Source organism: Panicum hallii, chromosome 8, assembly GCF_002211085.1.
Source record: "Panicum hallii strain FIL2 chromosome 8, PHallii_v3.1, whole genome shotgun sequence".
NCBI classification, from domain to species: domain Eukaryota; kingdom Viridiplantae; phylum Streptophyta; class Magnoliopsida; order Poales; family Poaceae; genus Panicum; species Panicum hallii.
The window spans coordinates 15326990-15399078 of NC_038049.1; the positions used below are offsets into that span (position 1 = coordinate 15326990).

The window sequence follows — 72089 nt, forward strand, 5'->3', positions numbered from 1 at the left end:
AGAAGTCAAAGATATACTCCAAGCCGTTAGCAAGTTTGCCCAGGTAAGAGTCACATGCCCTTCTGATGCTGAGTGTGGTTGGATCGTTCATCTCGAGCCACCAGGAATGTGCAGGATACGAGCAAGAAGACCCAAGAGCAGGCCACCAGGCTGGAAGAATTCGCAAGGCGCATTGACGAACTGACGCGGGAGCGGACCAGCCTGGAGTGTGCTAATGCTGAGCTTCGAAGCCAACTCAAAGAGCAGCAAAAAGCACACCAAGGTATGACGGATCTTATGCGCGAGCTTGCATCATTGGCGATGGTTGTGTATTCTAAAACCTGTTCATCACCGCAGAAATTAAGAAACTCGTAAATTATAAAGAAGAGCTGCTTACTGACTTGAAGAACATGCTCAATCGCCGCACAGATGAGGTCGAGGGTCTGCAGAAGGTGATGGCCGACACGGAGAAGCAGTTCGTCGACTGCCTCCAGCAGATCAAGACTCTGGGCGAAGAGAAGGAGAAACGCCAGAAAGAGCTGGAGGAGCTGAAGGCGGCAGCTCAAGAGCTTGTTGAGATGGTGGACCCACGGGAGGACAACTCCGAAGGCGAGCCCCCACTGGTAGATCGTCTTCGTGGAGCGCCACAAAGGATCTTGGACTTCGTCACCAAGGCCGCCGCCACCTACGTGGGTCACGCCTTAGGGCTAGTAAGATCATACTGGCTGAAGGCTCGACTTGAAGTACTCTCAGGGGGCGTAGCTGCCGACTGCACTGATGAGAGGTTCCGTGAGTACTTGGAGGAAGCCAGGCCAGTAGCTGAGAAAATTGTAGTAAACATGGTCCAAAACTGAACCCTTAGTAGTTAAGCCTTTTGTAATATAAGAGACCACAGTTATCTTTTATGTAGCCTTATGAGAATTCTGAGAGTATTGTCTCGTCTGAGGCAAAGACCTGCTACTTCTGAGGGCAACGGCTCAGAAGGTAGCCGATATAGCTCTGCACGTGAGCTTGTCGCGTAAGCCAGATGAAGTCCGACCGAGCGGAACCAACTTGCCCGGAGCGCGCGATATGTGGCGCAGCGACTAGGATGCCTCGTAGCAAACAGCCAAAAACTACCCTGAGTATAACGACGTCAGGGGTAGTCGGTACAGTCCAGCGAAGGGACAAGCCAAACAAGTTAGATAAAACCCGAACAAGTCGAGCCCAATGAGTCTGGAAAAGACATGATTGTCATCATGACGACACAAATGCGTGTAGCAAGAAGTCGATTTGAATAATATGGACGTGGCCGTAGCCTCCGCAGTGTATTCGAGAAACTACCTTTCAGGTCATGTGGCACAAAAAGCCGCCATATGGACCCAGAAAAGGAAAATAATCGTGGCGCGTACAGGAACTGGGGACAAGTCCCCTTAAGGGTAGAAATGTCGCAGGTGTTGTATATTCCATGAATTAGGCACATCCTGACCATCGGGGTGTTGTAGTCGATAAGATCTTGGTCTTGTAACCCTCTTGACGATGAACGGTCCCTTCCATCTCGAGTTAAGCTTGTGCAAACCCGACTCATCCTGAACGCGATGAAGGACGAGGTTGCCTATGCTAAATGACCATTCCTTAATGTTGCGATCATGATGTCGCCGGATCCCCTGTAGGTAACGGGCTGACTGAACGAGAGCAGAGCAGCAAGCCTCTTCGACAGAATCTAGCTCCAGCTGTCGTGCTTCATCCGCCTCGCCTTCTTTATACATCTCGACCCTTGGGGATTTCCACATGATGTCCGCTGGGAGAATCGCCTCGGAGCCGTAAACCAGAAAGAACAGAGTCTGCCCTGTGGCTTTGGACGGCTGAGTCCTGAGCCGCCAGATAATGTGTGGCAACTCGTGTACCCACTTCCCGCCCTTTTTGGTATTGGCATCATAAAGTCTTTTCTTGAGACCGTCAATGATCAAGCCGTTTGCCCGCTCGACTTGCCCATTTGCCCTTGGGTGTGCCACCGAAACGTACTTGACCTTGATGGATGAATTTTCACAGAATTCCCAGAATTGGTTGGCCGTGAAATTTGAACCCAAATCAGTGATAATTGTGTTGGGGAAGCCGAAATGGTGCAAGATATCAGAGATGAAGTCGACCACCCTGTCTGGAGTAAGCTTGGTGATTGGTTTGAACTCGATCCACTTGGTAAACTTGTCGATAGCCACAAGGACATGAGTAAACCCCCCTGGCGCTGTTGCAAAGGGCCCAATCATGTCAAGGCTCCAGCATGCAAACGGCCAGGAAGGTGGTATGGTAATAAGGTTGTGGGCCAAGACATGTGATTGCTTGCCGAAGAACTGACAATTCTGACATCGTCGCACCAGGTCCTCATCGTCAGACACGGCGGTGGGCCACCAAAAGCCAGCTCGATACGCTTTGCCAACTAGCGTGCGTGACGCTGCATGGTTACCGCATACACCCTCGTGTATCTCTCGCAAAATGTCCTGGCCCTCCTCTGTTGTGACGCACTTCATAAGCCCGCCAGACCATGCACCACGTCGATATAGCCTGTCTGCGACTAAGACGAACCCCTTGCTCCATCGTATGACACGGGTGGCATCAGCGCTCTTGGGGTCCATCCCTGCTGGTAATATGAGATCTCGGATGAAGTCGATAAAGGGTCCTCTCCAGTCCTCGCCAACCAGCATAACCTCCCGTTCTGGCTGTACAGAGCCAGTGCCGGTGGAGACCTGTGGTGAAGGGCTGATAGATGGTTGCTTCAACTCTTGTATGAATACCCCTGCTGGGACTTGTGTTCGGGTTGAACCCAGCTTAGACAAGGCATCAGCGGCGACATTGTGCTCCCGTAGCACATGATGAACTTCTAAGCTAGAGAATTTGTTCTCTAGTTTGCGAACCTCTTGTACATAGGCCTCCATGGTCTCTTTGTTGCAGTCCCACTCTTTGTTGACCTGCTGGACGACCAAAAGAGAATCACCGTAGACCAGTAGCCGCTTGATCCCTAGTGATATCGCCAAACGGAGCCCGTGAAGCAAGGCTTCATACTCGGCTTCATTGTTGGATACCTCCTAGAGGATTTGGAGTATGTACTTGAGTTGTTCGCCTCTTGGGGATATGAACAACACGCCAGCGCCACCGCCATCGAGCTTGAGAGAACCATCGAAATACATGGTCCAATGCTCTGGCTTGTCGACTGGAATTGGAACTTGATTTTCCCTCCACTCTGCCATGAAGTCGACTAGAGCTTGGGACTTGATCGCAATGCGTGGCTTGAAATTGATCGACAAAGCCCCTAGTTCCACTGCCCACTTTGAAATACGGCCTGTGGTGTCCTGATTGTGTAGGATATCCACCAACGGGAAATCTGTGATCACGGTGACCTAGTATTCTTCAAAGTAGTGGCGTAATTTCCGTGAAGTAATCAGTATGCCATAAAGAAGCTTCTGGACTGCCGGGTACCGCACCTTAGACTCTGAGAGTACTTCACTTACGAAGTAAACAGGCCTCTGCACACCGAACGCATGGCCTTCCTCGGAGCGCTCGACAACAATGGCACTGCTGATAACATGGGTAGTTGCCGCAATGTAAAGTAAGAGGGTCTCACCCGGCAATGGTGCTGTGAGGATCGGGGGCGACTGTAGGTGCTGTTTGAGGTCCTGCATGGCCCGCTCAGCTTCCTCTGTCCAGTGAAATTTATCTTGGCGCTTCAAGAGCTTGAAAAAAGGAAGTCCTCTCTTCCCGAGTCGGGAGATGAACCTGTTAAGGGCTGCCATGCACCCTGTAAGTTTTTGCACATCTTTGATTGTGGCAGGTGCCCCCATATCAGTGATGGCTGTGATCTTTTCTGGGTTGGCCTCGATGCCCCGGTTACTCACGATGAACCCGAGCAATTTACCCGAAGGAACGTCGAAAACGCACTTGGTCGGATTGAGCTTCCATCGGTATTTCCGTAGGCTGGCGAAAGTTTCCTTCAGATCCGCGATCAGGCCCTCGGGACTTTTGGTCTTCACGACCACGTCGTCCACGTAGGATTCCACATTTCGGTGTAACTGATCAGCGAAGCACATCTGGATTGCACGCTGATAGATAGCGCCTGCATTTTTCAACCCGAAGGACATCGTCTTGTAGACATAAGTCCCAAACGGGGTGATGAATGCGGTCTTGATTTGGTCTTCCTCCTTGAGAGCAATCTGATGGTACCCTGAATAACAATCAAGGAAACATAGCAGTACGCAACCTGCAGTTGAGTCGACTACCTGATTGATGCGAGGGAGCCCAAAGTGATCCTTCGGGCAATGCTTATTGAGATCGGTATAATCGACACACATTCTCCATTCTTTATTCTTTTTCAATACAAGAACAGGGTTAGCTACCCACTCTGGGTGGATTACTTCTTTAATGAATCCAGCCGCGAGGAGTTTAGCTATTTCCCGTTTGATAGCCTCCCATTTATCAGGAGCAAAACGACGAAGTCGTTGCTTCTTTGGTACAGCTTGTGGGTACACATTAAGACTATGCTCGATCAGCTCCTTGGGCACCCCAGACATATCCGATGGTTTCCATGCGAATATGTCTCAGTTAGCCCGCAGGAAACTGACGAGCGCGAATTCCTATTTGTCACCCAAGCCCGCGCCAATGATGGCTGTCTTGGATGAGTCGCCTTCTTGGAGCTGGATCGACTTGAGAGCCACCTCACCTGTCGACTTAACGCCTGATTGGCTTGCCTTCTTTGTCGGGATGTCCAGCTCGGCTTGAGAAAGTTGCTGTGCGGCCGCGAGTACTTCTCCGGAAGCATCTGGCACCCGGGAAGTCGATGCATACTGGATGGCCTCTTGGTTGCAATCATAGGACTTCTTCAAGTCGCCTCGAAGTCTGAGCATGCCACTGCGTCCTGGCATCTTGAGAAGTAAGTAGACGTAATGCGGCACTGCCATGAACTTAGCGAGCGCCGGCCTCCCCAGTATAGCGTGGTAGGAAGATTCGAAGTTGGCCACCTCGAACTTGATGAATTCGGTTCGGTAATTCTCCCTCGTCCTGAAAGTGACTGGGAGAACAACCGTTCCAAGCGAGTGAGCGGCATTGCCAGGAACAATACCGTAAAAAGGAGCCTTGCTCGGAACAAGCTTGTTGGTCAGGTCCAGACCCATCTTCTTCAGCGTACTGGCGAAGATAAGATTAAGTCCGCTCCCGCCATCGATGAGAACCCGAGTGAGCTTGACTTCTGCGACCACGGGATCCAGCACCAGTGGAAACTTCCCAGGCTCGGAAAAGCTGGTCCACTGGTCAGTACGGGAAAATGATATGGGGACCTCCGACCATCGGAGTGGTTGTGGTACCGCCGGCTCGATGGATAGAATTTCCCGTAGCAGCAGCTTCTGTTCGCGCTTGGAACAAAAATCTTTATCACCACCAAAGATAACATTGACGGTTTTGGAGGCATCCTAGAACTTGGCTGTTTCAGATTTATCTTCTTGGTCCTCGTCTTCGGGATCTTTGCCCGTTGACTTGTTCTTCTTGCCGTTTCCAGGGGAGCCAAAGGTGCGCTTGAGCTGAAAGCAGTCGATCGCTGCGTGTTTGTAGTTGATGCACCATGGGCATTTCTTCTGCAGGAGCTTTTCAAACTGCTCCTGCGTGGTTGACTTCTTACCCCGCGGAGGACGTTCCACAGCCACGACGAGATCGTCTGGCTTGCGTTTTTAGGAAGAACCTGAAAAGTCCCGCTGGCCTTTGTCAGCCCGGTTGTCATTGTTGCGCTTCTGGTTGAGGTCGGTGCGTCTTGGAAACCTCTCGCGCATCTTTTCTTCTTGTTCGGACCAGTCGTGCATCATGTCACGTAGTCCTGCAACCATCTTCGGCCTGTTACGCCCAAAATCACGACATATACCTGGGTCTGTTAGGCCGTTGTAGAAGCAGTCAATGATGTCCTCCTCTGTGATGTTGGCGATGGTGGCCCGCACATCGAAGAAACGGCGGGTGTAGGACCGGAGGAGTTCGTTACGCTCCTGCTTGCACTGGGCGAGGTCGTGCCGGGTTCTTGCATAGGTTATCGCCCCCTGGAAGTTGTCGATGAAAACCTTCTTGAGGCCCTCCCAGGAGTCGATGGAGTCGTTGGGGAGGCTTTCCAGCCAGGTCAGCGGTGCAGGCTCCAAAGCCAACGGAAAGTAGACGACTTTGGTAGTGTTGGAGCCACCGGCCACCTCAATGGCAGTGGAGTAACAGCGGAGCCATTGTTGGGGGGCCTGCTTACCGTCATACTTGGTGATGCCGATCGGCTTGAAACCCTCCAGGTACTTGTAGCTGTTGAATCTCGTAGTGAACGCAGGAAAACGATCGCTGCAGTCAGCATCGTCCCGCTCAGCTACCTCGCGTTCCCGTCGCCTCGAGTCGAGGACTGACCGGACGTCGCGCCCCTCATTGATCTTCTGGTGAAGGTCCGGTTGTTGACGTGGGCGGTTGGGCTGCCTCGGTTATTCGCCAGAGGTGGCTGCCGCCTTCCTCCGGTGACCTGACTCCCACCTGCACCATCATTGTTATTGCTGTGTTGGGGGCGCGGGCGATTGCCTGTTAGTCGACTTGGGGCCTAGCTCCGGCTATCTCCGACGCGCTCATCCTCGACGAGTGATGCCGGGGCCTGCTGGTCCAGCTGGATCCATGCCCGTTGGGTGTAGCGGAGCGCTTGTTGAACATTGGGATCGTTGCTTCGCTCGAGAAGCGCTGTTACCCGAGCGATGTTGGCCACAGGAGTCCTGAAGCCTCGTTCATCTGCGGCGGTGAATTCAGCATCGAGTTCGCGCTGTGCAGAATGTACGCGCTTGTTGGCTCGCCTTCTACGAACCGCACGAGCTCTTTTCCTGGCTCGCCGCGTGTCACACTCGGCGTCATTCTCGTCGATAGCATCGGCAGTATCTTCGTCTTCTGATATCCCGTCAAGTGCGCCGATGGGGATGAGGGCATCGTCGTCCCCCTCCTCCGCCATCAGCACTTGGCGGATTGCGAGTTCTTCAGAGGAGGCTTCGACTAGTTGAGTCGAGCCCTTGGTGATGGTAGCCAACGCCCTGCCCTCCTGAAAAGGCAAGGGTTCAAGGTGGGCTACCAAGCAGTCTTCATGTCCGAGTAGATCGGACAGATCCATCCCCTTCCAATGAACGATTCGTCCTTCGGAGGTGGTGGTGATCAGCAGCCCACAAGTGGCTAGGTGATCCTCAGCCCCCCGACATGCGGTGGCATCGGAACCCCCAGCCTGGAGCAGAGAGTCCAAGTCCTCCTCCAACGCGGAGAAAGGAACAGTAGTGACAGACTCTGCCTCGGTTTCCCTGGCAGAATCAAAAAATGGTAACTCGTCGAGATTATCGACAAAGTCATCGAGCCTTGCGGTGAGTGTTTTTAGCTTGATGGTGTCGTCGATGATGTGCCAACGGAATCCGCCTGCGCCGTTGGCGACGCAGACCCATGAGCCAAAAACAAAAGTTGTGCCCTCAGGGAGCACGGGACTGGGGAACTTGAAAAGAGCCATCGAGTTCTCCAGCGGATCTCTGATGCGCCCCCCTACCTGGCGCGCCAGCTGTCAGGTTTTATCCGGCTGCCCACCGAGGGGTATACCCAAGGTGGTAGGTTTTGGGTTGGGGTGCGCCGAGATCAGGAACTCGAAGGTGCAGACAACACAAGATTTAGACAGGTTCAGGCCGCAATATGCGTAATGCCCTACGTCCTGTATGATGGTTTGTATTGCCTTGATGTTGATCTGGTGATCTTGGTTTTGAGGGGGTCCCTGCCCGCCCTTATATATCCGGGGGGACAGGGTTACATGAATCCCAGCCTGATACTAGCTTAGGAATCGTACTCAAGTACAACTCGAGTAGTTTCCTTCTGTATCGACTAGTTTTACTCCGCATGCGGGTGGAATCCAACATAAATAAGGTACAGGACACATCCTATCCCCTAGCCCAATACGGACTCCTTGATGTACACAGCCTCGTGGCCCCGGGTCTGACAGCCCGCGGCCGAGCTTTCCGCCATCCAATCAAGGAAACAACAACTATCGTTATTTCAATTGCGGTAGCCCATCCCATTTCATTAAGGGTTGCCCCCAACCCAGAAGATCTTTCCAAGGGCAAACATCCAACCCGAACAACAAGGGCAAGGGCAAGAAGCAGATGGTACAAGTCCGCCAGGGAAGGGTGAACTTCACAACTCTCTCCGAACTCCCCGAGGGTGCGCCAATAAGGACGGGTACTTTCTGTATAAAACATCAACCCGTGATTATACTTTTCAATTCTGGTGCAACCCATAGTTTTATTAGTTCAAAGTGTGGGATAAAAGTAGGCCTGGATATTTATCCTACTAAAGGAGCCTATATGATAGCGACTCCTGGCGGTAAAATTGCATCAAATCAAATCTTTAGAAAGGTGCCAATTCGGTTGGGTAGCAATCTGATGAAAACAGATTTACTGTTATTGGACCTAGATGGAATGGATGTCCTCCTAGGCATGGATTGGATGACTAGGCACCAAGTGACATTAGATATCTTTCCGAGCTGTGGAGATAGATTCACCTGAACATGACACTACTATTCTATATCTTCCACAATGGGAGTGCAATAACTCTTGTGCTTATGCTGTAAAAGGGATTAAGTTAAAGGACATCCCTATGGTTTGCGAATACCCAGATGTTTTTCCAGATGATTTGCTTGGGATGCCCCCAGACAGGGATATTGAGTTTATCATAGAATTGCAACCCGGCACAGCCCCCATCTCTAAGAGGCCCTATCGTATGCCACCCAATGAGTTAGCAGAGTTAAAAATCCAACTCCAGGACCTCCTTGATAAGGGTTTCATTCGTCCGAGTGCTTCACCATGGGGTTGTGCAGCCCTATTCATGAAAAAGAAAGATAATAGCTTAAGGCTATGTGTAGATTATCGTCCCCTCAATGCGGTAACCATCAAAAACAAGTATCCTCTGCCCCGCATTGACATTTTGTTCGATCAGCTAGCCGGAGCCAAGGTATTCTCTAATATTGACCTCCGCTTTGGATATCATCAAATCAAGATCAGGCCGAGTGACATTCCAAAAATAGCCTTTTCTACTAGATATGGACTCTACGAATATCTGGTCATGTCGTTTGGTGTTACCAATGCCCCAGCATACTTCATGTATCTCATGAACTCTGTCTTCATGCAAGAACTCGATAAATTCGTAGTGGTCTTCATTGATGACATTCTGATCTACTCTAAAAATCCGGAATACCATGCGAAACATCTTCATGTTGTTCTTCAAAGATTGAGACACCACCACTTGTACGCCAAATTCTCCAAATGTGAGTTTTGGCTGGATATCGTTAAATTTCTGGGACATACCATCTCCAGTGACGGTATATCCATTGATCCTAGTAAAGTTCAAGAAGTATTGGACTGGAAACCACCTACGTCCGTTCATCAGATTCGCAGTTTTCTTGGTCTAGCTGGCTATTATCGTCGTTTCATTCCTGACTTTTCTAGAATAGCCAAACCTATGACCGAACTGCTAAAGAAAGGAGTTAAATTCTCTTGAGATTAGAAATATGAAGATGCATTCCACATCCTCAGAGCACATCTCACTACTGCCCCAGTTCTGGCTCAACCAGATGTTTCCAAACCTTTTGACATCTATTGTGATGCTTCGGGAATCGGACTTGGTTGTGTGCTTATGCAAGACAACCGAGTGATTGCATATGCATCGCGAGCACTCAGGACTCATGAACAGAACTATCCTACTCATGATCTTGAACTCGCAACTGTCATCCATGCACTTAAGATTTGGAGACATCATCTTATGGGTACAAAGTGTCATATCTATACTGACCATAAAAGCCTCAAGTACATTTTCACGCAAGCAGATCTAAATATAAGGCAAAGACGTTGGCTAGAGCTTATCAAGGATTATAATCTAGAAGTACATTATCATCCAGGCAAGGCCAACGTTGTTGCGGATGCACTTAGCCGCAAAGCGCATTGCTCTTGCTTATTTGTTGAGGCTTTCAATGAGACTCTTTGTTGGGAGATGAGGAAGCTCAATCTAGAGATCATTCCCCAAGGTAGCTTGAATCATCTCTCAGTTGGAGCTACGCTTAGGGATAACATCATCCTGGCACAATAGCATAACAAAGGAATCAGAATCATCAAGCAGAAGTTAGCACAAGGAGAAGGAAAGTACAAGTGCTTTCGAGTAGATCACGAAGGGGTTCTATGGTTCAACGAACGTACCGTTGTACCCAAGGATCATAAGCTTCGTAAGCAGATATTGGACGAAGCCCATCTGTCCAAATTCTCTATGCACCCTGGCAGTACCAAGATGTACCAAGATTTGAAAGAGAACTTTTGGTGGACCCGTATGAAGTGAGAAATTGCAAAATATATCTCGGAGTGTGATATTTGCCAAAGAGTTAAGGCCAGTCATCTAAGAACTGCTGGTATTCTTCAACCTCTACCCATTCCCTCCTGGAAGTGGGAGGGTATCAGCATGGATTTTATCATTGGCTTAACCAACACTTCTCTGAGGCATGACTCTATTTGGGTAATCGTTGATCGATTAACCAAAATTGCCCATTTTCTTCCAGTGCATACTACTTACAACGCTAAAAAGTATGCTGAGTTCTATCTAGATCAAATCGTTCATCTTCGTGGAGTACCTAGAACGATCATTTCCAATCGTGGGGCACAATTCATTGCTCGGTTCTGGAAGCAACTTCAACATGCTCTTGGAACTAAGCTAATCCAAAGCTCCGCATATCATCCTCAGATAGATGGGCAAACGGAAAGGATAAATCAGATTCTAGAAGATATGCTTAGAGCCTACGTACTTCGGTATGATAAGAACTGGGACAAATGCTTATCCCTAGCAGAATTTTCCTACAACAACAGTTATCAGACAAGTCTCAAGATGGCTCCGTTCAAAGCATTATACGGTCGCCAATGCCGAACTCCTTTGAGTTGGTCACAAACCGGCGAGTGTAAAATCTTTGGACCCGACCTTGTCACTGAAACAGAGGAAAAGGTGAAGACTATTCAGAATAATCTCAAAGCCGCCCAATCTCGACAGAAAAGCTACGCTGATATACGAAGAAGACCATTACAGTTCCAGATCGGAGACTTCGTATATCTTCGAGTATCTCCTACTCGGGGTATTTAACGGTTCGGCGTAAAAGGAAAACTTGCCCCTAGATATGTCGGACCCTTTGAGATTGTAGAAATCTGTGGACCCATAGCATATCGTCTTCAACTTCCTCCTCAACTAGCGGCTATTCATGATATCTTCCATGTGTCTCAACTTAGGAAATGTGTCAAAGTTTCTACCAAGATCATAGCTCCCCAAGCCATCAAAATCGAATCTGATCTAACCTATATCGAACATCCGATCAAAGTGCTAGACACCAAAGAGAGAAGTACTAGAAGAAAGACCATCAAGATGTTTAAAATTCAGTGGGATCATCATACTGAAGAAGAAGCGACTTGGGAAACCGAATACTATCTTCAGTGAAACTTTCCAGACTTCCTTCAAGCCAACTCCCAAATCTGATCGTCCAATTCCATCCTGTTCCGGAATCTCGGGACGAGATTATTTTTAGGGGGGAAGGCTGTGACATTTAGGTACTTAGGATTAAAACACACTAGATTCTAGTAGGAAGTATGTATGTTTGATTTTTTTGTATGTGTGTTAAAATTTGAATGCAAAGGGAAAAGTATATTTATGTAATTCTAGAAAATTTAGGTCCTTTGGTACAAAATGGGTGAGAATGGGAGGAAAAAATCAAAATATATGAAGGTTGTTTTGCAAAAAGTCAAGAACTTACTTTTAAACCACAAATAGAGGTGAAACTACCTAAAGGATGCAAGTGTAATGTAGATTTTAAATAGGATTTCTTTAAATTTTAAACTTTTACCAAGTTTAATATTAAATTCAAATCCTTAACTATTTTGAAACTGAACCTTAAAGCAAAGTTGTAGATCTTGTTGAACTCTACACTTTTGCTTTGGGGCACATTTCCATTTGAGCTATGGTTTGAAAGTTAACTAGGTTTTACAGTGGAGTCCCTGCACTTTTGGGAAATTGCAACTAAGTCCCCTTCATCTACCTCCAGTTCCCTTGCCCTGTTTTCCTCTCTGCCCGACCCCCGTCGCCCTCGCCGGCCATGTGCCGAGCACCAGCTGCCACCGCGCCGCCTTTCCCTGCGCCACGTGCCGTCCCAGCACTCGCGTCGCCGCTCCCCACCCAGCGCTGGCCCTCTCCTCGCTCCTCCACGTTACACCACCGCCGCCCGAGCCGTCACGCCTCCCGTCGGTTGCCAGTAGCTGCTCCCTCATGGCCGTGCCTTCTTCTGGACCTTAAGCATGTCCTGGAGCTCCCCACAAACCCACTCTTGCTTTCACACGCCTGCATTTCCACTGCTTTTCCTTTTCCCGAGCACCCCACCTCGCCGGAGCCCCGCCGCAGCCTCGGCTTCCCGTCGACAGCCGCCTCTGCCGCCTTCCACCCCCGATCTAGTGCTCTAGCAGCTCCGCCGTGACCCACTGAAGCTCACAAGCCCGCCCAATTTCATTCTCCTGTGCTAGTTCGCCCGGACCACTACGCCGGTGAGCTCGAGCTTCCGCCGCCGCTCGGCCTCGCCGTCGTCCTGACAATCTACTGCCTCTTAGCCCCGGCCAAGAACACCATCAGCACCACATCATCATGTAGAAGCTTCCCAGCTACTTCCCCTCCGCTCTCGTGCCCTCCGGCGACCGGAACAACATCGCCGTCCCTCGGACCTCCGCCGCCCGTCTCTGTTCACCGTCGACCCACCGCCTCGGCCCTTCTCTTCCTCAACACCGGCCACCCCGTGACCGCCATGAGCTCCAGAACCTTTCCCCTCACTTTCCCCTTGCCGCCGGTGAGCCCCCTCATCGGAATTTGATCAGCACCGATCGGCATCCCTGTGTAACCCGGCCAAGGATCCAATTGCAAAGATTTGAATCTTTCTAGGGGCCTTTCTGTAGGAAATCAGTACCATAGCAATTTGTAGAAAAATCCAAAATTACCAAACCAGTTTTGTTGTGTTCCACATGTATAGCTCTACAACTTTTGTTAGTAAACTGCAGTATGAAACAAAATATTTTTAGAGTTATTTTAAAACTTAACAAAAGGGTATCTTGAGCATAACTTTTGTATGCTAGCTCTAGTGTTTGTGATTTTTGGTATGTAGCCTATTTAGGGTATGAGTAAGTTTGTGTGCAAATTTCAAGTACAGTGCTGAACTCTAGTTTGAATTAAATTAAACTTATGCAAATCAATCTTGAAATGGTTTAAATTCATTCAAGCATGCTACTAAGGTTTTTATGCTTAGATCCTTTTACCATATGATGTTCTTTAGTTGAGTAGTTCATAGTAAAATTTTAAAGATTTATAGCACTGATTTGCCTAAGGTTTAGATTTAAACTTGAAGTTTGAACTTAATTCAAATACATTAGTTTCTATTTTTACGAAAATTATGAAAAATTCATAGTAAGCTCATCCACTAGAAGTGAGCTAACCCACAAAAATACAAGGACATAGCCTTTATGGATTTTAAAATAAAAAACAAACTTGTTAACTTAATTCAATTAAATCAATTAATTTGATAATTGAATCAAAGTACACATAGTGGGTTTGAATTCAAACTTCCTGCTTTATGAAACCATGTTTATCAATTGGTTGGATTGCAACTTTATCGTGAAGTAGAACTCTTAACTCAAGAACCATCTAATTCAAATCATTGCATATCATGTAGAGTCAACAACGCTCGACGACGGAGACTACGAACTAGTCCCGAAACCCGAGCAAGGATTTTCTGAAGATCCTGCGAATGTTGCCGAGGTCATAACTGAAGCCCCGAACCAAAGTTCGGAAGTCTTTGACATCACTGACCCCTGCCCCGCTCAAGAAGGTAAGCCCCGATGCATAACCTAGTATTTGAAATTAGTACACTCATACTGTTTTGTCCTTATATATATATCTATATTATGCATTAAGTCTAGGAGTTGAAATGGAACCCTAGATGCATAAATACTAAGAACCTATGTATTGTGCCTGAGTCCATATCGAATAGATGCTCTGCTAATAGGAACGGTAGAAGTCGGATGATTTCCTGTCACTCGCGCGATATAGGAATTGAATGTTACTATTCTGCAATCACTATAAGGATGATGGACGGGGTCATGTGCAGTATCATGATATGATTGGTTACCCCGTCTGTGTTGATAAAAGTTGATAAGGTCGTAGTGTGTGGTAGCTGTGGCTAAGCATTTGAAAGTACTAGCCACATGCCGTGAAATATGGAAAGCGGTAAGCCTAGTAACCAATCGGCCCGAGGAGTGGACATACCTCCCACCACTCGTAATTTGGTTTTTCACATGCACCGACATGCGGGAGTACGTTCCGCACAGCGGACAGGAGTACGGTCATGTAGTCACGCTACAGACGTACGTCCTGCACATTGGATTTGCGTATGGTCCTACAGTCGCTTGTGGTGGCCCTGATCCATGAGTCGGAATGAAAGGTAAACGGTTGCTTTGGAACGATCGTTGGATGTTCCAAGCGTGTGAGTTAGGTTTACCCTTGCAAGGTTTGGAAATTCGATTCAGAATCGTCCGTTTCTCACGGAGATTGAGACTGCTTATTCTTTCTGCCACATAGAGTAAGAACAGTAACTCTTATTGAAATAATCTTGATGGATGCTAATCTCTACATTGCTTGTCTAGTATAGGTGCTTACCTAGAATGGTTAATGCAATTAGAATCTGAAAGCTAAAACATAAAAATTAGATCATACTCTTTGTTGCTTTTCAGCTGAAATTAAACCCAGAACCATTACGAGCCATCATAAGTCTAGGTACATGACTAAGTATACCATGACACGGGTAAGTTTTGCTGAGTATTAGCATACTCAGTCTTGCTAGTCAATTTTTCAGGTATGACCGGTGTAAACCAAACGGATAGTCCAGCCTTGCCATTTTCTGTTCCGTTTGGCTGGTCCGTGGAGTGGGATCTGTCCCCGACTGGCAGTGATCCTCCGGAATGACACCAGGTTTCAGGCTGAACGTGGTGTCAACTCTCGCAATGTGTGTAGTCGCGTGTTAATTTTCTTCCACTGTTACTCTGGCACAAGCTTGTATAGCTTGTGGTTTTAAACAATATTTGTATAAGTTAACTTTAAAGCTTGAAACAGTCTGTAATAATGTTATTATTCCTGTAAATTAAAAGTTAGTGAGTTGTAGTGTAATTGCAAACTCGCCTTCGTGCGAGGTAAACCTGCTTCGATCCCGTTGAACCATGGTTGTATCGGACGGTGACCCGACAGACCAATGGGTTGTTCCGTTTGAGGTGCGTTGAGTCAGGATCGCCTGTATTGCGATGACTAGCGCGGTTGAGCCGGAATAATTCAGTCGGTTCTGCCACAACTTAGGCCGTATAATGCTGTGGTTTATGTTGTTTAGTATGTCGGATAATGTTGCATGCTATTTTCTGCTTTTGTAAAAGATTGATCTACGAAAATTAATACTGTAATTGTCTAATTGTTCTTGCCTCCGGAAGCTAGATTTTTTTTACAGTACCAGGCACTTGCCCTGCTAGATAAGGCTAGGGTAGCTTTTTCTGCAGAACTATTTTCCTGGACCACACTTTCTCCCCCTCATCTTCGTACCATGACTCGCCCGCTCAACCACGCATGCAACAGTGACCTGCGGGAGCGGGAAAACCAGGAGTAGCTGGTCCCCCTCACGTACCCTCACGTTTTAAACATTGCATTTTGGCTGTCAAGTACCCGCACGTGTCCACAAAGTACTGGTGAGATGTCTTTCTTTTCTATGGCTGAAACATACTCTCCGAGGGGGACGGTATCTATGGTGGACCACGGTGGCGGTGGTAACGGCGGAGGACGACCCAGGAGACGGTGGAGGAGGAATGAGGGATGTCGTACAGGTGGCGCTTTCGAAGGATGAGAAGGGCCGGAGAGGAGGGGAACTCGCAGGTCTGCAGGTTACGCGATTGCGGCGGCGGCGACGTGGTGCTCAGTATCACTGCTCTAGATAGAAAGGAACCATCAGCTTCGTGGCTTCGTCGTCTGCTCCATCTGGAGTTGATGTATCGGGCCGAGCTGCATCGTTTGGAGAGAGCTGCTGCCGTAAAGAAGTTATTGCCGTCCGATCTCTTCTGCATACACGCGGCAGAATTTAGGGGCAGGTCCTCACGGGATGCAGTTTGGGGTCCGTCTCCATCCAATTTTTTTTCCTACAAAACTGTGCATCTTGTAAGTGTTGAATATTCAAACCTCATGGTCGAAAAAGAGGGAATCGCAATTATGGGTTGCATGGGTCGGGAACTAATTGTCTTAAGAGGCCTGTGATAGTATATATAAGCACGCGTACCATACCCAGCTAGAGATAACCAGGAACCAACCAGCGAGGCAGCAAGCAGCCGTAGCCTCCTCAAGCTATCCCACCGATCGCCATGGCGGTTTCCCTCCCCTCCGTCTTCGTCGCCGCCACCTCCCTCCTCGCCGCCATCGTCTACATCCGCAGCAACGACACGGCTGGCAGCACCACCACCACGCACCTCCACTTCTTCATGCACGACGACTACACCGGCCCGCGCCCCACCGCCGCGCGGGTCGTATCCGGCCGGTCCCTCCTGGCCACGGCGTCGTCCAGCGACGGCGGCGACATCGACAGCAACGCCACCGCCGCTGGGAGCGCGCTGCTGTCGCGGCTGCTGTCGTCGCCGCGGCAGTTCGGGGACGTGGTGGTGCTGAACAACGCGCTGACGGAGGGGCCGGACGGGGGCAGCGGGCGCGTCGGCACCGCGCAGGGGTTCGCCGTGCGCGTGTCGGAGGGCGGCATCGTGTCGCACCTGACCATGCACATGGTCCTGGAAGCCGGCGAGCACGGGGGCAGCTCGGTGACAGCGAACGGCCGGATCGACATGGACGCCAAGGTGCGCGAGTCGGTGGTCATCGGCGGCACGGGCAAGTTCCGGTTCGCGAGGGGGTACATGCTCACCAGGAACTACGACTACGACCTCGCCCGCGGCGGCGTCGTCGAGATCGATGTCTACGTGCGGCACTAGTGTAGCAGTTAACACCGGCGAACTTTTTCTTGCACATGGTTAGCTCTGGTTGATGCTATGTGTGTGTTGCATTGGCACGTGTACTGTATGCGTACGTACAATGGTCTGGGTACATGGCCAGCGATTTTCCAACTTCACGATAATTCTGCTTTGATTTTGTACGTACACGCTTGCATATGAACTGGCAGGAGATCTGAGCCTTATCTCGTGCGATACGGTAGGTATGGGCGCATGGCACAATAGTCAATAATATGTACTTATATCCTTATCTTGCCGCCTAGCTGTATGCACCGTGTAATCATTTCCAAATTATTATTTTTTTATTTTTAAGTGATTGACCTTTCTTCCTATTGAAATGGAAGGAAACCGTCATTTGAAAATGACTTATGTGATTTCCGTAACACCCCATCTATATCTATCTATACAACAAATCTATACTATAAAGAGAACAAAAACATTTTTGAAAATTCTTTTCACCAGAATCGGGTCCGCCCACTACCGGGAAAAGGTCCACGAGCACCGGATCAATTTGGCTTTTGGAACCGGTATTACGAGACCGAGATTGAAAGTGTCGGTCTTCGTCACCGGATAGATGATCATGTGTTGAAACCCCTCTTTGACCAACCGGTACCAAGGCGGCAGCCACGTTGACGCAAGCAGACGGCCTCTTTAGCAGCAACCAACTGGTACTAAATTGCTTAACTTTTTTTTAAATTCAATTTATTTCATTTTTTATTGCTGTTTATTGTTGTAGAACTGCTACGCGTACACAAGGTATACAACACTATACGTCCTTTATTCGCGATAGAGTTAAAATAATATATAAAAAAGTAAATATCATTGACAATCATGTTATTAAGTTATTTAGACATGATAATATTTATAAATATAAAAATATCATGATTACAAGCACTAGAAATTAATGTAACGATCAATTATTTTTGTCTCGATTACAAGTTTTAAGCCCTTGCGACATCGGTACGGATTCTCTATGGATCGGATGGCTGTCGTGGTAGAACTCGCCTCTAGGATCCAGGATCTCGTTCATAATGAATCTTATGAGCTGCTCCGACATGGCCCTGATCCTATCCACATGGAGAACTTCCTCCTTGATTCGCATCATCTATCAATTTGAAAAATAAAAGCTCGATATATTAATTCATCATTTTAGCATAATTAGAAACGTATTTATGAACGGTTTGTACGTACTTTTAGGTCCTCCATCGTAACCCTCCCGAAATGGAGTAGGGTGTGCATGTAATCACATGCGTAGTACCCACACTAATTATTTTCTTCTTCTTATCGCGAACACTATATGAGAAACAAATTAGTTATACAGTATTTGTGTATGCGTATATATAACACCAAATGAGATATGCCGAACAGTAGTGACCCCACATACCGGAAAGTCCATTTAACATCTAATTCATCCTTCCATTGACCGCTGTCTTGGTTTTTTGTCATAATTTTTTCCACACCCCGCGCTTAAAACTTTGTTTGATGCTTAATTGATCTAAAAATGGAAAGGATTTTATTGTGCAATTTAAACTTACCTGTTCAATTGGGTCTAAGAAGTGTTGGATTTCCGACTTTGGTTTCCATGTCGAGTCGAACACGATAACTTTGCTAGACTCCATGCAAATTACAAACAAAATCCAATGAAACCTGCACATATAAATATACAAGCATATATATATATACATACATTAGACTTAACATTTATTTGGGAACAGAAAAGAGTTACGAGTCGATAAAGACTTACTTAAAGTTGTAGGGTATGAAAATGTAGGTTTTGTGATATTGCTGCATTAGGGCTTTGTACATTTTTTGACATGTTTCCTAATATTTCGTCTGTCAAGTATGCTCGTTGATAAGCATGGGATTCATGAAGCCCACCTGGTGCTGCCATCCTTCTTTTCGGCATCTTTGAAGCTCCATACTACATGATACAATATAAATTAGTTAGTACACAAAGAATATCATGTTGGTTAATAAAATGTATTAATCTAGAGATTAGTCGATACTTATAGAACCTAGCAGGCGACGAGAGAGACGTCGAGGGCATAACTACGGTATATTGCATGCACATATTCAAAGTCCACCCATATTTTATTATCCCCATGGAAGAAATCATGGTCATGATGCTGAAGTCCAAACATGACCTGGCCTTTCTTCGATTGCAGCGGGTACCATTGATGGAATTTGAACATATGCGTGTCTATTTTGATCTCCTCCTCATAAGTAAAAAATATTTTCCATGCTCGTATGGAAGACCAACAACGATGGCGATTAGGATGTCATCCGTTTGCCCGGCTACCTACGCATAGGTAAGTTTTGTTTCTTGCATAAATTTCATCACCCTCTACTCTAGCGTCCAACGGCTGGGCCAAGGCAAGGACGACAACCGGTAGTGGCGCGCGGATGGTGGTGATGCGGCGGGGTTGACGAGGCGGCGGTCGAGGTTGGGAGGCGGCACGACACGGGGGTCGGGCTGGGGCAAGGACGACGATCGGTGGTGGCGCGGGGATGGTGGCTTCACGGTGAGGTTGAGAGGCGGCGGTTGATGATGGGGTGAGGCGCGGCGGCGTGGCCCGGCCGCAAGGAGGCGTAGTGGATCGGAGATGCAGCGGTGGAGCGCATTGGGAGGGCGCCCGTGCAGGGGCCTGGTGGTGTGACGGGCGGGTGGCACGCGGAGAGGACAAGGCACGAGGAGGTCATTGACGACGAGGCGGTGTGACGATCGCATAGGATGTTGGGATCGAGCTAGGAGGGGCGGTGGCGCGCAGCAGCAGCCGGGGAACGCGCGCGGCTCCTTGCGACGGCTCGAAGATGGCCAGGCGGCGTGGCGCTCGCGGATGGTCGAATGGGGTGCATGCGTGGCGGCGTCGCTCGTCGTGGTGGTGTGGTTGGCGCGGCGGCGATGTAGGTGTTTTACCACCTGCCCACCGAGGGGTATACCCGAGGTGGTAAGTTTTAGGTAGGGTGACGCCGAGATCATGAACTCGAAGGTGCAAGCAACACACGGTTTAGACAGGTTCGGGCCGCGATGTGCGTAATACCCTACATCCTGTTTGGTGGTTTGTATTGGCTTGGGTGTTGATTGATGTTTTGTGGGGGTCCCTGCCCGCCCTTATATATTCAGGAGGACAGGGTTACATGAATCCTAGTCCGACACTAGCCTAGGAATCGTATTCGAGTACAACTCGAGTAGTTTTCTTTTGTACCGGCTAGTCCTACTTCGCATGCGAGTAGAGTACAACATAGATAAGTATAGGACATGTCCAATCCCCTAATCCTGTATGAACTACATTATGTACTGTCACACCCGATTTATAAGAACATAAACCGAGCAATCATATATGCGCCAGGATCAAGTCACGCATATATACAACAAAATCATCAGGATATCACAACACGTATCTCGAAACAAAAGCGTATAAATTATAAATGAATATCTTTATTACAACTGAATCAAGAATCAGTTCAAGGAATGCGGAAGCGTAAAATAGATACATGAAGAATGGGGCGCCACAGGGACGTCAACTGGGAGACAACGCCTAGAAATCATCGAGTCCGCTGATGTAGTTCTCCACGTCGCCTGGTGCTAAGCAGCAGTCGAAGATATCCCAGAGAGAACAGAAGAGTAGAGAAGGCAAGTGTGAGTACACAACTTGTACTCAACAAGTATAACACGAATTATGAGGCTCTAAGGTTAGCTGACTCAACTGCATTAGCTTATAATCTTGGCTAATTTTATTTAAACTATTTACTACAAGTGGATGCATTACCACAACCCAAGTTGCATAATAATTAATCAAAATTAATCATGAGACTATTGAAAACCAAGCCAAACCACCAAAGGTAAACCCCACTAATCAGACGGAGGATCTGGGACGCTCATGACCATGAGCACGGCTAGTATACTAGTTATACACTCTCGAGAGGTTGCACAACTTTATCCATAAGTCGTGAGCCACGCTAGTTGTTCATCACACTTCCTTAGGTGGGATGACTAGCAAGCACACTACGAGACCGTTACAAAGGATCACGTTAGTAAGGTGTAACCGCTAAGGTTTCTGGATCAGCGACGATGGGGCCCACCTCTGGGGGTACAAGACACACAGCATAGACCAAGCCGGAGGAGCAGGGACTATTGAAGCTTACCACCCCTCTTGCCCACGCAGGTAAGTTACTCCCGAACCAAAATGACCTAGTTAGTAAGTCAAGACCGTCCCATTCCAGTCTTGTGGTTGCGCGGTTGTCCCAGGTTGTCGCTCTATGAACCGGTCCTTATGGAGAGTGGCCAACCAAGCACTAAGCACCATGCTGGCCCCCTAAACCATGTTTCTAACAAAAACATATTTTAAGGAGACGTGAGCCGCTCAAGCACACAGCACAGAAGGCCACTCTCAGGATCAAGTTGCATATAACCATTAATCAATTTAATTAAAAAGGATCGAGGTGGGTGAGACCGCAGCACCTAGCACAACTAAACAAAATGCAACCCCAAGGTATTATATAAAGGATAACAGTGGCTAGGAAATCCTCATAGGCTTACAGTATTAAAATGCAGTATGAAATTGTATTTAAAAGTGATAGGATGTTCATGTTATACTTGCCTTCCTCAAAGTTCTCCTACTGCTGCTCAAAGATGTCTGAAGAAGGTGGCTCTTGGTACTCCTCCGATGGCTCGACGTTGTTGTCGATCGAAACCCACCGGCGAGCAGCGACAGGCAACACGAGGAGCCGGGAGGCTTCCGGGACGGCTGGCGGGCCCCGGTCCCTCGGTCAACGGCCCAGCGATCTGGCGCACACCCTGGCTTGGGGTTGCTAGGCGTGCCACCTGATCCTGTACCTGATCAGGAAGGTGTGATTCGTGAAATTCCTGTGAGCACAGACACTTGTAAAGGTTAGTCCGAGCCGTGATCGGCTCATCACTCCTCCCCGGTATCGGCTATAAAGAGCCGATTGCATCATTACCGGATCGGATCTTTGGGTCAAACGACATTTATATATAATAATAAGATAAAACTTGCTTTAAAGATATTAATCTAATCCAATCCACGACAGCTAAGCCCTCACTACACAACCGGAACATCCTACACGTGATTGAGCCTAACGAATACGCAAAGCATCATAACAAACAACCCGAACAGAGACCCTAAGAACAACTAAAGAGCCGATTCTTAAAGAAATCTCTATGCAGACTAAGATCCGATACTAACGTACTGCCGGAGCTTTCAACTCGTTTGCAAGGCCTAATCATGCACATATTGAGCTAAATCCCTAACGAGCAGGAACCGACCATAACAGATTAGATCTATTAACATAAACAAAGCAAGATGCGATCATTGCACCTATGATCAGGTACGAAGATCGCGGAGCACGCAAGAACAATGAAACAGAGCAAGATCATGATACAAAAATAACATTACTCTATACGCACTACGATAACTAATGCTACCCGCCATCTACAAGGCTTCAGAACGAGCAACATATAAAGCAACAAATAAGAGCAATGCGCCCCCGATCACGCGAAGCGTGATCAGGGGGCAACATGGCACTTACCCGATGAAGAACCCTGGAACAGGGGAGGCGATGCGCCGTGAGTTGTTGATGAATGAATCTCTCTTTCTTGTTTATTCATGGTACATATTTATAGTCCGTAGACTTGCTCTCCTTAACTAACCCTAATTAAACACGACACAAATCCTAACTGCCTAAACCTGAGTTTACACGGCCTTGTGGGCCCCAAACGCCCGTACGGAACCCGATCTGCAAGCTTATCATAACCGTTTCTCAAGCCCATCTTGCTCCACGGCCCACTTTTAGCCTGTCCAGAATATGGCGATAACACATGCCCCCCTGGTTTCGGCGATGGTAATTCCGAAATCATTTAAAATTACCTTGACCCTTCGTCTTCCGGTCCGTGCCTTTCCGACTTCCAACTGACACGACCGCTCTGTACCACGCTCCTCGGGAACCGTCACAATGCCGATTCACTCCACCTCTCGATTTATCTTTATAAACTCTCCTACGGCAACTTCCCCAACCATCTTCCTCTCGCAGCCATCACCAGTTACTCCCTTCCTCTTCTTTTACCATGGCTTCTTCCTCTTCTGCCTCCTCCATTATTTCTTATGAATCCGAGTCCTCCCGAGAACCAACTCCGGAGTATGATCCGATCACTGCCTACGAAGCCCGTGCTCCCCTGCATTGGGATGAAGAAGAGTGGGATTTCCGTTACCGGTCAGAGGATGATGACTCCCTAACCGATGGCGAGGATCTCGCACTCCTCCTCGGAGCCGAGCTGGAGGAGGATGAGGACGACGCGTCTTGGGGGGAAGACCTTTCTTCCTCGGAGGAAAGAGCCGATTCCTTCTCCTCCGAAGAAGATCCAATGGCAGGTACCTTCCTTCTTGGCAGGTCATCGGGCGATTCCTCCGATAGCAGCACAGGAGCCGATGGCGACGACAGCTTCACCAGCGACGATAACGGGGATGACGGCGACAGCAGCAGCGACACCGGCGACAGTGGCCCAAGCGTTGTTCCGTCGCCCAAGCGCCGCAAGACCTCCGGCGTATACTGGTGGTAGACTGTAGTATTCTCATTAGGCCATCTTTAGGAGCAGTTAACTCCTCTTTTGTGTATGTTACCCTGCTGTGAATAAAATCTACTTTTGTACCAGCAATTCCTTTTGTGCGCAATCTATCTGTTTCAGGAGCCGATGGCAGCGCATTGGCTTCAGAGTATGCCGATCCGGATTTGAAATAACCCTTCAATTTACTTTACCCTTCCGCTGGCTTTTCACCTGACACAAATCTCCAAAGATTCTGGGATCCAGATCAACTCCGATCCCCTTCACTCAAAACCCTAACCGCAAGATCCTTCCCGGTCCTTGAGACACATATCCGATCCTGCGCCGCCAAACCTAGATCCGCTCTCCAGGATCCCGACTCAAGGTTCCCGATGGCGGAGTCTTCGCGCACCGCCGCCGATGTCTTTGGTCTGAAGGTGAACTCCGACCCCTCATTAATTTTAACACAGCATCTGCAAGTTTTGCTACGCGGTTAATTAATTCCTCCCTCGGCAATCTTGCCTTTTTTTCTTGGGATTTTTTCAGGCTTCCGATATCTTCTTGCCGCACCCTTCTTCCCCCAATTCTTTCTGCCTAGGGCCTCGTTCCTATGAGAAACCCATAGATTTGATCTCTTGTGAAGCCAATCGGATCCCCTTTGTGAGTCAGGATATAGACCTAGAATCTTGGTCGGACAGCCTCCGTGCCTGGCCGAATCCTCCTGAAAACTGGATGGCTTGGTACAACAGAGTAGCAGGCGCTTACCAGCCCTTATGGGAGTCCATTGGGATAGCCGATGCTCTGTCTCTGTCCCTCTCTCCCCTTGAAAAAGACGAGAACCTTCTGAAGACCATCGGCTATTTCTGGTCTGACGCCTTGAATTGCTTTCTCTTCGGGCACAGCCCGTTAACACCAACATTGCTAGATATTATGATGATTACTGGCTTGGACATATCATCAACCTGCCCCTCTGCTTACAGCCTCCCTGTGGTCCCATATAAACTGTCATCCAAAACCGAGTGCACTAACTGGAGCACATACCTGGGCCAGCACCAGAAAAGCAAGGGCCCTGTAACAGAGAAGGAGCACACAGCCTTTCTGAACCTATGGCTCGAACATTTCCTCTTCTGTGGCCCTTCCCTTGCCCCAACTAAGAATTACCTCTCCTTAGCTTATGAGCTGGCCAGGGGTCAATCTGTTGGCCTTGGTAGGTTATTTCTCGGGGAGCTTTACAGATATCTCCATTTGATGACTTCTAGCCTTCTTTCTCAGAAGAAAATCAGGACCGGTGGCCCATGGTGGTTTATCCAGCTGTGGGCTCGTCTTTACTTCCAAAGTTCTGACCCCTGATTTCCTTCCTTACTCGGCAATTCCTTCCCTGATCTGAGTGGGAGACCGATTAGGTGTACCAGTTTTGGGTAGGCTTTGTATAGTCTCCCTGGCGGGAAACTGAACCCTCTAGATGCTTCCCGATGGTTCCGGATTTTCTACAAAGGCCTTGACAACCCACACTTCCTTCCTTATGCCGATTCCGAGCTCTTTGAGAACCCGGCTACCTTCCGACTGGCCGACATTGCCTATGATGCCGACACCAGGCGCCTTTATTCTATCATGGTTCGGCCTTGTCTCCTCCCAGTTGGCATGAGTACCTCTAACCGGATCCTCAAGCCTGGTTACGAGTTTTATCAGCCGGTCGTAGCAGCCCGGCAGTTCGGTCTTGCGCAGGTGCCTCCCCACTTCCTTCTTCACCTATTGACATCAAGCAGGGTGGACCTTCCTGACGCTTTAACCGCCCAGAGGTGCTATAATCTGTTCACAGACCTTCCCTTGTCTGTTCCCGTCAATCTTTCCTTTACTTCTTCGGCCGTTGACTTTGAGGGATGGTGGTCGATGTGGAAAACTCATGTTTTCCGAAAAGCTCTGGGCCCGATGCTGCAGCAAATCCATCCTGAGTATGCTATCCCGGTTGAAGAGGTACCGCCTTTAATTGGTCTTTCTTCTTTCAACTTTTACTGGCCCCCCTTTCTGACTCCATTTTCTGCTTCTGCAGCAAGAAGATGGCCCAGAGCCGATGAACGAAGATGGATCGCCCTTTTGTTTCCTGGCGATTGCTCCGGTGGTTCTCTTCGGCAAGAATGCGCCTCCTCCCTCAAAAAGCATAATGCAGATTCAGCCGAGCACTGCTAAGCTGACCCCCAAGCGAAAACGGCTTTTGGAAGCCGTTGCCCCCCGAGCTCGCGCCAAAACGAGGAAGATTTTGGTCAGGAAGGTCCGGAAGGAAGCCACACCATCTTCTCCTGTTCCGTCATCTCCAGTCATCGCCCAGGTTTGGCCCTTTCTCTCGCTTTGCAATCGGGTCTTTGTTCATGTCTCCTTTAACGGTGCTCTCTTCTCTTGCAGCCTGCCGTTGTAGAAGTCTCCAGTGAGGAGGAGCCCCCATGCCAGAAAGGTTCATCTTCAGGGGCGCCAGAAGACGTGAATGTGCCTCTTAGGGCCCTGATTACTCTTCGTGATCCGGGCGCAACGACCTTGGAGGATCCCTCTGCATCAGCTGTTGTCCCAGCTGCCTCACCAAGCCCACAGGCGCCGATCGTGTCTTCATCCCCTGCTGGCCCCCGTTTGGAAGGACCCTCTACCGCTTCGGCCACTGCTAATTCCCCTACACGGGAGGTACGTCCCGCGAAGCCGATTGCCATCCCATCGGCCATCCCACTCGCAGAGCCGACCGTTGCCCCGTCGGCTGTTGCCTCTTCTTCCGAGGGTGCGGTTCAGGCGGCCTCTGCTGCTACCGTTCGTACTTCGGAAAGGGTGCACCCCCGGGAGCCGATCGTCCCTTCGTTGGCCATTGCTACTTCCTTCTCAGGACAGGTATGTCTTTCCCTCTCCCTTTGTAATTGTTTTGGCCTTCTCCTGCAATACCTTGCTTACCCTCTTTTCTTCAGAACCTGGACCTTTCAGAACTCCTCGCGTTTGATCCCGCCACGATTGGGTCGACCATACTGGAAGCCGCTGACTCTTCCTCGGGCCTGACCAGCACTGTTGATCGGCTCCTCCGCGTGAAAGAGCTTCTGTTGGGTCCGATCTCCGCGCTGATCCAAGACTCCAGTGCAGTTAAACAGATCCTTGACGAGGTCAGTTCCCAGCTCCCGGTGAGTCTCCAGGCCAAGCTCTTGCCGGCCGGACACCTTTCTTCCTTCCAAGCAAAAGTGGCAGAAGCTCGCCGCAGGATCGAGGCTCGGCGTTCCCAATCACTCTTAAGGACCATCATCGCTGAGATGTGTCAGTCGATCAACAAGAAGAAGGCCGCACTCGACGCGAAGGTTGACACATCCGCTTCTGCCCATCGGCTTCGGCTTTTGGAGAAAGAACTGGAAGACCTCGAGGCCAAAGTCCGGGCCACCAAGCAGCGCATCCAGGAGGAGAAGGATCTCATTGCGGGTTCTAAGCAGGAGGCAGAAGCTTTGACTTCCGAGCTGCAGGCGGACTTGACCGAGCTGAGCAACTTGAGCAAACAAGTGGTGCCGGGGGCGGACGAAGATGATGAGGCAGTACTCGCTGAGGTCGACCGCATCCGTCTTGATGCTATTGCTGCTATAGATGCCTTCCTTCAGTAGCCCTGTTTAGGATAAACTTTGTATCTGTATGTAGTGAACCTACTGTGTCTCCATGTAATGAGCCTAAAGTCGATGGTGGTGCATCGGCTGTCTGATAATTTGTGGTGTTTCGATTGCCATAAGCAAAAACTTCTAAAGTCGATGGCAACGCATCGGCTGTTCTAATCCTTTCTATCATTGTTCGGGCCGATCAGCGCTCATCGGCCCTTTTCCCATTTCCTATCTTGCCAATGCTAAGGTCCTCGACTTAACCTTCACCTCCCTTCTTAACCTGCTGGTTGCATCGGCTTCTTGCCTGATGGGTGATATCGGCTTTACTGTTCGTCAACCCACATACTTGGGAAATATTTCTTTAGGTGTTGGCCATTGACTGCTACCGGAAACTTGACGCCGTCCAATTCTTCAAGCATGTATGCGTTCCCGGGTAAGACCTGGTCAACCCTATACGGTCCATGCCAGTTTGGGGACCATTTGCCATATGTTGTGTCTTTGGTTCCCAACGGTAATACCGCTTCCCAAACCAAATCTCCTACCTGGAATTCCTTTGGCTTGACCTTTTTATTATATGCACGGGCTACTTTAGCCTTATTCTCCTTAATCTTTTCTAGTGACCATAGCCTGAGTTCCGTGAGGTCCTCCACATTATCACTCATCAGAGTAGCATACTCTTCAGCAGATAAGTCATTCTGGAACTCTATGCGCCTGGACCCGGCTGTAATCTCCCACGGTAACACGGCTTCCTGCCCATAGACCAAATGATAAGGAGAAGTTTTTGTTGCCCCATGACAAGATATACGATATGCCCATAATGCTTCTGATAAAACTTCGTGCCAGCGCCTGGGGTATTCATCGATCTTCCTCTTGATTAACTTGATAAGGCTCTGATTAGATGCTTCGGCTTGCCCATTTGCCTGGGCGTAATAAGGAGACGACCTAATCAGCTTGATACCCATATCGACAGCAAACTTCTTGAATTCTTCCGAAATAAAAACCGAGCCACCATCTGTTGTTATAGTCTGTGGGATCCCAAACCTGTGAATAACGTGTTCCTTGACGAAATGAATCACATCTTTGGATGCTACTGACTTCATCGGGACAGCTTCCACCCATTTGGTAAAATAATCTGTGATAGCTAAAATGAACTGATGACCCTTGCTAGATGGAGGATTAATTTTGCCGATCATATCCATGCCCCAGCCTCTGAATGGCCACGGTTTAACAATGGGGTTCATTACGGACGCTGGCACCATCTGGATTTTTCCGAACCTCTGGCATGCTTGACATCCTTTATAATACTTAAAACAATCTTCAAGCATAGTGGGCCAGTAGTATCCTGTCCGCCTGATTAGCCACTTCATCTTGTGAGCTGACTGATGAGTCCCGCACGTTCCTTCGTGAACTTCGTGCAGGAGCCGACTGGACTCGGTCGGCCCTAGACATTTGAGCAGCAGCCCCTCCAAGGTCCTGTAAAACATATCATCTCCTATCAGGACGTACCTCATGGCTTTATAGCGTATCTTCCTGGGTGCCCCCCGAGCCGAATCCTTCAAGTAATTGAAGATATCGGCTCTCCAATCTCCCTGGTCCAGGAAGTACACCTGATGTCTGGGCCCATCGGCTTTGTATCCTGAAGCCAGCTGCGCGAGATCATTGGCCTCTGCATTCTGAGCTCTAGGTATCCAATAAAAATTTATATACCTGAACTGGGCCATCAGCTCCTGGCAGTGCACCCATACTGGAAACAATATCTCACTATCACACCTGTAGTCCTCGGTGAGTTGGGAAATTACCAATTTGGAGTCTCCGAAGACCTCCACGGCTTCAGCTCCGGCCTCCAGGAGCAATTCCATGCCTTTGCGCACCGCCTCATACTCTGCAAGGTTATTAGTACAGGTGGCCGGTAACCTAATTGAGAAAGAGTAGGCTGCCCCCCGAGGCGATACCAGCAAGATGCCGATTCCACAACCATCTCCACAGACGGATCCATCGAAATACATGGCCCAGGCTCGTACGGCAAGTGCTGCTATGTTGGTATTAACCCTCTCAGCAATGAGATCTGCCAGTGCTTGCCCTTTAACTGCTTTCGCGGGTTGATACCGGATGTCGAATTCTGATAATGCAAACATCCATTTGCCTAATCGGCCTTTCAACACAGGAGCCGATAGCATGTGCTTTATAACATCCGATTTGCAGATGATGACTACCTCAGCCGACAGCAGGATGTGACGAAGCTTGGTGCATGTAAAAAACAAACAAAGGCAAAGCTTTTCCATATCAGAGTACCTTGTTTCGGCGTCCAACATCCTTCTGCTGAGATAAAATACCATCCGTTCCTTGCCGTCGTATAACTGCACTACCACCGAAGCGATAGAGGTGTCACCGACTGACAAGTATATGTAAAATGGCCTGTCCTGTTGCGGTGGCACCAACACAGGTGGTCTCGACAAATAGTCTTTGATTTCTTCGAATGCCCGTTGTTGTTCTGCCCCCCAGCGGAACTCTTCATTGGTTTTGATCTTCACCAGTTCCATAAAGGGTTCAATCCGCCCAGATAAGTTAGAGATAAACCTCCTGACAAAGTTAATTTTGCCAATAAGTTGTTGGAGCTCTTTCTTGTTAGTGGGCGGCACCATAGTACGCACGGCCTCTTGACTTTTTAGGCCGATCTCTATCCCTCTTTCATGAACCAGGAAACCCAAGAACTGCCCAGCTGTTACACCAAAAGTGCATTTTTTTGGGTTCATCCTGAGCCCGAATTTTCTGGTTCGTTCTAAAACTTGCCGTAGATCATCTAGGTGCCCTTCGACCGATGCTGACTTGACCATGACATCATCGATGTATATTTCTACCAGATTGCCGATTAGGTCATGGAAGATGTGGTTCATGGCACGCTGATACGTTGCTCCGGCATTTTTCAATCCGAAGGTCATAACCACGTATTCAAACAGTCCCACCGCTCCGGGTACTCTGAAGGCCGTTTTGTGTATATCTTCAGGAGCCATGAAAATCTGATTGTATCCAGCATTACCATCCATAAAGCTCAAAATCTTGTGGCCGGCAGCCGCATTGATTAATATTTCTGCGACAGGCATCGGATATTCATCCTTCGGAGTGGCCCTATTAAGATCTCTGAAATCCACGCAAACCCGCCATCGGCCATCTTTCTTTTGTACGGGTACGACACTTGAAATCCACTCAGCATACCTGCAAGCCCTGATGAATCCGGCTTCTATCATTTTCTCTATTTCTTTTTTAACTTCGACCAAGACATCGGCTTTCATCTGACGTATCCGCTGTTGGAACGGTCGAAATCCACTTTTGAGAGGGAGCCGATGCTCCACTATGCTCCTGTCGAGCCCAGGCATCTCTGTATAATCCCAGGCGAAACAATCGGCATATTCCTTTAATAGAGCTATCATCGGCTCTCGTAATGACGGATGCAATTTCTTACTAATGAACGTTGGCCGCGGCTTATCCCCGGGACCAATATCGATCTCTTCAAGTTCATCAGCCGATGTGAAGCCATATCCTAGTTTCCCGTCCTCTGTTAAATCAACGCTGCAAATAGGAAAAGAAGATAACAAAACGATCTCCAGCCGATCGGTGGTATCGGCCGATTTACATATTTCAAAATTCTCCAAGTGTTTAAGAAAAGAATCGGGCCGGCTGTCAAAGCCGGCTATCTCATAACAGCTACGTAAAGCACTTATCACCAAAAATTCATTTTTTGGGGGCCGATTGCGTGAATCGGCCTTAATGGGAACATTATTGTGACTTCCTTCATGTAACCTTTCTACTCCGTAAGGCCAGTGGATAAGACCAGCCTCACTCCGTTTTTTGTAGCCTCGATGCGGTCGCACCCTTCTAAGCTTATCCCTGAAATCAGCTCTTGGTCCTCTGCATCCCAGATGCTCATGGCAGCATGCGAAATCTCGATTGAGTCATCTGCCTGGACTACCTCCACTTCGTCTCCATCCCACTGGATCAAGCATTGGTGCATCGTTGAGGGGATACAACAGTTGGTGTGAATCCAGTCCCTGCCGAGTAGGACATTATAGGTGCTTTTGCTGCTAACGACGAAGAAGGAAGTCGGGACGGTCTTACTCCCGATGGTGAGATCTACACTGAGGACACCCTGAGCTTCTGAAGTCTGCCCATTAAAGTCACTCAACGTGACGTTAGTCTTGATCAGATCCCCGGCAGATCGCCCCAATCGGCGCAGAACTAAATATGGCATAATGTTGACCGCCGCTCCCGTATCCACTAGCATTTTATTAATGGGCTGACCATTGATATACCCTTTGAGATATAATGCCTTCAAGTGCTTGTAATTCTTGGCTTGCGGCTTCTCGAATATCACCGGCCGTGGTCCCAGATCAAGCTGGGCTACGGATGGCTCCTCGTAGGCCTGAGCATGGAATTCTGCAGGAAGTACAAAAACCATGTGTGTATCAGCCGATACCTTTTTATCGGCTTTCTTCGGCTTGGGACGCCATTCTTTCCTCGACACGTGCGGCTTCTTTTCCTGCTCATGATGAACTTGTTCTGCCAGATCCGGTCGCGCTTTTCTCAACGTCTCGATGTACTTGGCCTCGGCTTCTTCCAAGCTCCGTAGCCTCTGAACCCGACGCTTTTGTGAACGATTTAGCCCATCCGGGCACCAGCGTGGGCGATGATACCTATCCTCCTCTCCATCTTCTCTTCGTGGTGACCGAACCCGCTCCTGTTGAGTTGGCGCAGGTCCTAATCGCCTGAAAACCGATTCCCTTGCCTCTGTCTTCATATGTGCACACTCTGGGCAGTCCCTAACAGTAGGCAATCGGCTCATACCGGAATCCCAACAATACCTGAAGAATGGGCAGTACCAATGATCACGAACATCCTCGTGCTTCTTCAAACGCTTCCCGGTGCGATGCTCATATTCTTCGTCTTCAGATTCCCGCCGGAGGCGCTGCTGGTACTGATACTCGTATTTCCTGAGAAGATCAGAAGAAGTTGGGCGTTGATTCCTTACGTACCTTACCCGCTCTTCTGAGACATATTCCTTTTTCTCTTTTTGGGGCCGATTGCTAGAACCAGCCTTCATATTTTTGGCTTGATGTCGCGATGCTATCCCTGCCATGTTGATGCCGAGCGCGAAGTCCAACTGCCGCCTTGCAGACCGGTCATTTTGTTCTACCATATTTACACCAGGAAAAGGCTGAGTGTCTACCTTCATGGCGGTCTTCCCCAAGACCAATCGGCCCTGTTCAATAGCCGATTGTATTTGCCGACGGAGTTCCTTGCAGTCGTTCGTGCCGTGGGTAAAGGAATCATGCCATTTACAATATGTTCTTCCTTTTAGCTCTTGTGCCGTGGGAAGCTTATGCCCTTCCGGAAACTTCAACTGTTTTTCTTTCAGTAACAAGTCGAAAATTTGTTCGACCTTACTCACATCAAAGTCAAACCCTTTTGCCGGACCAGTTTGTTTCAGCCACTTACAAGGGACGGGATTTGCACCACGAGCCCACTCAGCAACCGATACCTCTAGTTCCTCCTCGGAGTCATCGGCTTCTTCCTGTCAGCTACCGCCACCTGACGTTTAAACCTGTCTTGGTATAACTCAGGATGACGCTGCTCATAAGTCGATAGTTTCTGGACCAGATGTGCCAAAGAGGTGAATTCCAGTTGAAAAGCCAAATCCCTGATCGGCTTTAACAATCCCACTGATGCTAGTTCGACAGCTTCTTTTTCTGAGACCCTTGTCGAATAACACCTATTCTTCATCTCCCTGAAGCGTCGGATGAATTCTGCCACGGTTTCCCCACGCTTCTGCCGAAGTTGTGCCAGATCGGCAATTCCTGCCTCCGCGGCTTCTGTGTGATACTGAATATGAAATTGTTCTTCCAGCTGCTTCCAGGTACGGACGGAGTCGGGACCCAACGAGGTATACCATCCAAAAGCCGGTCCCGTAAGCGATTGCGAGAAGAACCTTACTCGCAGCGGATCTGATACAGAAATCATGCCCAATTGTGCTAAGTATCGGCTCACATGCTCGATAGAGCTAGATCCTTCTGCCCCACTGAATTTAGTGAACTCGGGGAGCCGATACTTGGGTGGTAATGGGATTAAGTCATAGTTTCCTGGATACGGCTTAGTGTAGCCGATCGCTCTCCTTTTTGGTAATATGCCGAACTGATCCCTTAGAATATTGCTGATTTGCTCCGCTGTCTGTAACCCAGGGGCCGAGTGCGTACTGTCATGACTCGGCCCGGTAGCGTAAGTTGCTAGCCACGCTTGTTTTTCCGCGTCGGCTCCAGAAACCCCTCCAACTATCCTCTGTTCAGGATGTACCGGATTATTACTGTCCGGTATATACATACACACATAACCATGTGGGATCTCCTTAGGCGGCTCGCTGAAAAACTGGTGATCCGTGGGGTCACCACCCTCTTTATAAACTACATAAGCTGGAGCACCATGTGATTCTGCAGCTGCAAGTGTATACGGTAGTGGTGGTCTGGTTTGGAACGGCAGTTCTCCTCTATGACTTCCCAAGGCAGGTCCAGTTGGGGAATGTTGATGCTTCATAATCTCCTGGACCACACGCAGAGCCACACGCTCAAAAGCATTAACCAAACTTTCCGAGTGTCGGTGCAATGAATGAGCCACCGCATAATTCACTTCCTGTCGCAGCGCTCTAGTACGATCTTCAGACGGAGTAGATAAATCCACCCCATCAAGAGCACCTTCAGGTGAAAATCCCTTCCACCTGACACCATGGCTGCGAGTCCTTTCGAAAGAGCCGATGAGATCGGCTTCAAACTGAGTCTTGATTTCATCATACTTCTGCTTATGTTCAGCAGAGAGTTCCTCGTAAGTGATCGGATCGTCCCTTGACATCCTGCCGACCACTGCTGACAGAGCCGACGAGGATGACGGAGTCGATGAAGATTGTGCAAACGCCGATGACGAAGTCGATGAAGATGGTCCCACTGGGCGTGCCAGAATGTGTTGTTGATCGAAACCCACCGGCGAGCAGCGACAGGCAACACGAGGAGCCGGGAGGCTTCCGGGACGGCTGGCGGGCCCCGGTCCCTCGGTCAACGGCCCAGCGATCTGGCGCACACCCTGGCTTGGGGTTGCTAGGCGTGCCACCTGATCCTGTACCTGATCAGGAAGGTGTGATTCGTGAAATTCCTGTGAGCACAGACACTTGTAAAGGTTAGTCCGAGCCGTGATCGGCTCATCACTCCTCCCCGGTATCGGCTATAAAGAGCCGATTGCATCATTACCGGATCGGATCTTTGGGTCAAACGACATTTATATATAATAATAAGATAAAACTTGCTTTAAAGATATTAATCTAATCCAATCCACGACAGCTAAGCCCTCACTACACAACCGGAACATCCTACACGTGATTGAGCCTAACGAATACGCAAAGCATCATAACAAACAACCCGAACAGAGACCCTAAGAACAACTAAAGAGCCGATTCTTAAAGAAATCTCTATGCAGACTAAGATCCGATACTAACGTACTGCCGGAGCTTTCAACTCGTTTGCAAGGCCTAATCATGCACATATTGAGCTAAATCCCTAACGAGCAGGAACCGACCATAACAGATTAGATCTATTAACATAAACAAAGCAAGATGCGATCATTGCACCTATGATCAGGTACGAAGATCGCGGAGCACGCAAGAACAATGAAATAGAGCAAGATCATGATACAAAAATAACATTACTCTATACGCACTACGATAACTAATGCTACCCGCCATCTACAAGGCTTCAGAACGAGCAACATATAAAGCAACAAATAAGAGCAATGCGCCCCCGATCACGCGAAGCGTGATCAGGGGGCAACATGGCACTTACCCGATGAAGAACCCTGGAACAGGGGAGGCGATGCGCCGTGAGTTGTTGATGAATGAATCTCTCTTTCTTGTTTATTCATGGTACATATTTATAGTCCGTAGACTTGCTCTCCTTAACTAACCCTAATTAAACACGACACAAATCCTAACTGCCTAAACCTGAGTTTACACGGCCTTGTGGGCCCCAAACGCCCGTACGGAACCCGATCTGCAAGCTTATCATAACCGTTTCTCAAGCCCATCTTGCTCCACGGCCCACTTTTAGCCTGTCCAGAATATGGCGATAACACATGCCCCCCTGGTTTCGGCGATGGTAATTCCGGAATCATTTAAAATTACCTTGACCCTTCGGCTTCCGGTCCGTGCCTTTCCGACTTCCAACTGACACGACCGCTCTGTACCACGCTCCTCGGGAACCGTCACAATGCCGATTCACTCCACCTCTCGATTTATCTTTATAAACTCTCCTACGGCAACTTCCCCAACCATCTTCCTCTCGCAGCCATCACCAGTTACTCCCTTCCTCTTCTTTTACCATGGCTTCTTCCTCTTCTGCCTCCTCCATTATTTCTTATGAATCCGAGTCCTCCCGAGAACCAACTCCGGAGTATGATCCGATCACTGCCTACGAAGCCCGTGCTCCCCTGCATTGGGATGAAGAAGAGTGGGATTTCCGTTACCGGTCAGAGGATGATGCATATACATACAAACAATAGCAAAAGATAAGAAACAGTACAACAATACAGTAAAACAGCACACAAAACTAAGCTAAAACTATTCTGCGCATTACAACGATCGCGTGAGCGCGAAAACCATCTAAATCGGAGCTAAGGCACGAAATCTAGGGTTAAAACAGGGTCCAGGGGCTTTTCTGTAAGAAAACAGGAGGTTCTAAGGGGTTCTGCGCAAAAACCGAGGGTCTAAACATAATTAAAGGGTAGATCTAGGGTCTAACCCACGAAAAACACAGGAGCGGGACTGCGGACCCAAATTCCAGAAAACTTCGGGGGCTCCGGTGCTAAAAACAGGACTTAACTGGAATTTCTTTTGAACTGGGGTGGACTGCGGGTTGATTCCAAGGAAGTTCAGGGGCTCTTTAATGAAACTGCCATGGCTGAAGGGGTATCTTCTAATCTGGGCGGTTGGATCTAAATCTGACGACTCAGACACATTCCAGTTCGGATGGTCCAATCTGCACGGCAAGGGTCCGGACGGTCCGATCTCGATCGGACCGGTCCGATCTGACAAGAACGCGGCCGGCGGTGGGAAGGTCGCCGGAGATTGGTTTCCGCGGCGGCGCGTCGCTGGAGCTGGGCGAAATCATTGCTCCGGGGATCAAATCGAACGGGGCTTGGGTCTGTCGCGATCAGCGTGACACGCGTGATCCACCTGAGGCACTTGTGGGCCTCGGGGTTGTTCGGGATTGCGCGCGCGGCGGCGGAAGCGGGTTTGCGCGGTGGAGCTCGCCGACGTGCGGCGTTCCGGCTACGGAAACGGGCTAAGGTCCATGACATCTAGCACAAAAGGACCAGGGGAACGATGTGGTGCTCACCGAGGGCTCGAACTGGCCGGAGAAACAGTGCAGTGTGGTCGGCGGCGAGGGCCGAGCGGCGGGGACGGGCGGCGCTCGCGGAGGAAGACGATGCAGGGGCCTCCGTGCTTCTGGTCACCGTGGGTCGACTCGTGGAGATCCTGCAAAGGTCCTACGGGGGTTAGGAAGGTCCGGGCATCACCGACGGTGAGGAATCGCAAGAGTGGAGCAGGATACCGGCAGCGGTCCTCGGGCTCGATTCCAGCGCGGGCAGGACTCGGGGTCGAGGGTGGAAGCCTCGGGGAGCTTCCTGGCGGTGAGGCGAAGCTGAGGTGGGGGTTGGCCGGGGCTGGGGCGCAACAGGGCGGCCGGCCCACGGCGGAGCAGAGGTGCTGCACGGCGGAGCAAACGGCCGGTGGTGCTAGGGTTTCGGGGCGGCTGCAGTGCGGCGCTAGGGCACAAGGAGGGTTTAAGGGAAGGGTTACAGGGGCCAATTAAGGATGGGGCCGGCGGTTTGGGCGTGCGTGCCCCGGTGGAGATTGTGGCCGTGATCCGCGCGAGAGAAGCAGATCGTGCAACCGCTCGGCGCGATCCTGGCTCGGGGAAGGAAGCTTCTGGAAGGAGGGTGCGCACGGGAGACTGGCCGATGGGCTCGTGCTCGGGTACGGGGTGGAGCGGGGCCACGTGCAGCGACGGCACGGCGGGGCGGAAATGAGGGAGTCGACGTGGGGAAGAAGAAGGAAAAGAAGGAGATGGTCACCGACAGGTGGGGTCGAGCTGGGGGAATGATTGAGAAACAAGGAATGACAGAGAAAAGAACGGGAATGACTGAGAAAAGAACGGGAATGACTGAGAAAAGAAGGAATGACTGACCTACTTTCCTGTTTCCTTCCTTTTCTTTTCCCGCACCAACTCAAATCTATTTGAATTCAACTCAAATTTGAATTCAACTCCTATGCACTCAACCAAATAAAACTTATGCACCAGCATGAATGCACAAACATGTTGAACCTAAAATAAATTTTAATTACTTGTGATATAAAATTAGTTTAAATGCAAGATAACTCAAGAAAAACCATAGAAATTTTATTTAAGTCAAAATAAATTCGTTAAAATTTTAGGAAATATACATTAGGGTGTTACAAACATACCCCCCTTACAGGAATCTCATCCCAAGATTCGAATAGGCTAGCTAGCAAAGAGATCGGGATATGTCTTCCTCAGCTCATCTTCTCGCTCCCAGGTAGCCTCATCCTCCGTGTGATGACTCCACTGAACACGGCACATCTTGATCTTCTTGTTTCTGGTAACTCTCTCAGACGTCTCAAGAATCTTTACCGGATGCTTGGTGTAGGTCAGATCCTCCTGCACATCCAACCCTTCTAGCAGTGCTTGTTCTTCTGGCACTCTCAAGCACTTCTTCAGCTGAGACACATGGAACACATCGTGCACTCCTGAGAGGTTGGGAGGCAACTCCAAACGGTATGCTACCTCACCTTTCCGTTCCAACACCTTGAATGGACTGATGTATCGAGGGGCTAGCTTCCCTCTCACGCTAAACCTGCGGATTCCTCTCATCGGCTTGACCTTCAGGTACACATAATCACCCACTGCAAAGGTTAGATCTCGACAACGAACATCCGCGTAACTCTTCTGACGAGTCTGTGCGACCCTCAGGTTCTCGTGCACCTGCTGCACCAGCTGTTCTGCCTCCTCAACAATATCCGGACCAAACACCTGCCACTCACCAATTTGATCCCAATACAGCGGAGTTCTGCACTTCCGACCATATAGGGCCTCGAAAGGAGATTTCTTCAGACTGGCTTGATAGCTGTTGTTGTATGAAAACTCTGCATACGGCAGGCATTTATCCCAGCTGGTACCATACTGAATAGCGCAGGCTCGAAGCATATCCTCCAACACTTGGTTGGTTCTTTCTGTCTGCCCATCTGTCTGAGGATGATAAGCGGTGCTGAAACGCAGCTTCGTATCCAACGAATCATGCAACTGCTCCCAGAACTGTGAAGTGAACTGAGATCCTCGATCGGATATGATCTTCTTCGGAACACCATGTAGACAGACGATCCTGGAGATGTACAACTCTGCGAGTCTAGCACCGGAGTAAGTAGTGTTTGTGGCAGAACCAACCTGAATTATACCGGCTCAAGTACGCGAGTCCACTACCGAGGGCTCCAACGTGCTTCAAACGGTATAATCCCTTGGCCTGTCGGGTAACGTCCCGATAAACCACCGATACACAGGATCAAATAAGGTTACCTCACACGAAGATGAGTCCAGAGATACAATCACCATCACAATTTACATAACAGGGAATTACATTACAAGAGTTTATAAAAGTAGTACAAAGTTTCAAACTTAGAGAAAACAATACAAACTGTTTAAGCTATGAATTTTAGCAGCGGAAAACATACGCGATGATCTACAGCACGTCGACTAGATGGATGTCATGCTAAGCCTAGGCACGACATCACTCGGTATCATCAATGTTGGCCGAGGACGGATTCCATTCCACGGACCAACCTTCTGGGAGAGCACAGGGCCATGGCAGGGAAGAGTAGGGTTTTCCAGACTTTACCTGCAAAACATATAGCTAGCAAGGCTGAGTATACTAATACTCAGCAAGGCTTACCCGGAATTGGGTATACTTTAGCCCGTAACTAGACTTATGAAGGCTTATAATAGCTCTGGGTTTAGTTTCAGCTGAAAAGCAACTAAGAGTAGATCCTTAATTTCAACTTTTAGCTCTCAGATTCTAGTTGGTTATCCATTCTAGGTAAGCACCTGTAACTACTCAAGCATGGTAAAATCTTTGATCAAGCATCATCTTTGATAATCATAAGATTGCTCTTATTACTCAATGTGACAAAGGAATTAAGCAGTCTCAAACATCGTGAGAAGCGGACGATTCTGAATCGAATTTAACCTTGCAAGGTAAACCTAACTCACACGCTTGGAACACCACAGGGTCGTTCCGAAGCAACCGTTTGCCTTTCATTCCGACTCGGGGACAGGTCCACCACAAGCGACTGCAGGACCATACGCACTTCCAAAGTGCAGGACGTACGTCTGTAGCGCGACTACAAAACCCGTACTCCTGGTTGCCCTTGCAACACGTATTCCCACACGTCGAACATAAGTAACCAGAAGAAGCAAGACGAGTGATGGGAGGTACGTCCACTCCTCGGGCCGATTGGTTACTAGGCTTACCGCTTACCATATTTCGCGGCATGTGGTTAGTACTTTCAAACGCTTAATCCCGATCACCACACGCTGCGACCTTATCAAATTGTATTACACAAACGGGGTATCACCTCAACCATGATACCTCACAAAACTCCCGTCCGGCATCCTTATAATGATAACAGAATGTAAGTATTACAACTCCTATATCGCGCGAGTGACAGGAAATCACCCGACTTCTACCGGCCCTATTAGCATAGCAACTAGCCGGACTCAAGTACGAGTATTCATTACATTGGTTCCTAGGAGAATGCAACTAGGGTTTCAAGCAATTTCCTAAGAACTTAATGCAGAGATAGATATAATAATATAAATTGCTGAGTAAATAAAGTAGGGTTTATGTCCGGGGCTTGCCTTTACTGGTGGGGCTGAAGTCAGAAATGTCAATATCTTCCGAACTTTGGTTCGGGGCTTTAGTTAATTCCTTGGTGACGTTTATTTGGTCTTCAGGAACATCCTCCGTAAACTCCAGGGAGATCTCGTAGGTACCATTGCCGAACGTAGTCGTATCTACATGCAATGCAACATTTCATTCAAAGTGTGCACATAACACTACCTTACTTCACAATACAATTGCAATCTAGTATTCATATAACACACTATTCACCTAACAACCAAAAAGATCTGAAACTAAACTTAGATAGAGCTTTAAGAGGACATCTAATTATGATCGGCTACTAGTTGAAGATTGCAACAAAGCCGATTGGAAACAACGAGGGTTTAGCCGATGGAAAGGTGCATCGGGTTCCTAGATGATCGATGAAAGCATCGATTACCTTGGCAGAAGGATGATTCCTAAAGCAATGGTCTTAACTAAGATGTGCTTAAGTGTTATTCTAGGTAAATAAGTGTGGTTGTATCGACTCGATTACGTCAGCACAACTATTGAGTGACGTACAGCCGATTGGGTATGGTTGAGGGTATAGAACCGATAGATATGTAGCCGATTTCTCAGTTGATAAATCGACTGATAGAAGTGTATAGATAAGGGTGGGAAAACTAAGGATCGATCGGTCGTGTTTGACCGATACGGAATACGACTAGAATCGGCTTGGATCGGCCGATAGTAAGAACCTTAAGATCGTATGTGCACCTCAAATTGATCGGCTACGTGGTAGCTGATGTAGGACAGGACAACAGAAATGTTACCGACAGTAGCCGATACTAGAAAAGTATCAACCGTATCATCTAACCAGCCGATGGTAGAAGTATCGACTGACAGCTGTTACACAGAGACATCCTAGACTCAAGGGAAAATGGATGCTTAGCAGCTGAATCAAAAGCTGATGTTGAAACGCAGCTGCAGAGATATATAAGCTAAGCAATAGATGCATACGGATTAACATAGATTTTTATACAAAGAGAATCTTAAGGAAACGGCAATCAAGACAAGGATAACGTCTTGACGGCAAGGATATGAGCACTAGGGTGATAGGATTAACTAACTGTCACACTTCTCCACTTAAAACATACACCCTATAATTTATATTTCAGCTATAACACATGCATACAATATAAGGTACAAACAAAGCATTCATTCCCTAACATTTGACCTAGACCACACATCAAAGACCTCAACTCAAGATCATAACATAAAACTTATAGGGTTTGACTTAGGGTTTCAAACGAAACTGATTTTACATCTTTATGAACTTCCTACGAAAATCTATGAAATGTAGAAGTTCATCGATTTGAAATAAAGAAAACTCTGGATACCTTACAGAAAACACCCTAGAACTTTTTAGATTAAAGCAATTAAGTCCCTGGTCGGGAAAACAGATAACAGCAAGTTAACGATGATACTCCGGCAAAGGAATTGCTGGCATTAAGAAGATTTGGTGGATCAGGGTAAACCTTAGTTGTAGAGAATAGCAGACGAAAAGTGAATTCCCGTGGCGGACAAGATTGGCGAAGAGAAGAGCTCGACGGTGACGAAGAGTAGAAGTTGCTGGATGTCGTTGATCGTGGAGTAAGACGATGGAGCCGAATGGGTTCGCTATATCGACTTCTCCACGAACCCTAGGGTTTTCCTACTCACGAGCTGAGCGGGCCACCAGTAGAATGCTTCCGCTCGCGCTCGCGAACGCGCCGGTTCAGTTCCGCTCGGTCCTCTGGGTCCTGCAACTTCGCCGTCCCCTCCACTTGTTTTGACGCCCTCCGGTTTGACCTACCACCGCCGCCGGTCTTGCATTGCACGTCAAACCCGTGTCGCGTTGCTCCCGCCTCGACTTCCGTATAGATGAAGGGAGCTCGTCATGCCTAGCTGCACCGCATCTCCTCCGAGCTCGTCACGCCCGACCACTACCTTCGCTCCGCGGCTTCTCTTTCCGATTCGCCATGCCATTCTCACACCTTCGCTTTCGCGAGGACTGTGGTCTACCTGTATTAGGGCCGTGCCTTCCGCTGTGTTTTCCTTGACGGCCTCTAATGTCCATCATGCGCGACCCTCCTGCACATCAACTCGGTCGCGGCCTGAGCTCGCCCAGCGAAAACACCGTCATGCGCTGCACGCCGCCGCTCTGCACGTCGTTGCCCTGCATAGCTCTTCCTCCTTCTTCCGTTGTTGGTCACGTGTTCGCTTCGGCCTTGCCGTGCCTTAGCTGTGCACTGCTCTGCTCTGCCTCGCACGCATTGCTCCACCCGCGCGCTCGCATCTGCCACATCCTCACCGACTCCCTGTGTCCGCGCTTCAACTGAGCCGCCCTGCATCGCCGGTTTCCCCCATCTGGTTCACTCCCGTGCGTCTCCACGCGTGCTCGCGCCACCTGGGCCTACTCCTGCCCCGGCCGAGCAACTCGCGCGCGCCAACCGCGCCTCCAGCGCCCTCCGCGCGCGCTTCGCTCAACATCAGCCCACACCGTCAATTTCCGTGCGCCATCGCGTGCACGTTCGCGCCACCCACTCGGCGCCAAGCTGCTCTGCCCGCTGCGGCCGCTGCCCTGTTCCATGCCAACGTTGCCAGCGCCGCGCACTGAACCGCTTGCGTCGCTTGCTGCCTGCGCCGTGGCTTCACCTGCACGGTCTGCTCCCACGCGCTCTGTACTCCGCGCGCCGCCGGCACCTACCTGCACACCTCCTGCCTCCACCTGCGCTCCAGCTTCTGCGCCGCCACCAGCCGCTTGCCTGCGCCAGCGAGCCGCTCGGCTCCGCCTGCATCCGCGCCCAAGCCACCGCTCGGGCCCCTGCGCGCGCTCGTCCGGCGCCCCAGCAGCAGCCGCTCGAACCCACGCTGGGCCGTCCTCGCACGCTGCACCGAGCCGTCGCCACCGCGCCTGCGGCCGCCCGCCGCTCACCCGCTACCTGGAGCCGCCGTGCCTGAGCCGGCCCCGTTCCGCGCGCCAGCTGCGGCACCCGCACGCCGCCCGGCCAAGCCAGCGCCACCAGCGCCCAGCGCCAGCCGCCCAGGCCGCCGCCCCGGGCCCGCCTGCCGCGCGCCCCAAGCCCCTGGATCCCGAGCACCCGTGGGTGGAAGAGGGAATCAACGGGAAGAAGAACAGAGAAAGAAAAGAGATGTTTTGGTGCTGCTGCCACCGGTGGAAAGAAGATAAGGGCCAGGGACAAGGGAACAGAGGAGAAGGGGAAAAGAGATTTCCCAAGGACCTATACGTATACAGAAAATTGCAGGGACTTGTTTGTAAAGCAAATTTTCCTGTTGATTTAAAACCCGAATGAAGAAATGCCCAAAACAAAAGTTGGAGAGTTTTTCAAGCTCTACAACATTGCTTTAGGGCTCAAGTTTAAAAACTCAAAATTTGCATTTTTACATGTGAATCTTTGAACAAAAGTCGGATTTGAATTACTTTTGTCCTAAAGAATGAAATTTTATAAAATTCAGGACCTAAATGCAAGCATTTATGACACGTCATGATGACGGGATAGACTCGTCATAATGATTGGATAGACATGTCATGATGACTTGCACTTTTACACTTTAGTCCTGACTAATTTCGAAAGTTACTTTTGTAAATCAGAAACTTGCATAAAAGGACTTGTACTTTTATAAAATTACATAAACACCCTTACTTTTATCATTTTACCCAAAATTTTTACGCACTTCAACACACACATTTTCACATACACTTTCAAATAGATATGCATTTTTACAGGGAATAAAATAAGAAAAGCATGTTTACAAAACCACCTTTCACTTATTTTGAAATTACCCTAATCCAACTACTTTTTGCAAAAACAACCCTAGGTTTTTCTGTAGTTACAAAAATACCCTTTTTACTTGTACTTTAATTTTTTCAAAAGCTTCACACAAACACGCACAAGCTTTATACTAACAAACACATACTTCACACTAACAAAATATATACCTAGCATTACAAATACACGAACTGTCACAGTGTTCACCGGGATGAAGTGAGCAACCTTCGTCAACCGATCCACTACTACCCATATAGAGTTATACCCTTTCTGAGTACAAGGCAAACCAACGATGAAGTCCATAGTGATCTCCTCCCATTTTCACTCTGGAATCTTCAATGGCTGCAATAGACCTGCTGGTCTCTGATGTTCTGCCTTGACACGCTGACAAGTGTCACAAATAGCCACGTACTCTACAACGGAAAGCTTCATTCCATGACACCAGAATCGTTCCTTGAGGTCATAATACATCTTCGTGCTGCCCGGATGAATGGAATACGCTGTATCATGGGCCTCACTCAAAATCAGCCTCCTGAGATCCTTTACATCTGGCACACATATCCGACCCTTGTACCACAAGGTACCCTGATCATCCTCTCTAAAATGAGGTGCTTTGCCAATCTTGAGCAGTTCACGAATCTCTTGCAGCTTCTTATCTTCTTTCTGATGCTGCCTGATCTCTGCCCCTAGAGTGGGTTCTGCCTCGAATGGTGCACTCGAGGTGTGATGCAAGAAACCCAAACTCAACTGCTCAAATTCCTCGCATAATTCCTGAGGCATCTGAAAAGCCATGGCCATGTTAATATAGCTCTTCCTGCTCAGAGCATCTGCTACAACATTGGCCTTACCCGGATGATAGTGAATCTCCATGTCATAATCCTTGACTAGCTCTAGCCATCTTCTCTGCCGCATGTTCAGCTCACTCTGAGTGAAAATGTACTTGAGGCTCTTGTGATCGGTGTAAATGTCACACCTCTGCCCAAACAAGTAATGCCTCCATACCTTCAGAGCATGCACAACTGCGGCTAACTCCAGATCATGAGTGGGGTAATTCAGCTGGTGCCGGCGCAACTGCCGTGAAGCATAAGCTATAACTCTGCCTTCCTGCATCAGGACGCAACCAAGACCATCCCTCGAAGCATCACAATATACTGTGAACCTCTTGCTCTGGTCTGGCAGAGTACGGACTGGCGCCGTAGTTAACCTCTTCTTCAGCTCCTCGAAGGCCTTCTGACGCTCATCAGTCCAGGAGAAATCCACACCCTTCTCCAGCAAGGAAGTCAAAGGCTTCGCAATCTTGGAGAAATTCTCGATGAACCTCCGATAATATCCTGCTAAGCTCAGAAAAGAGCGGACTTCCTTCACTGTCTGCGGTACAACCCAGTCAAGCACATCCTTCACCTTCCCGGGGTCCACAGCAATACCTCCCTTGGAGATGACATGGCCGAGGAACGGAACCTCATCAATCCAGAATTCGCACTTGCTGAGCTTGGCATACAGCTTGTGCTCTCTGAGCCTCTGTAACACAAGCCTCAGATGCTTCTCATGCTCTGCCTCTGATTTGGAATATACCAGGATATCATCAATGTATATCACCATAAAGGTGTCCAGATAATCCATGAAAACCTTGTTCATCAGATGCATGAAGAAAGCCGGAGCATTGGTCAAGCCGAAGGACATGACCGTATACTTGTATAGCCTATACTTGCAGGTGAACGCCGTCTTCGGGATATCCTCAGGACGAATCTTCAGCTGGTGATAACCCGAACACAGATCAATCTTTGAGAATACACAAGCACCCTGAAGCTGATCAAAGAGATCCTCGATACGAGGCAATGGATGCTTGTTTTTTATGGTGACTGTGTTCAGATCCCGATAATCGACGCACATTCTCTTTGCTCCATCCTTCTTTTCTACAAGCAATACAGGAAAAGCCCAAGGAGAGAAACTGCGACGGATATAACCCTTGGCTAGCAACTCGTCGACAGTCTTCTTAACTTCCTCATGCTCAACGGGTGCCATACGGTAGGGCCGCTTAGCAATAGGAGCTGTGCCAAGCAAGAGATCAATAGAAAACTCAATGTCGCGATCAGGCGGCATACCTGGCAAATCATCCGGAAAGACATCCGGGAATTCAGACACCACGCGAATACCATCCGTGGGTCTAGCCTCCATCTGACAAAGGATTCCAGAGGGCTCCGAAGCACTGACTGTGACTTCCTATCCATCTGGTGCTGACAAATGGACAGTCCTCTGAGCACAGTCAATCCTGACACCCCATCTAACAAGGGTCTCCATTACCAAGATCACATCGATACCCTTGGTATCTAGCACCATGAGATTAGCACTGAACTCTACCCCCCTTATGACAACACTGACTCTGGGACAGAAGATATGAGACCTCAACTGCCCTCCTGGTGAAGATACTAACACGCCCCTCTTTAATGTGCTAGTAGGAATGCCATGATGCTCAACAAAAGACCGAGTAATGAAAGAATGCGTAGCACCAGTATCAAAAAGCACTGTAGCAGGGTGAGCATTGACCATGAACGTACCAATAACCACGTTGGGAGCATCGGCCGCTGACTCGGCCGTCACGTGGTTCACCCTGCCCTGGGATGGCTCCTTGGGTTGAGCTAGGCACCCCTGCTGTCCGGACTGCGCCTTCCGGGGACAGACGTTGGCGTAGTGTCCCGGCTCGCCACAATGAAAGCACACCCGTGGGAGCGCTGGAGCCTGCTGCCCGGCAGGAGGAGTAGGCACTCCTTGCCGCGGAGCTGGTGGAGCCGGTGGAGCAGAGCGTGCCGGAGGTGCTGGAAGCCTCTGGCCCTGTCCTGCCAGCTGCTGCTGAGGATGAGGCGGGTACTGTTGTTGTCGCTGCTTACTGCTAGATCTGCCTCTGCTGCTGCTGCTGCTGCGGTTACTAGTACCAAGGCCGGGTGTTGCTGCCAGACGCAGCAGGAGCCATCTTCCTCTTCTTGTCCTCAATCTCCGATGCTTGCGGTAGGTGTTGAGGGCAGCATCAACCAGCTGGTTGAAGTTGTCGAAGCGGTGGTTCATAAGTGCGTACTCCAGGTGGTCATCCAGTCCCTCCCTGAATCGCTCCTGCTTATCGCCATCATTGGTGACCTCAGCGGGGGCGTAGCGAGCGAGCTGGAGGAAACGATCACGGTACTCGGTCACCGTCATAGCTCCCTGAAACGATAATCACCGGAAAAAGAGGATGGAAATTACTCAGCATTTCCAATTTCATGAAGATAAACAAGGGTGGGCTTGAGCTCAAAAAGGAATTACGGAAAGATTTCGCTTTAATTTACCTGCTTAAGCGCAAGGAACTCCTTGTGCTTCATCTTCATCACTCCAGCAGGGATGTGGTGGTTCCTGAAATGCTCCCGAAACTGGACCCAAGTGAGAGCGTCGCGGTCCCGAGCTGGATAGGAGTCCCACCAGTCAAGGGCTGAGCCTCGCAGCTGCCCTGCCGCGTATAGGACTCGCTCCCTGTCATCGCACTGAGCGACATTCAACTGGCGCTCTACTGAACAAAGCCAGTCGTCAGCCTGGAGTGGATCAGCCGCATGGGAGAACGTCGGCGGGTGACCCCTCAGAAAATCCGCACGCCTATCGCGGGGCTGCTGTGGTGGAGGAGGTGGTGGCTGAGTGTGGATCTGCTGCAGAGCCTGAATAGTATTGTTCAAAGTGGCCATCATCTGCATCTGGAGCTGGAAGAACTGCTCCGGAGTCAGAGGTGGAGGCATCGGCAGCGGCTGGTTGGTACTCTGGTTGTTCTGCCCCTGCTGGCCAGAACCGGTGCCGGTGCTCCTGGTGTTCACCATCTGTTTGCAGTAGAACGAAATTTATAAGAGATAGATATTGTACAACTTCTGGAAGGAAACTCTGACAGGATAAAGTAGAGAGTAAAGAGTGTACGGTTTTAACCCCCAACGATCTATCTCAATTTTATTACTTAATTCAAGTTTTGCGTTAAAGTCGATTTGCATGTACAAGTTTAACTACTAGACTATGCAATCAACCAAAGATCCAAATCAAACATTTGCATAATCACAAACATTCAATATTCACATCTTAGCCGAGTTTATCACATTACTCGACTAACACACTCGTTCTAGTGCACTTCCATCGGGATGGCCTAAACTTATGGGGTTAGACGAGTTCAGGCCAACGTCTACGGAAAAGATCAAACTAATTCTCAGAAAATGCAGAGAGGGTTAGCGAAATCAAGGTTTAGAGCTCAAGGAATAGAAGTAGAAACGAATGTTCGAGTTTTGCGGAAGCAAGTCAAGAGAAAGGAAATCCCTAAACTCGACCATTTCTATCTAGGCTTCATCCTACAGTCGACACGGCTCTGATACCAATCCTGTCACACCCGATTTATAAGAACATAAATCGAGCAATCATATATACGCCAGGATCAAGTCACACATATATACAATAGAATCATCAGGATATCACAACACGTATCTCGAAACAAAAGCGTATAAATTATAAATGAATATCTTTATTACAACTGAATCAAGAATCAGTTCAAGGAATGCGAAAGCGTAAAATAGATACATGAAGAATGGGGCGCCACACGGACGTCAACTGGGAGACAACGCCTAGAAATCATCGAGTCCGCTGATGTAGTTCTCCACATCGCCTGGTGCTGAGCAGCAGTCGAAGATATCCCAGAGAGAACAGAAGAGTAGAGAAGGCAAGTGTGAGTACACAACTTGTACTCAACAAGTATAACACGAATTATGAGGCTCTAAGGTTAGCTGACTCAACTGCATTAGCTTTTAATCTTGGCAAATTTTATTTAAGCTATTTACTACAAGTGGATGCAATACCACAACCCAAGTTGCATAATAATTAATCAAAATTAATCATGAGACTATTGAAAACCAAGCCAAACCACCAAAGGTAAACCCCACTAATCAGACGGAGGATCTGGGCCGCTCATGACCGTGAGCACATCTAGTATACCAGTTTTACACTCTCGAGAGGTCGCACAACTTTACCCACAAGTCGTGAGCCACGCTAGTTGTTCATCACACTTCCTTAGGTGGGATGACTAGCAAGCACACTACGAGACCGTTACAAAGGATCACATTAGTAAGGTATAACCGCTAAGGTTTCTGGATCAGCGACGATGGGGCCCACCTCCAGGGGTACAAGACACACAGCACAAACCAAGCCGGAGGAGCAGGGACCATTGAAGCTTACCACCCCTCTTGCCCACGCAGGTAAGTTACTCCCGAACCAAAATGACCTAGTTAGTAAGTCAAGACCGTCCCATTCCAGTCTTGTGGTTGCGCGGTTGTCCCAGGTTATCGCTCTATGAACCGGTCCTTATGGAGAGTGGCCAACCAAGCACTAAGCACCGTGCTGGCCCCCTAAACCATGTTTCTAACAAAAACATATTTTAAGGAGACGTGAGCCGCTCAAGCACACAGCACAGAGGGACACTCTCAGGATCAAGTCGCATATAACCATTAATCAATTTAATTAAAAAGGACCGAGGTGGGTGAGACCGCAACACCTAGCACAACTAACCAAAATGCAACCCCAAGGTATTATATAAAGAATAACAGTGGCTAGAAAATCCTCATAGGCTTACAGTATTAAAATGCAGTATGAAATTGTATTTAAAAGTGATAGAATGTTCATGTTATACTTGCCTTCCTCAAAGTTCTCCTGCTGCTGCTCAAAGACGTCTGAAGAAGGTGGCTCTTGGTAAACCTCCGATGGCTCGACGTCTACTCACGATCGTAATGTCAAATCATGGTCCACACATGCACATACATACAAACAATGGCAAAAGATAAGAAACAGTACAACAATACAGTAAAACAGCACACAAAACTAAGCTAAAACTATTCTACGCGTTACAACGATCGCGTGAGCGCGAAAACCATCTAAATCGGAGCTAAGGCACGAAATCTAGGGTTAAAATAGGGTCCAGGGGCTTTTCTGTAAGAAAATAGGAGGTTCTAAGGGGTTCTGCTCAAAAATCGAGGGTCTAAACATAATTAAAGGGTAGATCTAGGGTCTAACCCGCCAAAAACACAAGAGCGGGACTACGGACCCAAATTCCAGAAAACTCAGGGGCTCCGGTGCTAAAAACAGGACTTAACTGGAATTTCTTTTGAACCGGGGTGGACTGCGGGTTGATTCCAAGGAAGTTCAGGGGCTCTTTAATGAAACTGCCACGGCTGAAGGGGTATCTTCTAATCTGGGCGGTTGGATCTAAATCTGACGACTTGGACACGTTCCAGTTTGGATGGTCCGATCTGCACGGCAAGGATCCGGACGGTCCGATCTGACAAGAACGAGGCCGGCGGTGGGAAGGTCGCCGGAGATTGGTTTCCGCGGCGGCGCGTCACTGGAGCTGGGCAAAATCATTGCTCCGGGGATCAAATCGAACGGGGCTTGGGTGTGTCGCGATCAGCGTGACACGCGTGATCCACCTTAGGCACTTGTGGGCCTCGGGGTTGTTCAGGATTGCGCGCACAGCAGCGGAAGCGGGTTTGCGCGGCGGAGCTCGCCGGCGTGCGGCGTTCCGGCTACGGAAACGGGCTAAGGTCCATGACATCTAGTGCAAAAGGACCAGGGGAACGATGTGGTGCTCACCGAGGGCTCAAACTGGCCGGAGAAACAGCGTAGGGTGGTCGGCGGCGAGGGCCGAGCGGCGGGGACGGGCGGCGCTCGCGGAGGAAGATGATGCAGGGGCCTCCGTGCTTCTGGTCACCGTGGGTCGACTCGTGGAGATCCTACGAAGGTCCTACGGGGTTAGGAAGGTCCGGGGATCACCGACGGCGAGGAATCGCAAGAGCAGAGCAGGATACCGGCAGCGGTCCTCGGGCTCGATTCCAGCGCGGGCAGGACTCGGGGTCGAGGGTGGAAGCCTCGGGGAGCTTCCTTGCGGTGATGCGAAGCTGAGGTGGGGGTTGGCTAGGGCTGGGGCGCAAAAGGGCGGCCGGCCCACGGCGGAGCAGAGGTGCTGCACGGCGGAGCAAACGGCTGGTGGTGCTAGGGATTCGGGGCGGCTGCAGTGCGGCGGTAGGGCACAAGGAGGGTTTAAGGGAAGGGTTACAGGGGCCAATTAAGGATGGGGCCAGCGGTTTGGGCGTGCGTGCCTCGGTGGAGATTGCGGCCGTGATCCGCACGGGAGAAGTGGATCGTGCAACCGCTCGGCGCGATCCTGGCTCGGGGAAGGAAGCTTCTGGAAGGAGGGCGCGCACGGGAGACTGGCCGATGGGCTCGTGCTCGGGTACGGGGTGGAGCGGGGCCACGTGCAGCGACGGCACGGCGGGGCGGAACAGAGGGAGCCGGCGCGTGGAAGAAGAAGGAAAAGAAGGAGATGGTCACCGACAGGTGGGGTCGAGCTGGGGGAATGACTGAGAAAAGAACGGGAATGACTGAGAAAATAAGGAATGACTGACCTACTTTCCTGTTTCCTTCCTTTTCTTTTCCCGCACCAACTCAAATCTATTTGAATTCAACTCCTATGCACTCAACCAAATAAAACTTATGCACCAGCATGAATGCACAAACATGTTGAACCTAAAATAAATTTTAATTACTTGTGATATAAAATTAGTTTAAATGCAAGATAACTCAAGAAAAATCTTAGAAATTTTATTTGAGCCAAAATAAATTCGTTAAAATTTTAGGAAATATACATTAGGGTGTTACATGTACATAATCCCATAGCCCCGGGTCTGACAAACCCCCAAGCTCTTCATAGCTGAGTACTACAGGCTCCTAGAATACTTTCGAAGTAGCCTTCGGCTTCTTTTGAAGCTCCGTCTTGAAGTTCTTCTTCGAGTACTTTCTTGGCTGCATCGAAGGTACGAGGTGCTCATGCCCTGAATTACTTCTTTGGTATGGTGTGCGATCGAAAAATCGCACTCCATATGGAGTAGCCCCCGAGCCTTAGGTTGAATCGGAGAATCAGGCTGAGGGTCACATTAGTCTTGAATCTTCCTCTCTTACTTTTCGAATAATTTTGAAAAATAAGTAGTCGATGCCACGTATCCCGCAGCCCCCGAGCCTTGAATCCAAATCTTGCTGGTTTGGAAATAAGGATCCAAAGGTCGTGGCATGCAGTGAAAAAATGTTCCCATGATAAATAATTGGTGTGTTGGTGCAGATGATGGAAGTTAGATCCGGAATTTGAAAAACCCTTTTTTTAGGACAATTAACCCTAAAAAAATGATTAATTGAATATTTTATCTAAAAAATCCATCAAACGACCCCTCATCTTCCGAATATTTCCTGAGACGACTCTTCAATTTCGAAACCGTAAAACTGTATCCGGCCGCTTATTTAACCTCGCGGTAGCTCCTAGTAAAATCCATGCTTCCAATTTCAATCCGCCAAGAAATTTCCGAATCCCCAATCAGATTTGCGCTTCGCTTTCATCCCCTTTGAAAAGCCCCAAACTAGCCAATTCTCTCCGCCCCTTTCTCCGCAGCCCCCGAGCTACTTGTGGCAAACGGATCTGGAAATGGCACCCAAGAGATCCAGCAAGAAGGATGGGAAGAGGAAGGAGTCGCAGCCGCCATCTGGGGAATGGACTTACAGTAAGTGCTCCAACAATGAACTCATGAATCTTGTTTCCGAGGGTTTGCTTCAGGAAAAAGACTTGTCAATTGGCGCCCCTCTTTTCGCGAACTTCTTCCTATGGAAAATGTGGACGAAATCGTCTCATTTTACCATTTTGCTGAACGGGGTTTGGCCCTCCCCTCTTGCTCTTTCTTCCGAGGCCTTCTTACTTCTATGGGCTTGAACTCCATCACCTCAACCCGAATTCAATTTGCCACATTGCTATCTTCATCCACTTTTGCGAAGCTTTTCTTGGAATTGAACCCCACTGGGATCTTTTCCGCTTTATTTTCCGGGTAAAGCCACAACCCACCTCCAAAAATCCATCCATTGTAGGGGGCGCCGGCATCCAGCTTAGACAACAAGTCGGCGATAGGTACCTTTCCTACAAATTCCCCTCCAACATTCCTAGATCGAAAAGCCATTTGTTCTACATCGGAAACCATGCCCCCCAGCTTCCTGAAAAATCCAGTAAACCCCCTGTCGTGAGGCCGGAGTGGAACACCGAACTCTCCAGAGGGGACAAGGATCAAGTCGACGAGTTGCTAGCCATCATAGCAGCCCATAAAGAAATAGGAGTGACCAGCGCATCCGTGATGTTCTCCTTCTTTAAACGTCGGATCCAGCCAATCCAACAATGCCATACACTAGGCTTCGAGTACATGGGCGCTGAATATCCATCTTGGATGTGCACCGAGGAGCTGACTGACGACGCCGTGCTCATCCGGGTGAAGCGAGTGCTGCTGGACGTGAACGCAGTTCCCTACGTCCCGGAGCTGTTTTGTGCGCAAAATCCTCCAAAACCGGTAAGTATTCGACTACTTGTTGGAATAAGTTCTGCTATTCTGCCACCGCTAATGGATAATCCTCTGCAGGGACACATAGAGTTGTACTAGAGCTATCCACCACAACCCGATATCCCCTGACCGAACCACCTTCTCCCCAGCGCTGCAGCCGAAGCAAAAAAGGCTCAAGCAGCCGAAGCTCCGCCCAGCGATGAAATGACCGAGAGCGAGAGCCCCCGAGCGGAGAGAGCGGCTGAAGGGAAGGCGAAGAAGAACAACTCCCCCAGATCATCTGTGGAGTTGGCCGAATCCTTGCCATTGGTCCCTCGGGGTCGTCGGGTAGTGCGCAAACGTAAAGCGCATGCAGTCGAACCCCCCCAGGTATGAAGTTGTTGTCCTGTATAATTGTCAAATAGCAAAGTTGTTGCATGCTGACATTGTCTATTTTGCTGTCCCTCGGCTTCTCCACCCGACCCCAAACGCCAAAAGGTGACCCGGACCGAATTTGCTGGGGATAATGTTCTAGCAGGTGGCACCGCAGAAACTGCTGGGACAGATCCATCGACTACCTCAGCAGGGCTGGTAACCATTGCTATGGCGGGTACCTCGCAACCAGCTGGTGTGACCCCGCCACCGGCAATGAGTACCGTGGTTGAAAAACCACGGGCCCTAAGACTAAAGAAAGCTGTCATGAAGAAATCTTCGCTGTAAGTGTAGATCCTTTTTGCATAATGCATATCCTGTTCTTTTCGACTTATGTAATAATATAACTGATTCTGCTTCATTAGGTCTGTGACTGCCATGAGGTTTAAGCCAAAACCTGTCTCGGCTACTCCAGCCCCCGAGGAGAACACAACACTGCCCGACCCACCACCTCTCGAGCCCCAGCAATCCGAAGCCAGTGCCGGTGGTGGAGAACAAGTTGAGGCCACTGATGCCACTCCTACAGATGGCACAAGTAAGTGTCTGACCTCCCATGGCTAACTGCTTAGACCACAAACATCATGTACTGAACGCGTCTTGACTTGCAGGTACCCCACAACCACCAACTGAAGAAGGTATGGGTACCTCACGGAACCTTGAAGGTCTGCTGGTGTCCGAGAGTGGATACCAGAACATCATCACCACAGATCTAGTGGATGATTTACTCCTTGTCGGTGTTTTACAGGCTGCCCACCGAAGGGTATACCCAAGGTGGTAAATTTAGGTGAGGAGACGCTGAGATCAGGAACTCAAAGGTGTAAGGAACACAAGATTTAGACAGGTTCAGGCCGCGAGGTGCGTAATACCCTACGTCTTGTATGGTGGTTTGTTTTCCCTTGGGTGGAGAATGATCTTGATGATCTTGTTTTGAGAGGGTCCCTGCCCCCCCTTATATATCCGGGAGGCCAGGGTTACAAGAATCCCAACCGATACAAGCCAAAGAATCGTACCGGAGCATATCTCAAGTAGATTTCCTCTGTACCGACTAGTTATATCTCCTACTCATATGGGATAAATAAGAGATAAGACGGACTCAATCTCTTAAGCCTGTTTAAACTACGTTATGTACACAGTCCCGTGGCCCCAGTTTGACAAGCCCCTGAGCTCTTCGTAGCTGAGTACTGCAGGCATATCGAGTACTTTCGAAGTGGTCTTCGGCTTCTTTTGAAGCTCTGTCTTAAAGTTCTTCTTCGAGTACTTACTTGGCTGCATCGAAGCTATGAGGTGCTCATGCCCCAAATTATATTTTTGATATAGTGTGCGATTGAAAAATCGCACTCCATATGGAGTAGCCCCCGAGCCTTAGGTTGAATCGAAGAATCAGGCTAAGGGTCGCATTAAACTTGAATCCTCCTTACTTACTTTTTCAAATGAATTCGAAAAAATAAGTAGTCGATGCCACATATCCTGCAGCCCTCGAGCCTTGAATCCAAATCTCTCAGGTTTGGAAATAAGGATCCAAAAGTCGTGGCATGCAGTGTAAAAATATCCCAAAATAAATAACTAACGTGATGGTACAAATGATGGAATTTAGATCAGACATTTGAAAAACCCCTTTTTTGGGACAATTAACCCTGAAAAAATGATTAAACGAATATTTTATCTAAACAATCCACCAAATGACCCCTCAACTTCCAAATATTCCCTGAAACGACTCTTCAACTTCAAACCAGTAGAACTATTCCCAGCCGCTGGTTATTTAACCCCGCAGTAACTCCAAGTAGAAACTGCGCTTCCAATCTGCAATTCGCCAAAACCCGCCAAAATCCCCCAAATAGAGCCGCACTCCGCCTTCTTCCTCTTGAAGAAATCCCAATCCACCCAAATCTCCCCGCCCCTCTCCCCGCAGCCCCCGAGCAACTTGTGGCGAGCGGATCCAGAGATGGCGCCCAAAAGATCGGAGAAGGATGGGAAGAAGAAGGAGGCGCAGCCGCCATCCGGGGAGTGGACACACAGTAAGTGCTCCCTCAACGACCTCAATAAGCTTGTTTCCGAGGGGTTGCTCCAAAACAAGAATCTTATCAATTGGTACCCCTCATTCCGTGAACCTTTCCCCATTGAAAATGTGGACGAAATCGTCACATTTTACCATTTTGCTGAACGGGGTTTGGCCCTCCCCTCTTGCTCCTTTTTCCGAGGTCTTCTTTACTACCACGGGCTTGAGCTCCATCATCTCAACCCAAATTCCGTTTGCCAAATCTCAATCCTCATCCATTTCTGTGAAGCCTTCCTAGGAATCGAACCCCACTGGGATCTTTTCTGCTTCCTCTTCCAGGTGAACCACAACCCACATAAAAAATCCATCTGTTGTAGGGGGCACCGGCATCCAACTTAGAAAACAAGCCGGCGACAAGTACTTCTCATACAAATTCCCTTCCAATATTCCCGGGTGGAAAAATCATTGGTTTTATATTGAAAATCATGCCCCCCAACTCCCAGAAAAAACAAATAGACCACCTGTTGTAAGGCCAGAGTGGAATATCGAACTTCCCAGGGGGGACATGGATCAAGTCGAAGAGTTGCTAGACATCATAGCGGCTCATAAGGAGATGGGAGTGACAAGCACATCCGTGATGTTCTCATTCTTCAAGCGCCGAGTCCAACCAATTCAGCAACGCCATATACTTGGATTCGAGTACAAGGGCGTTGAAGATCCGTCTCGCATGTGCGCAGAGGAGCTGTCGGACGAAGCTGCACTCACCTGGGTCAGGCGGGTGCTATTGGATGTTGACGCGGTCCCCTACGTCCCGCAGCTGTTTACGTCACAAAATCCTCTGAAACCTGTAAGTATTCGACTACTTTATGGTGAAAACAAACTCTGTTGTACCACTGCTAACTGAAAACCTTCTGTAGGGGCACACAGAGTTGTACCAGAGCTACCCGCCACAACCCGACATCCGTCAGCCAGACCACCTCCTCCCCAGCGCCGCAGCCGAAGCCAAGAGGGCTCGAGTAGCTGAGGCTCTGCCCGGTAGCGAATCCACCGAAGGCGGAAGCCCCCTGGTGGAGAAAGAAGCTGAGGGGAAGGAGAGTAGAGGCAGCTCCCCTGGACCAGCCGTGGAGTTGACCGACACCCTGCCTTCGGTGCCGCAGGGTCGCGGGGTTGTGCGCAAACGAAAAGCGCAAGAAGTCGAGTCCTCCAGGTATGAACATGCTGCCCTGTTGTCATACATCAATATTGTTGCATGCTGACATTTTCCGTTTGCAGTCCTCCCGCTTCTCCACCCAAGCCAAGGCGCCAAGAAATGGGAACGAATCCAGCAGCTTCGGCGATAGGATCGGTTACCATTGCTGTGGCAGGCACCATGCCGCCGGCTGGTGTCACCCCGCCGCCAGCAGCAAGTACCGAGGCTGAGGCACCACGGGTCATGCGGGTGAAGAAGGCTGTCATGAAGAGGTCTTCACTGTAAGTACCCATCTTGTTACATAATGAACAGTCTGCCCTTTTCGACTTGTAATGATAGAACTGACTCTGCTTCATTAGGTCTGCGAGCACCGTGAAGCACAAGCCGAAACTAGCCGCAACTACTCCAGCCTCTGAGCCATCGGCCTTGGACGAGCCCACGCCCCAGGAGCCAGCCTCCGAGGCAGACATGACGCTGCCTGACCTGCCGCCACCCCCCGAGCCCCAACAAGCCGAAGCTAGGGCTGGTGGTGGGGAACAAGTTGAGGCCCCTGGTGCCGCTCCTGCAGATGGCACAGGTAAATCTTTGACCGCCCATGTCTAGCTGCTTGGCCCGAGGCATATGTACTGAGTGCATCTTAACTTGCAAGCGCCCAGCGGGCACCTTCTGAAGAAGCCACAGGGACCTCAAGGGGTCCTGGCGACCTGCTGATGACCGAGCCCGGGTACCAGAATGTCATCACCACCGGTCTGGTGGATGATGCAATGCTGAAGGCTAGCAACATAAAGACCTTCAAGAAGGCCTACAAGGAATTGTACGATTTTGCCATGGTAAGACCTGACTGCTCTTCTGCTTGTATACGTTGTCGAGTTGCTTGTCTTGATCTCCTCTTTTATGCAGAACGTGATCATGCATTCTCAGAAGAAATCAGAGAAGCTGAAAGCAGTTGTGAGTGGTCACCAGGAGCTTGCTGCCATGGAAAAACGCATATCCGACGAGAAGACGAAGAACTGCTATCTTCAGAGAGAGCTTGACATGCTGAAGCAGGAACAGACTCGAGAGATATGGCTTCTCAAGAACGACCTGCGCAATCTCGAGGAGCAGCTCAAGGAATAGAAGAAAGCACACCAAGGTAGGCCCTTTTCCTTCCTCGAGTACTTTCCCTTAACAAGTTTCCTTGGACACTGAAAATATCTTCACCGCAGAGCTTAGGAAAATCTTAAAATACAAAGAAGAGCTGCTTACTGACACGAAGAATATGATGTATCGCCGTACAGATAATGTTGAGAGGCTGCAGAAGGTAGTCGCCGACACTAAACGACAGTTCGCTGACTACCTTCGGCAAATCAAGACGCTAGGCGAGGAGAAGGAGCAGCAGCGAAAGTAGTTGGAGGACCTCAAGGGAGCCGCTAAGAAGCTGGTGGATATGGTGGATCCACCAGAAGAAAGCGAAGCAGGCGAACGGCCTTTGCTGGAGTGACTCCTCAGAGCACCGCAAAAGGTTGTCAAATTCCTCACAGAGGCCCCAGTCGCGTGTGCCAGCCATGCGCTCGCTTTTGTGAAGTCCTTTTAGCCAGAAGCACAACTGGAGATGTTCGCGCAGGGGGTGGCGACGGAGTGTACTGAAGATCAATTCAACGAGTACCTCCGAGAAGCCCAACCTGTAGCAGAACAAATAGTAAAAGGTGTACTGCAGGATTAGAATATGAAAACAAGTACTCAATTTCATTGTATATATTTTCATCTGATGCCTCTACTTGTATGTGCCGTAGCCGAATTGACATTCAGACTTAGAGGCTAAGCAGTAGACACTACCCTCGGGTGCAGCGACCCTAAAAGTAGTCATAGTAGTTCCGAGTAGGAACTCAACCAACGAGTTAGATATAGCCCGATCGAGCAAGTCTAACTAGTTAGGAAAGAACGCGAGCATCGTCACAAGACTGCTGTGCTTATGGTAGAGAATGAAGCTACCCCGCGTCCAACAAGTTAGGTAAAAACCAATCAAACGGATCGAACTTGTTGGGAAAGGACACGGGCATCACCGTGAGACTGCCGTGCTTATGGCAGAAAAAGAAACTACCCCGAGTGCAACGACTCTGGATGTAGTCAAAATAGCTCCTCGTGCGAGCCCATTCAACAAGTTAGGTATAAACCAATCGAACGGATCAAATTTGTTGGTAAAAATGCGATCAGAGTCGCAAGCGACCATCAAAGGTTACGGCGGAAGTCAAGCCATAGAAAGCATGAATGTAGCCGAGGCCTCCGTCAAAACTTATATCACGAAGTTGACAAGATGTGAACATGGCCGTAGCCTCCATCATAACTTATGGCGAGAAGTTGATTTTATAAAACATGAATGTGGCCGGAGCCTCCATCTGTTAACAGAAAAAATTTACATTCCGAAATTCATGGCACGCAGCCTCCAAATTGATTCGGAAGAAAAAGACCGTCTAGGCACCCTGAGAACAGCTATCTCCGCATGCTTCCTCATGGGTAAAACTTGCGCAGGTTCTGAATGTTCCAAGAATTCAGGACATCTTGGCCCTCAGGGTATTGTAGTCGATATGACCCCGGTCTTGTAATCTGCTTGACGACGAAAGGACTTTCCCACCTTGAGCTGAGCTTGTGTAAGCCGGACTCGTCTTGGATGCGGTGTAGGACCAGATCACCTATGTTGAACGACCGTTCCCTCATGTTGCGATCATGATATCGCAGGAGCCCCTGGAGATATCGGGCTGACTAAACAAGAGTAGTGCAGCGAGCCTCTTCGACAGAATTGAGCTCTAACTGCCTTGCCTCATCCACCTTGCCTTCATTGTACATTTCAAACCTTAGGGATTTCCACATGATGTTGACCATTGGCCCTTGGGTGTGCAACAGAGACATATTTGATCTCGATGCACGCATTTTCACAGAACTCCCAGAACTAGTTAGCCGTGAAGTTTGACCCCAGGTTCATGATGATGGTATTAGGGAAGCCGAAGCAATGCAAGATATTGGAGATGAAATCAACAACTCGATCTGGTGTGAGTTTGGCTATCGGCTTGTACTCAATCCACTTGGTAAACTTATGGAAAGCCACCAACACATGGGTGAAGCCACCTAACACCGTTGTGAAGGGCCCAATCATATCAAGGCTCCAACAAGCAAACAGCTAGGATGACGGTATGGTGATGAGGCTGTGGGCTGGAACGTGAGACTGTTTGCCGAAGAATTAGCAGTTTTGGCACCTCCGCACAAGATCCTCAGCATCGGAAACTGCGGTGGGCCACCAGAAACCAACTCTGTATGCTTTCCCCACCAACGTTCTTGAAGCTGCGTGGTTGCCACAAACACCCTCATGTATCTCCCGCAATATGTCGTAGCCGTCCTCTTTCATGACGCACTTCATTAGAACGCCTGATCGAGCGCCACGTCGGTAGAGCTTGCTATCGACTAGGACGAACCCCTTGCTTCTGCGTATGACACGAGCTGCCTCTGCACTCTTTGCGTCTATCCCTGCTGGTAGCCTTTGATACCTGATGAAATCGATGTAAGCCTCTCTCCAGTCCTCACCAAGCAACATAACCTCCCGATCAGGCTGTTGAGGACTTGCATCGGTGGTTTCCTGAGGTGAGGACTTGATGGATGGCTGCTTTAACTCCTGGACAAAGACTCCCACTAGAACTTGTGCACGAGTAGATCCTAGCTTGGATAGTATATCTGCGCCAACATTATGCTCCCGTAACACATGATGAACCTCCAGACCGGAAAACTTGTTTTTCAGCTTGCTAACTTCTTGTACATAAGCGTCCATCATCTCCTTGTTGCAGTCCCACTCTTTGTTGACTTGCTGAACCACAAGAAGTGAATCGCCATATACGAGTAGTCGCTTGATGCCCAGTGATATTGCCAAACGCAGCCCGTGAAGCAAGGCTTCATACTCGGCTTCATTGTTTGATACCTCCCAAAGGATCTAGAGAACATACTTCAGCTGTTCGCCCCATGGAGAAATAAACAGGACTCCAGCGCCACCACCGTCGAGCTTAAGAGACCATCGAAATACATGGTCCAATGCTCTGGCTTGTCGGCTGGAGTCGGGATTTGATTCTCTCTCCACTTAGCCATAAAATCGACTAGAGCTTGAGACTTGATTGTAGTGCGTAGCTTGAAGTCGATAGACAAAGCCCCTAGTTCCACTGCCCACTTTGATATATGCCCCGTGGCATCTTGATTATGGAGAATATCCGCCAATAGGAAATCCGTAATCACAGTGATCTTGTACTCGTCGAAGTAGTGGCGCAATTTTCTGGATGAAATCAAAATTGCGTATAAAAGTTTCTGGACTGCTGGGTATCGTACCTTGGATTCGGAAAGTATCTCGCTGACGAAATGTATAGGCCTCTGCACTCCAAATGCGTGGCCTTCTTCGCCTCGCTCGACTATAATAGCACTGCTGACAACATGAGTTGTTGCCGCAATGTAGAGTAGTAGATCTTCTCCTGGCAATGGTGCTGTAAGGACCGGAGGGGACTGAAGGTGATGCTTCAGGTCTTGTAAGGCTCGCTCAGCCTCCTCCGTCCATTGGAACTTGTCTTGGCGCTTCAGGAGCTTGAAGAAGGGTAGTCCTCTCTCCCCGAGCCGGGAGATGAACCTGTTCAGGGCTGCCATACAGTCTGTTAGCTTCTGCACATCTTTGATTGTGGCTGGAGCCTCCATATCAGTGATAGCCAAAATCTTCACAGGGTTGGCTTCAACTGAAACCTGCGTAAGCTGCTGAATTTCCCTGATGGTACTCCAAAAACGCATTTGGTTGGGTTGAGCTTCCACTGAAACCTGCGTAAGCTGCTGAATGTCTCTTCCAAGTCTGCAATCAGGTCGTTGGGATTCCTGATCTTGATGACAACATCATCCACATAGGCTTCAACATTCCGATGTAGTTGATCCGCAAAGCACATCTGGATCGCACGCTGATAGGTTGCTCCTGCATTTTTTAACCCGAAGGACATAGTTTTGTAAGCATATGTCCCATACGGGGTGATGAACATGGTCTTGATTTGATCCACCTCTTTGAGCACAATCTGGTGATATCTTGAATAACAATCAAGAAAACAAAGGAGTACGCAACCCGCCGTCGGGTCGACGACTTGATCGATGCGCGGTAGCCCGAAGTGATATTTTGGGCAATGCTTGTTGAGATCGGTGTAGTCAACGCACATTCTCCATTCATTATTCTTTTTCCTTACAAGGAAGGGGTTAGCTACCCACTCTGGATGGATTACTTTTTTAATGAAGCCAGCCGTGAGGAGTTTAGCTATTTCCCGTTTGATTGCCTCACGTTTGTCGTGTGCAAACCTTCGAAGGCGTTGCTTTTTAGGCACAGCCTGTGGGTTTACATTCAGACTATGCTCGTTCAGTTCCCTGGGCACCCCTGGCATATCCGCTGGTTTCCATGCGAATATGTCTCGGTTAGCCCGAAGGAAACTAACGCGCGTGAATTCCTATTTCTCATCTAAGCCTGCACCGATAACGGTGGTCTTGGATGAGTCACCCTCCTGGAGCTGGATCATCTTGAGGGCCACATCGCTGGTCGACTGGATGCTCGACTTGCTAGCCTTTCTCGTAGGGATTTCCAGCCCAGCTTGGGAGAGTTGTTGCGTGGCCGTGAGTACTTCCCCAGAAGCATCTAGCACACTCGCAGTCGAAGCATACTGGATCGCCTCCTGGTTGCAGTCATACGACTTCTTCAAGTCGCCCCGGAGAGTGAGTACTCCACTCCATCCTGGCATCTTGAGAAGCAAATAAACATAATGTGGCACTGCCATGGATTTGGCCAATGCCGGTCTGCCCAGTATGGCATGATAAGAAGATTCGAAGTTGGCAACTTCGAATTTGATGAACTCGGTGCGGTAGTTCTCCCTTGTGCTGAAGGTGACTGGAAGAACCACCGTGCCAAGTGGGTGCGCCGCATTATCTGGGACAATGACGTAGAAAGGAGACTTGCTTGGAACAAGCATGTCCGTTAAGTCCAGGCCCATCTTTCTCAAAGTGCTGGCGAAGATGAGGTTGAGACAACTTCCGCCATCAATGAGTACTTTGGTGAGCCTGACTTCTACCACCACCGGGTCCAGGATCAGGTGGAACTTGCCGGGCTCCGAGAAGCTTGTCCACTGATCGTTGCGTGAGAACAAGATGGGGACCTCCAACCAATGTAGTGGTCGTGGTACCGTCGGCTCGACAGACATAATCTCTCGGAGGAGCAGTTTCTATTCCCGCCTGGAACTGAAGTCCCCATCTCCCCCGAAGATGACGTTGACAGTTTTCGAGGCATCCTGGAACTTCGCACTATGCGATTTGTCCCCTTGGTCATCCTCTTCGGGGTCTTTGTCCGCTGGCTTGTTCTTTTTGCCACCACCAGGATTGCTGAATGTCCTCCGGAGGTGGTAGCAATCAATTGCCGCATGACTGGCGCCTAGATGCCATGGGCATTTCTTCTGCAGGAGCTTTTCAAACTCCTCCTGCGTCATAGTTTTCCTGCCCCACGAAGGATGATCCACAGCCACGATGAGGTCGTCTGGCTTGCGCTTTCAGGATGGACCCGAGTAGTCCCACTGGCTCTTATCGGTACGACTATCGTTTGTGCGCCTCAGGTTGCTGTCATTGCATCTCGGGAACCGCTCCGGCATCTTTTCCTCCTGCTCAGGCCAGTCGTGCATCATGTCGCCAAGCCCTACAATAGTTTTTGGTCTGGTCCGCCCAAAGTCTCTGTAGATGCCTGGGTCGGTGATGCCATTATAGACGCAGTCGATGATGTCTTCCTCTGAGATATTCGCAATGGTGGCGCGCACATCAAAGAAACGGTGTGTATAGGATCGTAGGAACTCGTTACGTTCCTATTTACATTGAGCAAGATCATGACGAGTGCCTGCACGAGTGATCGCCCCCTGGAAGTTGTCAATGAAGACCTTTTTGAGCCGCTCCCAGGAGTCGATCAAGTTGTTGCTGAGGCTCTCCAACCACGTGAGCGGCGCAGGATCCAAAGCCATCGGGAAGTAGATGACCTTGGTGATGTTGGAGCCTCCTGCGACTTCAATGGCGATGGAGTAGCAACGTAGCCATTGCTGAGGAGCTTGCTTGCCGTCATACTTGGTGATTCCAATCGGTTTGAAGCCCTCAGGGTACATGTAACTGCTGAACCGTGCGGAGAACGCTGAAAAATGATCGCTGCAATCAGTACCCTCTGTTTCGGCTACTTCACGCTCTCTACGCCTGGAATCAATTATGGATCGCACATCGCGACCTTCATTGATTCGCTGGTGTAGGTCTTCTGGGGGATTCTGATAATTGACCTGTCGCGGGTTGCCTCCTGGAGGTGGCTGCTGCCTCCCGCCAGTGGCATAACTCCTGTGAACGTTATCATTGTTGTTCTTGCGCTGAGGTCGAGGACGGCCACCTGCCGTTCGACTGTGAGCCTGGCTACGGCTTTTGCCCACGCGCTCTTCCCTGATGGTGGACGTCGGGTTTTGTTGATGGAGCTGAATCCAAGCCCCCTGCGCGTAGCGAAGTGCTTGACGCAGGTTTGGATCATTACTGCGCTCAAGTATAGCAGTTACCCTGGCGATGTTGGCCACCAGAGTCTTGAAGCCCCACTCGCTTATAGCAGCGAATTCAGCATCTAGCTCGCGATGCATAGATCGCATGCGCTCATTGACCCTCCTTCGCCGGACTGCGCGAGCTCTATTCCTGGCCCTCCGTGCCTCACAATCAGTGTTGTTTTTGTCGCTGGTGTTGGCTGTGCCCTCATCTTCAGATATCGCATCAAATTTGACGAGGGGCAAGTCGCCATCGTCCTCGCCCTCTTCCGCCATCAGCACCTGGCGTGAGATGAGCTCATCAGAGCTCACTTCGACTAGCTCAGTTGACTCCTCCGCCATGGTGGCTAATGGCCTGCCCTCCTGAAAAGGCAAAGGCTCAAGGTGTGCCACAAGTCGGTCTTCGTCCTCAAGTAGATCAGAGAGTTTCATGCCCTTCCAATGCACGAAACGGCCCTCGGGAGTAGAGGTGATTGTAAGACCGTTGTGATCAAAACAACCCGTGGCCCCCTGACGTGCGGTGGATTCGGGCTTTCCGATTCGGAGTAAAGAGTCCAAGTCCTTTTCCAATGCGGAGAGGGACTCGGAGTTGTCAGCCTCCTGAAGATTAGTGGCCGAATTGCGTAGACTGAGTCGCGATCGATTACACAAGTCCTCAGACTGGAATGAGTCCAACCCGAGCAAGGTTGTTGCAGCGCTGGATGGAGTCGTGTCGAAAGCAGACTCCTCCTCGGTCCTCATAGCGGAGCCATAGGTTGACAAATCGTTGAAATTATCGACGAACTCGTCGAGGTCGCATGAAAAGTTACTGCAAGAGTTTTCGGCTTCATATCGATGATGAATCGATGAAAACTGCCCGCACCATCTGTGACGCAAACCCACGAGCCGAAAACGAACATCGTGCCCTGAGGGGGCACAGCACTGGTGAACTTGAACGATGACATCGAGTTCGCCGGTGGATCTTCGATGCACACCCCTACCTGGCGCGCCAGCTGTCGGTGTTTTACCGCCTGCCCACTAGGGGTATACCCAAGGTGGTAAGTTTTAGGTAGGGTGATGCCAAGATCAGGAACTCAAAGGTGCAAGCAACACAAGGTTTAGACAGGTTTGGGCCACGATGTGCGTAATACCCTACGTCCTATTTGGTGGTTTGTATTGCCTTGGGTGTTGATTGATGTTTTGAGGGGATCCCTGCCCACCCTTATGTATCCGGGAGGATAGGGTTACATGAATCCTAGTCCGATACTAGCCTAGGAATCGTATTCGAGTATAACTCGAGTAGTTTCCTTCTGTACCGGCTAGTCCTACTTCGCATGCGAGTAGAGTACAACATAGATTAGGTATAGGACATGTCCTATTCCCTAATCCTGTATGAACTACGTTATGTACACAGTCCCGTAGCTTCAGGTCTGACAGGCGATGCCTTGACTAAAGGACGAGATCGATCGGCAGCGGCCTTGGCGACGAGGAATTGAAGAAGAAGAAAGGAGCCATGAGGAAGAACGGTATACCCGGCCCTTTGGTATCGGGTGTTAAGTTCATAAGGTACCAAAGGCAGGTGACGGTTGGTGAGTACCACAAGCACAGATTCGTGCGAACCTCCATTTAGAGATTGGAGCAAGGGTGTAAAACGTAGTAGGATTCCGACCGTGTGACAATTGGGAGACAAGGTAGTTTAGACAGGTTCCGGCCGCTGTGAGCGTAACACCCTACTGTAACATTCCTGTAATTAGGATCTGGACACTAGATATTAGTGTGTTGTATGTATATTAAGCTTCGTACAAAGGACTAGGGGTGTAATTGTAAATTATGAATTTCATAAGTTTCTATGTGCAATTGTGTGAAAATTCTCTTAAATGTCAAATTTATTTGACTAGAGCAAAGTAAAGCACAAATGTTAAGTTAAAAATCCAAAAGAAATAGACTTTATATGAAATCAAGGACTTATGTGTAATTAAAACAAATATAAGGGTTATATATGAAATGGTTGAATTATGGAAGTCAAATTCAAAATTGTTTAGGGATTAATGTGTAAAAAGAGTTAGTAATGATTACAGCAGGAAATCTTGCAAAAAGACCCTAAACATTAAAGCATTTGGTTGAATTACAAGACAAAGTTTATAATTTGAATTGTGCTCTAAAGTTTAAAATAAAACTATATTCTTTGAGATTTTGAACTTGAACCTTAAAGCAGTCTTGTAGGGTTTGAAATTCTCTACAACTTTGCTTTAGACACTTTTCTCATTAGGCTTTTGGATCAACGGGAATTCTTCCTTTATAGAGGAGTCCCTGGAAGTTTCTAGATTTGCAAATCAGTCCTTCTGACCCTGTCTGCCTTCTTCCTCCTCTGTCACGCGTGCTTCCTCTCTGCTCCTGCTCTGCCACCACCGCCCATCGCCGGTGCTGCGCCCCAAACTCCACCTCCAGCCACTGTGCAAGCCCACGCGTCGCCTGAGGACCTTCCACCGCTCTACCTCCTCTCCGTTGTCTCCATCCTCGCGCGCCACCTCGCCATCCTTCTGCGGCGGGCTGCCAGCACCACTGGCCACGGCGACCTTCTGCTCCTCCACCGCCTGGTCTAAGTAGCTGCCCCACCCGCAATGTTGCCTCTCTTCTCACTCTGTTACTTCCTGGTAATCTATCCAAAGCAGCTCGGCTTGCTCCTGTGCGAGGACCAACAGCCGCCGCCCCACCTCCATTGCCGCCGCCCTCTGCTCCACATCGAGCTCCCCCTTCCGACCTTCCTCCCCTTGAGCTGAGTCTCGGAATCGGATCCCCTCCTCGCCCTAGAGCTCTTAGACCACGCGCCATCCCCATTCCCCACCCGAGCTCGCCAGAATTTGAGCCGCCGCTCGCCGGAGCTACTGCCCCCGTGGGCAGCTCGCCACCGTCCCTCCCCACTCTCCCCAAGACTCTCTACAGGTAACCCTCGACTCCTTGATGCTTCCTCTCCCCTTGCCCCTCGCCCCCGACCCTAGGGGATCGCCGGATTTTGGCCGGAAAGGAGCTCTCCCCGCCGGCCATGGCAGCAGGGACCCGATTGCAAGCATTTTAATTCTGCTAGGGTCCTTATTGCAAAGTTCAGTCCCTTTCTCTATTTCAAACCAGTGAAGTTCAAAAAAGTGTAAGAATTCATAGAAAAATCAGAAAAATATCAAACTTGTTGGGTTAGAATCCTTAGGATGAGTTCTACAACTTTTATTTCACAGTCAAGTTATGAAAATATATAGTTTGTTCTGTATTTTAAATACAAGTAAAAGGATGTTTTAATTTGATCTTATGATCTATAGCTTTGTTGCTGTTGATCTTTGGAGCATATGTTGCACATGATTTGAGTAGGCTTGTGTAAATTTTTGAGACTTAGATCAGCCCCCAAGCTAGAGTATTTTGTTACTTTTGCTATATGATAATGAAAGCTTCACAAATAAATTTCAAAAGCATCTGTGCATATTTAGGGATGAAATTTCTACCCTGACTTGATCTTTATAAGTATGATCCATCATAAAAATTTGAGAATCAGAAGCCTAATATAACTTGAGTTATAAAATTCAAGCTTAGATTCAAAGGTAATTCCTAAATAATATTTATTATGCATGAAAAATTATGAAACTTTTCTGAAATATTAGTCTTGAGTAGTTTATGATGCCTTTAAAATTTGAACTCTAGTTTTAATGTAAAACCTTAGATATAATTGCATCTTGAAATTTCAATGTTGATCTTGTTTACACTACGTGAAAACATGTATATTGGTAACGGGCATAGATGACCTTTGGTCACGGGCAAACTGACGTTACAAATGATCGAACAAAGGTAACGGGCAACAGCCCGTTACTGATAACACGTGTTTGTAACGGTCATCTAACAAAGACCGTTACCAGATGTAGTTACCGGTCATCCTAAATGGCTGTTTCTCTGGGCCCACAGGGACTTTTTGTAACGGGCAGAGACACACAGCCCGTTACAGAAACCGAAGAAACGTAACGGTCTTTTGCATGCTACGCGTTACAAATACATTTTTCCACGTCTCTTTCTGGGCCCACTGGTCAGTATTTGTAACGGTCTGTAAGTAATGACCGTTACCTTTAAGAAGTATCCGTAACGTCCTTAAGCTAAGCCCGTTACAAATGTTATACGTAACGTGGCCTGAATCGGGGCCCGTTACCTTTGGACCATATCTGTAACGGTTCTTTCAGTATGTAACGTTCATTAGTTAACGCCCGTTACTCTCGGATCTCACTATGTATCGTGCTTTAGTTAACGCCCGTTACTCTCTGATCAGTTGTTGTAACGCACTTTAGTTAACGCCCGTTACCTATACGTAGGCCACCCCTACAGTAACCAGTTCTTTTCTGGCTGCATCCTGGAACCAGCCAGGATTTGGCAGCCACCAGCAAGTACACATCACAAACACATTCTCATCGCATATATACACAAGCAAGTAGATATCATGAATATACACAAGATCACATCATTCCTCATCAGACATGCAACAAGTTTGAAGCCCTGAATGCAACAAGTTTCAAGTGTGTGGCTAACAATGAACTCACGGTGCATCATAAATTTAGAAGGCGCTATAGAAGTTGCCCTTTGGGTCGAGGGTCTCCTTAAGAATGAACTCGCACAGCATCTCCCGGACCGGCTTTAGATCTTCTATAGAAACTGTTAGGGCAGCGTTGAAATCCTGCAAAATACAATCATTATGAGCTCATACAAGTACAAATCAGTTTCTAAAATCAAATGAACAATATGAGCAGAGACAAGGCTGAGCAGTATATACTTACAGCAGCCTTTTTCATTATAGGTATGTCACCGACTAGTTTTAGCATATTGAATGCCACATAGAATCCACATAAAAAGGTCCCCGATGGCTGTTGAGCGCACTGCAAGAAGGTACCAATATGACAAGTTAATGCAGTAACCAAATAGGTAGGAAGGCACCATAAAAAAACCTCAATCTTACTTTAACATCTATCCTGTGCGTGAGTTTAGGTTTGGTTTTTGGCCTTTTCTTATTTGCTTTCATCATTTCTTCCATGCGCGCATCAAAGGCCCTGCATGATCAGCAATACCGATTAGAAACAGTAAGAGATCGATATTTCGTGAACAAAACCTACAATATACTGACCAGTTCACAATATGTCGGACGTCCGTGAACTTTCGACCGGGAAATAGTTTAGCAGAATCTAAATACCAAACCTCTTTGTACTTCATAGAGATGATCACTGTTACCCAGTGGCCACCGGTGTTGTAGGCACCCACCACATAGTCGTTCTTCATAGCATTTTTAATTGCTTGTGTTACAGTGCTAGGCTGGTGAGAAATCACTGTGGCGGTGAAAACCTGTGGGTCCAAAAACGCAACACTGCACTGCATCTCTGCTGCATTCTGCATCATTTTCCTACAAATAATCCAATTGTTAGCATGCATGAACTTTGTGGTCAAAATTAAAGAAATATATTTTTTTGCTTTGAAGGGACTTACAATGTCCACAACCTCAAGAAGCTAACATCCAGAGCACCTAGGGTTATAAGGTCGTACACGTCATCGAATGCAATGTTTAACATTAAATCACCATCACCTTCAAAGTAGGCTTGAGGCACCTTTGCTGGAAAGCCAAGTTTATCCTTACTGTTTTCCATGACGTAAGCATGCAACCTGGCACAATTTGGTCCAGCAGCATCTAAATCCGCTTCTGACAACATAGGCACACCAGGCTTGTATTTTGGATTCTGTGTTGTCCAAATAGCGTTAACAAGCTCATCTTTAGGCAGAGGTTTCCTGGCCTCCTTCTCCTCCCGTGGTGACTGCTGCTCAGGCTGAGATTGGCTGCGCTCTCCCTCCTGTTGTAGAGGCTCCGGTTGTGGCTGATGCTTAGGCGGAGATTGCTGCTGCTGCTGCTGCTTCTCCTGCTGCTGCTGCTGCTGCTGCTGCTGCTCCTTTTTTTTGCAGATCTGCTGCTGCTGCGGCTGAGCCTTCTCTTGTGGACGCTGAGCTGCAGTACCTGCATCTGATGCTGTACCCCTGCTACCTGATGCGGTTCCAGAGTTGGGCTGTCTCGTCCTGGGTGGTATAAGGATCCTATGCTTTGACCATTGGATCCTTGTACCGAGAGCCTCACCTAAGGTTGTTATCTCATCCCCCCCTACTGGCACAGGCAGACGGAAGTGACTCGTATTGGACCACACATAAGTAGGTTGCACCACTGCATACCCTTCCTGCACCGGTACACAATGGCAAGTCTCTTGATATGGATAGACAGTGGCTACTGCGAGCTCCAAGTTATGCCCGGTGCCATCCAAAAGGCTGCACTTGGTTGGCTCTGTCAGCTTATCTATTGTGTCCAGCATAGATGATCGACTGTCAGCTTCGTTCTCGTTGAATGGCCCATGGTCTTCCCCGCTGCCACGCACATCTTCTTCCGCACTGACACTCGCATCTTCTTGCTCGCTGCTACCGGTGTGTGTTGGTTGGGTAGGACACAAAGCATCCGGTATAACCACGCCTGCTTGTCTTAGCATGTTGATTACTCTGATGGCTGTTTCACCAACTATCTTTTCCTTCTCCGCATCAGACCTCTCCTTCGTCTTCTTCCTCTTCTTCCTGTACATTCCAGCAAACTCTTCACCAAACCCTTTACCCCAGCCAACTGAACTAGACACGCCTCGGACCCGACCTCGATGCTCTGGATTCTCAAGTGCCGCGGTGAGGATATCATTCTCCCTAACCCCAGTGAAAGAACCATCACTAGCCTTAGATGCAAGGTCTTTCACCTTATTTGCTAGCCCCACCACCGCAGGGTTACTGAATGTTATGTCCCCGCTTCCTTCACTAGTGCCTTCACTAGTGGTCATCCTCTTCGCCGCCCTTGCCCGCAGATATGACCTCGAACGTCCAGGAAATTGGTCCCAAGGGTTCTCTTTTCCTTCTCTAGCTAGCTTTGCATCCTCCTCCTCCCACTCTTTCCTTTTACCATGATAACCTTTTCTTCCCGTCTTGTGTGGCTTATTATGCAATGCTCTCTTATCTTTCATCTCCTGGCTCACTCGCTGAAAAAAAGGAGAATTGGTTTCCTGCACAAACACCTCCCAGTCTTCTGGCTTCAAAAAGCCATGCTTCTCAAAGGGAGACTCCTCCTGCCTCACATAATTTCTTCTTAAATGGGCCTTGAACCGCCGTTGCAAGGTTGCAATCTCTGACATAGCTGCCTTAATTGCCTTGTTGCGAACAGTTGGTTCCAGATTGGCTGGGTACTCTAGCTTTTCCAGCAATGCTTCGAATAGCTGTTCCTTCTCAACTGGTGACAGATCCTCAAGCTTCCTGTTGATTGACACCCTCTCCCGAGCAATGAGGCCACAGACCAATACAAATCTTTCCCTTGCAGCATCTGGGGTAGGCCAAAATTTTTCATCAAGTCCAGTTGCAGTCAACTTGTCTTCTGGCCATT

General features: G+C 49.0%; 2 protein-coding genes across 2 annotated transcripts in view; one reads left to right on the plus strand and one right to left on the minus strand.

The window, feature by feature from the left end:
- Positions 1–16374: 16374 nt before the first annotated feature.
- On the plus strand, positions 16375–17230 carry LOC112902956 (dirigent protein 1-like). The gene has a single exon (XM_025972154.1). The coding sequence runs from the start codon at positions 16467–16469 to the stop codon at positions 17079–17081; it is 615 nt and encodes a 204-aa protein (XP_025827939.1). The 5' UTR covers positions 16375–16466; the 3' UTR covers positions 17082–17230.
- Positions 17231–70122: 52892 nt separating this feature from the next.
- LOC112903639 overlaps positions 70123–72089 on the minus strand; it is a 2303-nt gene continuing 336 nt past the window's right edge. The window contains exons 2-3 of the mRNA XM_025972877.1: positions 70647–72089; positions 70123–70337 (exon numbers count right to left, since the gene is read on the minus strand). The exon at positions 70647–72089 is cut by the window's right edge and continues 136 nt beyond it. Coding sequence (XP_025828662.1) covers positions 70123–70337; positions 70647–72089 — 1658 coding nt within the window. The remainder of the gene's footprint in view (positions 70338–70646) is intronic.

Bases quoted from the DNA above. Each gene is read 5' to 3' on its own strand.
- LOC112902956 (XM_025972154.1), top strand. From the start codon at position 16,467: ATGGCGGTTTCCCTCCCCTCCGTCTTCGTCGCCGCCACCTCCCTCCTC.